At 39.9% G+C, this 72089-nt stretch overlaps 2 protein-coding genes across 2 annotated transcripts; one reads left to right on the forward strand and one right to left on the reverse strand.

Annotated features, from left to right (window-relative positions):
• Positions 1-16618: 16618 nt before the first annotated feature.
• On the reverse strand, positions 16619-30390 carry LOC137277325 (protocadherin gamma-A12-like). The gene is made up of 11 exons (XM_067809007.1): positions 30247-30390; positions 28825-28909; positions 26282-26963; positions 25966-26159; positions 25321-25563; positions 24628-24881; positions 23785-23965; positions 18220-18816; positions 17846-17951; positions 17073-17113; positions 16619-16713 (listed from the first exon to the last, which is right to left on the reverse strand). The coding sequence occupies exons 1-11, from the start codon at positions 30388-30390 to the stop codon at positions 16619-16621; spliced, it is 2622 nt and encodes an 873-aa protein (XP_067665108.1).
• A 1383-nt stretch (positions 30391-31773) lies between these two features.
• Positions 31774-33550, forward strand: LOC137277326 (uncharacterized). The gene is made up of 2 exons (XM_067809008.1): positions 31774-31832; positions 32614-33550. The coding sequence occupies exons 1-2, from the start codon at positions 31774-31776 to the stop codon at positions 33548-33550; spliced, it is 996 nt and encodes a 331-aa protein (XP_067665109.1).
• The last annotated feature ends 38539 nt before the right edge of the window (positions 33551-72089 follow it).

A 72089-nucleotide genomic window follows, 5' to 3' on the forward strand; every position in this document is an offset into this window, starting at 1 on the left:
CTTATTGTTGGTACAGACATTGATGATGGAGACATCAGTCTGACATGAAGCAATCCAAGAGTCCTCCATCCTCGTCATGGTGACGGGTGCCTGATGGTGAACGTGAAGGCCCTAACCTGTCAGTGAAGAAAAATGAAAACGAATTGATGTCAAAACAAGTTACGTTTTGGTATGCCATGTAGTATCGTATAAAAAAAGGTTTAAAATGTATCGAAAGAACCACCCCGAGTCAGGCATTTCATCGACAGCACACAAAGACAGCCGTCTAACCCACTCAGCCAGCGTGTCTTTTACAAATCGGTCAACTCGTAGTCTAGACCACCATTGGCGATTAGGTGCTGGCTTTGAGGGTGTGGTTTCGAATCCCGATTGAGACTCAACTCAACAAAGGTACTAGATTTAGACTTTACTGAGAAAGTGAGAAACCAGAACAGTGTTTCTACATTATAAAGGCATTGTGTGTAGGTGACTCCGCTATTTTCCGACCGGTGTGATCCACATCAGTAAACCCACCTGGGGCTGCATCTACATCTGTGTAGCATTCTGAATAGCGTGATACAACCTTGTGCGCCTATTCGCATTACAGAACCTAACCACATATGATGCATGATGCAATTCTATGACTCTTCCGGCGGGATGCACCCGTTCTCTCTGGTTATTGCCCCGTAGCGACGGTCGGTGCAGCGACTAAAGTGCATGTTTGAAACTAAAAAGGTGGCTTGCCTCTCTCACGTTTAAATAGCGTGGCGCGCCTGTCATTACATCCTGTCGAACCTGTTAGGCTGGGTTCATATCTATCAAAATAACTCGTTATTGTCTCGATTTGTCGAAGGCTGTGATTGTGCAAAACACACACACGCGCACACCCACACCCACCACAACATTCAGTAATAAGGAGCGAATGAAAAGAGTTAAATGGTGACAATGTGAAATGTTGTATTGAAGCTCTCCCCAAAGTTGACAGTAGCAAATAAGCTTCTTCGAGTGTTTAAGCAAACACAGTGTTTAAGCAAACTGCATCCCATTGCAGTTCCCGTCAAGACGTAGAATCTACATCTGTTTTGACGCAAATAGGAACACGGGGGCTATAACGTAGATCTCATTTTAAATTTCACACTGTAGGCTACAACAGATGCATAATTGCATTTTACTGACCTTTGTTACATAACAAACATAAAAATATTGAGTTCAGCAATGAAAGCCTGAATGTTATCGAAATGAAAAGTGATGAAAATGACAAATATATCACGTTTTCTTTCCAAGATGAAAGGTTTGTTTATTGTAGCTTGCAGTATTTCCATCATTACAATTCTGATAATTGGGTATAAACAGGTCACTGAACAGTCAGTTCTCTCTGTGATGTTACTAAAACTGTATGTATTACCTGAAGGTGACTTGAACTAATCAAGGGAGATAATAACTGTATCGTCATTGCTTCATTAGACTTACAGTTACAAAGGACTGCTTCCACCCATTTCGTGTAAGGTATCAAGTCTCACCATTACAAATGCTGACGCCCAATGCTAAATGTACGTGTGTAGGCTTTGATTAGGGTCTAAATAATTGATTTATTTTCTTTATTGATATCAGTTTATGGAGGAAGGTTTGAAAATACCTTATCCTTATAATTTGGAATGACGCTTAAACATGTGGTTTCAGAACTAATGTTTGTACTTGTTCATCGTAAAACGAATCAATATACATAGCCCTACACATAATTAACTGAACCTTGTTTTAATAACATCAGTGATGTTTTAATAACATCAACTGAACCATGTTTTATTAACACAATGTGGTACCGAATATGTAGATTTATACATAAATATACGGGTTCATTTGATATCTATTTGTTCTTCAGATAAAATGGTCCCATTAAGACCCGGGTTAGAATCTCCAGTAACTCTTGCCTGTCGTAAGCGGTGACTAAGTGGATGTATCCCTAACATCGAATATTCCTTTAAGGGACTATTCATAATTTATGGCTGAAGAGGGACGGGGTGTGGAGTGTGGGTGGGTTGTGTGGTGATGAAGATTGCAGGGTGTGTGTGTTTTGGAAAGGTAATCAATTTTGTATTCATGTACGGAGGTGGTGGGGCCATCAGTTTTGTACACAATAATTTTCCATACGTATGTTTCTTCATTTGACAATGGTGTGTGTGTGTGTGTGTGTGTGAGAGAGAGAGAGAGAGAGAGAGAGAGCGTGTGTGCGTGTGTGTGCGTGTGCGTGTGCGTGTGCGTGTTAATTTTAGGGGATGGGTCAATCATCATCCTTTAAGCCATAAATTATGAACGGTTCCTAAGAAATATGTTAGCATTGCCACAAACATACCTTCTTTGCAGGTGTAACCGCCCTCTGCCACGGCTTCACAGGTCTCAGTCAGGCTACAGTTGTGATATGCGCACGCACCTGCCAAAGCCTGGAAAGAGTATAACTGACATCGTGTTAGTTGGTTTCCTTACAGATGTTTCACAAAATACTGGAAAGAATAAACTTGAGAGGAAGGACAATACTGAAGTCAGAAAAAAATAATCTGACCTAAAGAAAGTACACCCATATACACGCTAGACGTTTATAGGCGGATCAACGAAGTGTCAAAGGGGGTGGGGTGTTGAGTGAGGGGTGTGGGGTGTGGAGTGTGGGGTGTGGGGTGTGGGGTGTGGGGTGTGGGGTGTGGGGTGTGGAGTGTGGAGTGTGGAGTGTGGAGTGTGTGAGTGTACTAGTATTTTGTTGTTCTTAAGGCATCTACCCAGTTTTAAAATGTTTCAACATGTGTATTCAGTTGTTTGATGAATACTTGCGTAGATTATAAATGCATATTATATTATAAAACCGCCATCTTCCCTCTGACTCAGTTGTAGATGTTCGTAGGAGAAATTTTAAAGAATCTTGTACGAGTTTTAGTGATAAACAGAGACCAAATCACTGACACGAATATAATCCGAAATGAATTAAGGATTCTGCAACAATAATACATTTGGCAAGGCAAACTCACCAGACAATTAATATGCCAGTGGAAACCACTTTCGTCCAGTACATTTGCTAAGATTAACTGTTTTAAAGTGATACGAAAGGCCAAGGCGATAGCAAATCACTTATTATGGAAGTGTGTTGTCACATGAAGGAGAAGTCATACGCTCCGAACCGTCATTTTATTCACAACGAAACAGGCATCCAAAAGCCTTGCTTTTCTTTTCGTGTGTTGTTTGATACTTTTTTCCAACATGGATTCGGATGGAAATGCCACTTTGGACTCGATGGTTATGTGATTCTTTAGCTATGTTTCTTACGCTAAATCTTATATGTTAGTGCATGTGGTATAAGCATTTAGTCCTGACCTAACATTTCATAATTCACGGACTACTTCGAGCTTGGTCTGCAGCAATTGTAAATTTCGACTGTAGCCTAAATGATCAGTCCTCATGTGCAAGTGGATGGCATTTATACCCTAAACATTAAATCACGATCTTAAGAATTTACAATATTTGTGGAACTATAATTTTGTGTGCAGGTTGATCCAAGTGTATACTCCCTTTTGTACGTCAGTATATTTCTATGACACTTAATAACATTATTTTATGCTTGAATCTCATTTCTCCCTGTATGTATCAGTCACTTATTAACGAATGAACTCACCTCTTAGTTTTTTTAACAAAATTTTCGTTGCGAAAAAAAAAAGAATGGTAATATAGAACACATGAAAATATTAAAAACGTTGTTAGGTATTGATAAATTACGACAGTAACAGATCCATGGATAGGCGATAACGAAAGTTGATAAAAAATATTAGTTGGTCACAAGTTATACATCATTAGTGAGATTCCCATACACCTGCATGTTAATTAACTCTTGCAAGAATATTGTTTCATGACAGACAGACAGACTGTTTAGTTGTATATGTGGTCCTAAGGCCAATAGTATATATGTGAAAATCCTAACAATACATATATGCGCTACCTGTAAGTACGTATGCTAAATGATAAATCCATAGACACTCATTTGTAATTTACATTACTTTCTCTTAACCTAAGTATGTGGTACAGCACAAGAGCAGCCTTAAAAAATACATCCATATCTTCTGTGCGGAGAAGCATACAGATTTTTTCTCTCAACGGTTGGTTATAAAAACGATTAGGGCGATACTGTTCTCTAAGTTTTCAAAAGGTTTCGGTCGAATTGCTTTCAATATTTATCTGCTAGCTGGGAAATCACCTCAGCTACATACATACATTCAAATTTCCGTTGATTAGTAGGAAACCTGCAACTATTTAAACAACACACATTAGATATATCAGTCAGGTTTAACATTGCTGGCTATGGGATAGAATAAAAATTGTACTTGCATATGGTGCTTAGTCAGGTGTCATTGTGCTTAACTAATCAGCGGACAGAAATTTATGTAGATAAAGATGATGTCCAAGATGTTTCAGAATAAAATAACTTCTACTCAATTGATGAAAATTATTCTTAAAACAGATAATTAACATGTAAGTGGATGGATGTTTCAATAATGATGACTCATATCTGGTCAGTTACTGTAACTGTAGACTGGCGATAAGATGTGATAAGATTGTAGATCATATGTTACCTTTGGAACCATGGAGACGAACTCTCTAAGCTCGAAACACGTGCTTATTCGAGACAAAATGGCTTTGTTTTTAAAGCCACATTTATTTCCTTTGTGACCGAAAAACTTGCACCGCTTTCTTTTAATGCACTCCGCGGCACATAACATGTGACTGAGAACTTGGAAGTTAGTGAACTCGATGCCAACAGCTCGTCCTATACTGTCCTCCATGAAGCTCAGAAAGTTACATCGTACGAAGGTTATAGAAATGACGGCAAGCAGAGAGACAAGCAATGGATAACTGCTCATGACGATGACGCTCCAAAACACTGCCAAGCTCGGCACATATAGCAGTACATTGTCGTCATTTCACCTACTCTCAGAACATCGATTATGACATGAGTTAATAAATAATGTCACGGGTTCAACTTTAACATTTAGGTACAAGGTTGAAATAGCATACTGTAGACCAACATTTTAATTTTACATTGTTATCTTTCTTGAAGCATTCAGAAGCTGGGAATTCTGTCAACTAGAACTCACTAAAATTTGCTTAGTTTAGATCAAATGCTAGTTCTGGTTGTTCCGGAATATTTTTAATAAACGTAAATGATCTACTCTAATCCTGTTCTAGTTAAGGTTGGTAAGGCCTCCAAAAACTAAACGATAGATTCCTTTCGTGCTGGCGCATAGTCATGTCGTATCCTGCATTACCCTATCACCCTCTTGATATAGCAGTGTCGTGCGGTATGATAGACGGCAATGGTGATAGTCTTAAACATCTGACAAAATGCTGAAACACGTTCTTATCTATTGAAACATGAAGTAGAGTTTGTGTTATTTCAAAAGTAAATCTCAACTGCATTTGTCTTGTTGTTGAATATAAAGACAGAGAGACAGATTGTACATTAAGTGGTCCTGGGACCAATAGTACATGTGTAAAATCAGAAAAGTAAATTTATGTACAGTCTGTAAATACGAGCGTTATAGGAACATCTATAAATCAATACAAATCCATTAAAAATTTACATTTTTTCTCTCAAACCAAGGACTACCTTAAACAAAAAGTCCATATTTTCTGTGCGAAGCAGCATAATGCATAATTTATGTCTCGACGGTTGTTTGTAGAAAAAAGTAAGGAAGGTGTTTTTCTCGTATTTCTTAATACACAGAGGCACAAAAGAAAATACACAGGTGTAATTGTTGCTGCAGTCCCAAATTAGCGTAAAATTAGTAAGATTATTCAAGAACGCTGACTGTATAGAATCAGCCGCCATGTTTCATTTGTCAAAATGCAACCAAAACCATTTGCACATGTTTTGCACGAATTGTCCCAAAAATGTCACTATTGTCCCACACACGAGCACTTTTCATACAGAAGGTATTAAACATATTTGTCGTGATGGCTGAACAATCACCCGACAAAAACCTTCCTGGAAAAAAAAAACACACACACACAAGAAAATGCCAAGACTGATGCTGGTGAGAACGAGCCACAGGAATGTAAGAAAATAGGTGCTTCCAACAGCCATATTGCAAAGACACTGGGTTGAACAATGCAAACCGTAATTTTGGCCGTTTAACCGACAGTTTCAATATGACAGACCAGATATGTGCTCGGCCCAGAAGAAGACGTCCCAGAGTCCAAATACCCCAAAAGGATCGATATCTGCGGGTTATTCACCTACGCAAGTGAATGTTGACAGTGATCGGCAGTCACATCATTGGGTCATGGTGTGAGCTGATTCACAAAGACAACACCACTTTACGCCTACCGACCGTTGCGTGCAATGTTCTTGACCTTCCCGCATCATAGGAACTGTGTGCAGTGGTCATCACTACATCACTGTTTATTGTTACAGTCATTATGTCGGTTTTGCAGTGTGCTTTAACACACATTTTCCAAAAGGTGGGATTTTACTTTCTTAGTAAAGTACAAATTCTAGTACTGGTTTGGTTGAATCCCATCCGGGATTCGAACCCGCACCCTCAGAGGCCACCACCTAATCGCATGCACACAATGTCAGTCGTCCGATTTTCATTTTTACTGGAAGTCGCGGTGGCTTAGCGGGCTAGGCGGCTGACTTTGTGTGCTGGCAATTAGGTGCCTGACTCTGAGGTTTCGGGTTCGAATCCCGGACCCTAATCGCCAGCACACAAAGTCAACCGTCCGACTTTCATTTTTTGTGAAAGTCGCGGTGGCTGAGCGGGTTAGACGGCTGACTTTATGTGCTGGCGATTAGGTGCCTGACTCTGAGGGTGCGGGCTCGAATCCCAGATGCTCTCTCGTGTGATGGACCGTATTGCCCATGTTCGTATCTATGGAAACATCGAGTGGAGTTTGTGTTATTTCAAAAGCAGTATTTGTCTCGTTGATTAATACCAGTATACCGAGGAAGAAACCAACTGCACTATTTCTTTTGGAGAATGTACCTAGTATGGTAAGATCGATTAGACAAGTGGAAAGTGTACACTACCAGTTTAAATAAATAAAGGTGTATCAATGGCAGTCTATTTAATTCAAAATGTTCATGTATTAAGTATTTAAGTATCTGAAAATAATATCCTTATTTATTTCATTTAAGGGGCAGTGGGGTAGCCTCGTGGTTAAAGCGTTCGCTCGCCACGCCAAAGACCTTGGTTCGACTCCCCACATGGGTACAATGTGTGAGGCCCATTTTCTGGTGTCCCCCAACCGTGATATCGCTGGAATATTGCTAAAAGCAGTGTAAAACCAAACTCACTCACTCACTCACCATTTCATTTAATCGTATTGTTATTGATTACAAACGTTCGTATACGTTTATAAAACATTTTAGGAGTGAAAAGTATGAAAGAGAAACGCAATTATATTTACGCGTGAGCTCTCCACATATTGATTGAGTGTTAAGGGCTATCCATTCGACATTGAACTTCAAAATACCTCAAATATTAATCAGTTCAAATACAAAACATGATATTGTTCTAAATAATATAACCGTGACATATTAATACGGTATTAGTATAACCTTTGATTATATATAGTTACATGTATTAGTGAATCAAAGGTTATTTAAAACTATATATATAGTTACATGTATTAGTGAATCAAAGGTTATTTATATATATATACACACACACACACATAGATAGATAGAGAGAGAGATATATATACACACACACATAGATAGATAGATAGATAGATAGATAGATAGATAGATATACCCGTGTGTGTGTATGTGGATCTCCTACATGTTTTAGTGGTGTATGTGAAGAATTATTTATACATAAAAACAAGTAGTTTCCTATATATATATATATAGTTTCATATATATATATATATATATATATATATATATATATATATATATATATATATATATATATATATATATATATATATAGTTTCATATATATATATATATATATATATATATATATATATATATATATATATATATATATATATATATATATATATATATATATATTTATACATAAATATATGTTTTAGTGGTGTATGTGAAGAATTATTTATACATAAAAACAAGTAGTTTCCTATATATATATATAGTTTCCTATATATATATATAGTTTCATATATATATATATATATATATATATATATATATATATATATATATATATATATATATATATATATATATATATATATATATATATATGAAACTACTTGTTTTTATGTATAAATAATTCTTCACATACACCACTAAAACATGTAGGAGATCCACATATATATATATATATATATATATATATATATATATATATATATATATATATATATATATATATATATATATATATATACACACACACACATACATACATACATACATACATACATACATACATACATACATACATACATACATACATACATACATACATACATACATATATATATATATATATATATATATATATATATATATATATATATATATATACAGATACTTAAATACTTAATACATGAACATTTTGAATTAAATAGACTGCCATTGATACACCTTTATTCATTTAAACTGGTAGTTTACTAGGTAATAATGGTGATTCGAAGAGATAATATATATATATAATATAACCGTGTAAACTACCGTGTAAATAGTAAACTACCTCTCACCAGACCTTCCTCCTCATTACAGCAAGCCCTTCATAACCCCAATCAGTCTAGGATGTAATGGCCACCCATTTCCTCAACACCTGGTGTTCGGTTGACACATAGGACAATGTCGTTGACGGTCTGAAGGACATTTAGCTTCAGCAACATTTCTTTGTGGGGAATGTCCTAATCAAGAGTTCAAGTTACAGTTGAATAAAGAATCGTTTAGTTAAGCCTTGTTATGAATACCTCATGTGTCATTATAGATACATTGTGTCTTGATTTGAAGTAAAACAAACGTACAAAACATCAATAATGTAAATAATGCATTATTGAAAGAAGTCGTCATTACGATGAGTCTAACTCATGCATCAATCGACCAACAGTGAAATCTAGACCAGTTTCTCAAGGCTTCGCCGTACATTTGAACTAAAGCTCCTAAGCTCTTTAGAGAAACCAAGTGAGGTGTCCATTCCAAAATCGTGTTAACAGAATATATATATATTCTTATATATATATTCTTATATATACATATATATATAATTCTTATATAGATAGATAGATAGATCGATAGATAATTTGGGAGCAGGAATGATTCACGAAACTTGACTGGATCTCTTAACACAAGGATGAATGTTCTGATGTCCGCTTGGGCCAAGGGGCGCCACTAAAACTTATAACACTCATTTGTACGTTCCTGGCCGCACGAGAACTGCAAATATTCACTAATGTGTTCACATAGACCAACCCTACTAGTTCCCGTGTTTTCATTCAATGTGCATGGTACCCATGCTCCCTTTCTCAGGGTAAAATGTGTGCATTCGCACTCTTAATTTCACTTTATTTGTTTTCCTTTATTTTTCAAGTAAACTTGCCTTTTACGTTTTCACTTCAAACAGACTATAAGCAACGTTGGGGGAGAGTCCTAAGATGGTTGACCCCGAGAGGCAAACATGACCCATAAGAGTTTCTAGGACATCAGTCTTGCCCCACAGGGAAGCACATGTGGTACATATGGTCACCACTTTAGGTAAGTGAGTTTGTTCAAAACTAGCTCTGTTCACCCAGCAGAAAAAGGGTAACCGGTGAAATAAATCTTGAGACTGCTATCCTTCTAGCACCTAGCAGGCAGCTTGGGTTATTCAGGGTCATACTGGTCAGATTATGTGCTTTGAGCAGGATATCTATCCTGGAAAAGGTGCGCTATAAATAATCTTATAAAACGTTTTACATCTACTGGCTACAAGGTCATAACATAGGAATAAACAGATGTATTGTCGTTAACATTAACAATCATTGATAATTGTGTCATAACATAGGAATAAACAGATGTATTGTCGTTAACATTAACAATCATTGATAATTGTGTCATAACATAGGAATAAACAGATGTATTGTCGTTAACATTAACAATCATTGATAACTGTGTCATAACATAGGAATAAACAGATGCATTGTCGTTAACATTAACAATCACTGATTATTGTGTCATCCAATTACAGTGTTCGTCATATGAAACTATGTTTGATTCAGATCTGAGCAAAGAGCAAGACCATGGCGACTATTAAGGGACAGTCATATTCTCGATATTGTCGTTGCGGAAATGTCCAGACACGCGAGACCAGTTGTTCTGATTTCCCCGTCACTGCGTGGCTGGAACCACGTGATATTGGGACTCTTGGTGATGACGATAAGCTGCTGGCTGATAGGGATATTACACACGCTTCTAGCTGAAGTTGTTTTCTCAGTCGTGCAAACTTGTGAAATATAGTTATATTTTTTTCTTGCTTCTCAGGTGTCAGACCGACTGTACCAACAGGAGGAAGCCGTGATCAAATGATCAGAGATGACACAATTGGCCAGTTTACATCATAAACAGTGGAAGGTAGTGAACAGCTTGTCTGACCATTAGTGGAACGGACCCTCAATTCGTCTTAAGATGCTTCACCGACAGTTGGTCATTACAGGAAATAGTCCTCCTGAAACATATCCGTGGATAATTAAATTCAGATTCAAATTCAAATTCAAATTAACAATAATTGTTCATTTGAATAGAAGAACAACATACACTAAACGCCGAAAGAAAGGTTACCCACCTATTAATTACTGGAAAACTATGAAAGATATCTTAAAACGTATGAGAATATATGAACGCTTATCAACACAGCTTTAAGCAAATCACGGAAAGAATTATCAGATGCGTTCATATTTATGTGAAATTCCTCTTTATCTAATTCAGAACAGGTAAATTGTCCTATTTTCGACCATGCCGAAATAAACCAATTACAATGACTTAAATGTTCAAAAGAAAGGATGAAATAAAATTCTGCTTTGAGACAGAGATAAGCCACTTAACGTCACCAATTTCCAACTATGAAAACAAGAAACAGCTGTTGTAGAGTGACTTGTAAAAGAATCATTCCTATTAAAACATTTTCTGCTGATTTGCATCAGTGAAAACAAGTAAAACGTGTCATTGATATTGTGAAAAAGTGTATAGACTATCTAAGTTTTTCTTTTTACATATAGCAATATCAATCGCCAAACGTAGCAATATTGAAGCAGCATTTGCATCTATTTCACGTGTCAAATGATTCTACAGGGTACAAAGAGACACCAAAAGGCATGTCATGATACACAAGTACGAGAAATATGCCACGATTCACAGCTGAAGAGGGCGAAAGAGCCATTGGGATGGTGCGGATTGGGTCGGTATACAATGTTGTTGTCAACGCCCTCGGATGACACCGTATCACGGTTTGGACACTCATTCAGCGCCAATACAGACTGGAACAGCGTTAACAGACCAACAAGTGGACATCCACGCTTCACAACGCCAGCTGAAGATATGTATCTCCGTCATTAAGGAAATAAGGTGACGTTTTCTGCGTAATTGTATTCATATTTGAAATGTACTCCGAACATAAACACATGAAGGTCGTCAACAGCTGACATGCCACCAGTCGGACTTTTGTTTAAACTAATATATAAACCAAGCTTTATCCAAACTGAATTAGTTCAAATCGATTCTTGTGGAAAGATTCCACGTAACTGACCGGGGACATCTTTAGCATTTCTAATGTGCATTTCTAATGTGCATTTCTAATGTGCAATTCTATTGTGCATTTCTAATGTGCATTTCTATGGCGCATCTATTCACACAACAGTATGCTCTGTGCGCTGTTCAAAGAAATGATTAGTATCAACCTTTTTCTTGACTGTATGTAACTATTTGTGTATGCTGTTGATCATGATGTCAGTTTTTGATTGTCTGGTCTGGCCTCAGTTATACACAGAACTTCTTCATATAGTTTCGTTTTCCTATGTGCGACTTAGAATAACAATGGAACAGACGAAATTTCAACCAATCAGAGCGGAGCGTCTCCGTGACGTAATAGTGGGTATAGAAATGAGGGTCTGTGCAGTATTCATCTACGTTTCAGGGGTTAAACTATTTTGTACAAACCTGAAATCGCAAAAGCTGTTGTGAAAAATGAAAGCCATATGTTCTCACAATCTACTATCATTTAGTTTTGTTACCTGCTTTGTCTAGTTTTCGAGTTATAACCTTTGTTTTCATGGACGATTCTGTCAAAATCACTTGGTGTCGCTAGGTTGTAATCCGTGTTAGGTGGTATAAACCTACACGTTATTAGTCATCATTCACTTGATGCTCAGTTAATGAATTTATAACAGGTATAGTTAGTGTACCACTTAGATCACCCGACAAAGGCCCCCATTTGGCATTTCTTTTGTCTGGATCGATGAAAAGATTAACCGATAACACGCTGATTGATTAATTACTTTTATGGGGATTTAAATGGGGGATTTGTCAAAAGGCAGTGTTTATGTATGTACATTTACTAATCTACACTGAATACACTCTGTCGTGTCTGTGTCAATATAAAACCACACCCTTCTTTAGGATTAACCGCCAATACATTGATTGATTGCTCATTATTGGCTAACTAAATAACTTTTTAAAAAGAATGACGCACATTATGCAATTAGTTGCCAGGTTTGCTATCTTGGGTAACCAATGAAACTATACATCAGTATGAAAAACCTGAAACGATACATCACGTTTTGGTATATTAGACTGTTAAATGACACATTACTTGGGAAATCTGCAGATGAATTATATATCACTTGTTTTTTGTGGATATTGATGGATACATTCCTCGAAGAAGGTAATAGCCTGACATTGCTCCTATAACTTTAATTTTAATATTTGCATTTTTGTTTTTAATAAGTTGTCGTAGCTTTCAACAGAATCATTGTTTTCGTCGTGAAGTGTAATGATGCAGACGACATACACTAGGGCGTGCGTGCCAATTATGATTCATATAGGAAAACTATGAAATGTCTACATGTTACATTCCTGATATACATTCGCAAATCGCTTCTTTTTATGAAGTTTCAAAATGTATACAAGTATGGTTATAAAGTAATTAGGATTGTGAGACCAAATATAAAGACGCATGTTGACAAGTGTCTACATACTGGTGAGTGAACGTTTGCAAACCAAGTAAATTTAGCAAGTGTAGAAATTTATCGTGCAGTATTTTCACTTCGACCCCGACCTCGCTTATGTTATGTTACAGGTTGTGTCATGCAAACTCCTTTTGGTCATTATTAAGATACATATTTAACTACTAATAGAAAGTAGGTTTGATTTTCTAACTTCATGAAAACAAACCATAATCTCATTAATTCAAATGGACTTCAGTCCATGACTTCACGATTTTAAAAAATGGCGGCGCCCTGTCTGAGGACGAATGCTATTTAAGTTTGTTTTCACCGACTTACAAAATCAAAATTACTTTCTACTGGTAGTAAAATATGTTTTTTTATGGATGGACATTAGAATTTTACATGACAGTGCTTATAACATAACAATTTACTTACGATAATATTGTCACTTCGACTACAACCTCGCTTCCGAGGAAGAAATCTGTGCATAGTGACACCATCAACCGACCCCAAGGAGAAACTGACGACAACACAACAATTCGGCATTTCTTTGGCGACGTCGAGAAATCAGCAAAATGACGAGCTTCCTACACATTTTCTATACAACTAACTGAAAATCGTTCCTTCTATGACGTCACTGCAGGGCTCTGGCGACAGATTTACGTAACCTGTCCGTGGTTTCGTTTGCGGGCGAGAGCGAGAAGCAGACGGCGTTTTAGCAACTTTTAAAGGTCACATGCAACCAAAAAATCAAACATAATTAAAACACAATTATCACTTATTCATGACATCTAATATACAATGCTGCTTGTTAAAAACAAATAAACACAAATTATAAGCGAACAATCGCGATTCAAAAGTGCAATATTTTGTACTTGGGCTTACTTCCCTCGAAACGAAGCCCTCGGGAGACCGAACCCAGTCATAGCGGGTGGCTATGCACTCAAGGGTAACGACGTCCGATTGGCTGGTTCATTTGCTGATACGCTGAGGGCTCATTGTGCGTACAGAAAGATGATCTATTTGACGGGCCTTTTATAAGTATGGCTAGTCACAAGAAAGTACGATTCTTTGTGGATAACAACTTCTTTTATTGTACTTGATGCATCGTTTCAGTATGGATTCATATACTGTTGTCAAACAAAATCATTTACACTGGAATAAGTTGTTATCCCTAGAGAATGTATATACATGTAGAGACGTTGGGTTTTGTAAATACACGTTCTCTGAATTTGAGTTCGATCAAATCAAAACTCATCTCAGCAGAGATGGTGAACTACTGCGTGACTGGAAAGTGTCATTCGTCCAAGTACAAAGCAGGACTTGAAAGCGTTTGCACCAGTTTCCGTCAAATCCAGTCATCCGAAAAAATGGATGTAGGTTGTTTGCAACCCTCAGACATAAAAACTTGTCATGTGTACAAGTATCACACCTGCCTAATTACATATTGTGGCAGAGACGCGGGTGCACGAGTCATAAATCAATTCATTTTGTTTGTGGCGTATAGCCTGATAGGGGTTAAGTTCAAATTGCATGTGGTCAATGATTGAAATCGTCTATTGTATATTGTCTTTAGCAGACAGGCAGGCAGACATATAGGTGTCAATAAACCAGACTTTGAGCTTTCTCTGTGACAGAGGCTGCTTACTACAATCAATAAGTTTGTTTATGTAACGAGTAGATTATTTACTTGTTTGTGTACACAACCAAGATTAGACTATTGCTCACGACCTCATACTCCGAGCATGCATACTGTTTCAAGCTCCGCGAACCCATTCATTGCGCATGCGTTATGGACGCAGCGCAGCACAACTGTTGAAACCAGTTTTCCTCCCAGCACTGGGGGGAATTTAGTGAATCGTTTGAACTCCGATTTCGCGGGCTTTTTTATCATCGCGTTTTTTTCAACTTTATATATGAGACTGAAATGCACTTGTTTCGGTAAGTGCATACCTAAAGGTATCAGAATCTACAAAGTTGTGTTTTACGTTGCATGTGACCTTTAAGCGTTTGGTATAAATTAACCACAAGTTTGTTTTAAAAAAAGAAGTGGTGTTTCGTTTATAACTAACCAGCGGGCTTTCATATGTAGTGGTAAAAAGAGGACCAAAAATTGAGTTTATTCGTTCTTTAATAATGACACGTGGTAAAGGTTCAGTGCTCTGTGTTGATGAAGGGAGGCCACAGTTAGTGATATGTCTCACAGTGTGTAATCGTACCAACAATCGTTTCTCAAACGTCCAACCAGTGCTGCAACTGACCCAGATTAGCCAAATGTGGTCACGATGCAATTGTATCAATATTCATTGTACTACTGTAACGCTCATTGCAAAACATTCTTTAGTCCGAAGTGTGAACATTACTTTATCGACTTAATACACTTGGTTTGAACAGTGTATCACATGCACATTCTCATAAAAAACGACGGGATATGAAGACGAGAGCTCAAGGGAGGTAACTCTTTAAGAACAATGAGCGTCGTTCTTCACCACTCGTATCATTCAATAACCGTCAAATCGGTTTTGTCCGTCATTCTCTCACGACTGCACGAGGTGGACAGGAACACACACAGCGTCTCCCTAACCAAGCTGCAAATGACTAGTTATAACCTATTCATTTGTTTGGTTACTTGTCGGGAAATATAGGTCTGGAGCGAACGTTATAATATTTGTGAAATATGGGAGGATTAATGTCGAAGTTTCATAAGGTGAAGAAATGCTGGAAGTATGATTGTGTCAACGGCATGTAGGTGACGGTGTGAAGTGAGGGCATGATCTTATGGTGTGAAGTGACGGTGTGAAGTGATGGTGTGAAGTGACGGTGTGAAGTGACGGTTTGAAGTGATGGTGTGAAGTGACGATATAAAGTGATGGTGTGAAGTGATGGCATGATGTTGTGGTATGATGCGACGGTATGAAGTGACGATGTGAAGAGACGGTGTGAAGTGAAGGTATGAAGTGATGACAGGAAGTGATGGTGTGATGTGACGTTAACTGGTGGTGTGAAGTGACGATTTGAAGTGATGGTGTGAAGTGACGATTTGAAGTGATGGTGTGAAGTGACGGTGTGACGTGATAGTGTGAAGAGATGGTTTGCAGTGACGGTATGAAGTGAAGGTGTGAAGTGACAGCATGAACGTATGGTGTGAAGAGATGGAGGAAGTGTCGGTGTGAAGTGATGGCATGAACATGTGCTATAAAGTGACGGTGTGACGTGATGGAGTGAAGATGCGGCGTGAAGTGATGATGTGAAGTGACGGTATAAAGTGATGTCATGAACTTAAGGTATGACGTGACGGTATGAAGTAATGGTATGAAGTAACGTTGTGAAGTGACGGTATGAAGTGATGATATGAACTGATGGCATGAACTTATGATATGACATGACGGTATTAAGTGACGGTGTGAAAGGACGGTATGAAGTGACCAAAATATGAAAGTACTTCACAGGAACAGTAGGATGGGTGCTTCAAGGGAGATCACTCGATACTTGCCAATGATTCAACAGAGGTGCAGGTGGTAATTTCTGTCCGTCTTTCAAGGTGGGTGGACGAGGAGGAACTTGTTGGAGAAACTGAAAATGATTATTGTTGACGTGTATTTACAAATAATACTCTAGCACGTAATCAAGTGAGTGACTTAGTATGGTTCTATGCCGCTTTTAGTAATATTCGAGCAATTTCACGACAGGGGACACCAGAAATGGGCTTCACACATTGTAAACATTTGGAGAATCGACCCTGGGTTTTCGACGTAAAGAGGAAACGCTTTAACCATTAGGCTACCCCACTAGAAGCAGACATGGCTTTCGTTTGTAGAGAATACAACCAATCATTACCATTAACACATTTGCGGTGTTATAATAGCATGTAGAATTTATTGTTGAACTACTGTGGTAAAAATGCTGCTCTAATATTGTACAACTGATATTACCTCGGTTTTCTGTGAAGTTGTTCATCGATTTCGTTGAGGGACTGAAAAAATATATACACCGTGATCATACCCCGAAAGGTACTTGCCACAACGACCATGAAATCATCACTCCAGATAAATTTCATATTTACTGAAGCTTTATGTATTCATAATTAAACGTAATTTAACTGAGAAAGAGAAATGATAAAAAGAAGGAATCAAACCTATTGATAAACTTTGTCACATACGAGACATAGAGCAGCCACCTTCACCAGACACCACCAACGATTTGAGATAGAACTGATCTACCGCACCCCATGGGTGTTGTAAGAGACAACTTATGGAGATCACATTGTCATGCTAACTGGCTTGATTGACCATCGTATTCAAACTGCGCAGATTGATGATCATGATGTCAATGTCTGGCCTCTCCTGCTCCAGACTCGATAAACTGCATACCACATATCGACTGTCCCGACTTTGCCACATGTCTGGCCAAACACATCTGACTTTGGCATATATATGATCATATATATCGATTTATTGACTCTTGTAAATGTTTGACCAAACATCTAGTATTTACTGGCTTTGCCATATGTCTGAAAAAAATCTGATTTTGCCATATGTTTGACAAATCATATCTGACTTTGCCAAATGTCTGACAAAACATATCTGATTTTGCAAACTGATTTTGACTTTGAAATATGTCAGAAAAGCTAAATATGTTCCTGACCACACATATCGAGTGTTCTGGCCTAAACATGTTCCAGACCAAACATATCGAGTGTTCTGACCGTAACATGTTCCTGATGACCAATGTGGTGACGGTTCCTGCCAGGAAGAGTCCGAGAACCCCACACACAGCTCGTAACGACCATACCTCCACGGCCCCGGCACTGTCTGGAGTGAAGGAGAGAGTGAATGAGTGTGTGCTAGAGAGCTATAACTCGACATCACTGCTTGTGTTAAATCGTGACACGGAAAGAATTAAATTTAAACGACTTCGAATGTAAAGTTATGTACTGGTTTAGCATTACTTACAAATAGACACTGACTAATAATTAGGCGAATTATTCGCTAGTGGTCTCAAATCTAGTTAGCACTTCTATCAAAGTGTAAAAAAATGTGTAGGAGTTGCTGATTAAGTACATTTACAATGTTAGCTCACCTGGTCCTCCATGCTGTGACTGAGAGTATCGCGTTACTGTAGTGGATGTAATTTCTTGGACATATTCAGTAGATTGTGTTGAATATGTTGATTCATTATATCCCAAGGAACAGTTTTGTAACTGCAAGATCTTTATCACCGTGGCACTAAAAATCCCGTCTGTCACTTTTATAACAATACTTACATTTCTATTTTCATTGTTTATTGATTTGGACAGAAGTTTAAGACTTCCTGAGGTTTCATTCACGATGACACTATCGATCTCAGAATATATAATTGTGAAAGTGTACTCTCCCTTGGTGACATCGGCGTCAGTGACGTTGATGGTGGTAATTATATCACCTACATCCTTGGCACAGCCTACAGCTATTTCTTCTCTGAAGTCAATCTCTGGCGGGTTGTCATTGACGTCATCAACCAATATACGTATTATTCCATTTGAGGATTTCGATGGGACACCCCCGTCAGTTACCGTGACAACCATATCAAAATATTTCGTCCCACCGGTGTCGGGGTCGCAATCGAGGAGGGAGGCAGTTTGTAACAGCCCTGTCGTTGAATCTAGCGTGAAGACTGGCGGTGAGATTGACCCATTTGCTGAAAGACAAATGTGGATGTAGATAAGGTGGGCGAAATAGATTCCAAATTTTGCTCGCCAGTAGGGCTAGCTGTGGCTGAACGTTCCTAGCCCAGAATACGATTCACTAGTCCGCAATTGGAATGTAGACATGGGTTTCGTCATTAAGCTGCAAATATGTTGAACATTTTATTAGACCATGCTCTTAGCACATTGATAAGTTTGTTCATCAACATCCTGGGTACACCTGCAGCCTGCGATTGTGGGTTCAAATCTATTATGTATTTAGGTTTCAAATCACGGTACCGTCGGTCAGTGCCTACCTGTCCGACCGCGCGGGACGAGTTATTTTAAATTGCCAGAGCCTCACATTCACCAGCCCGACGGTCGGATTGAAATTTAGACATGTACATGAAGATATTCATCATATCTCCCACACGACAGACAGTCGATTGACAGACATTAAAATGGAAGGTTAATTAGGGTAGCACCTGCGACTTTAATAGACCCATTGCCTAGCATGTAGATCATAGCGAGCCTGAAGTAGGGCAGTTGCTAACAAGTTTGATGGTGTGTAAAAGAACTGTACGCAACAATTCTCGGATATTGATAAACAATCAATGGCAATTATCAGTAGGTTTTAACGCAGTAAGTCTTTAGTTATATGAAAACGTAAATTGAGATTGCAGACGCCTTGTGTGAAAGTACATGTATGTGATTAATGTTACAAAGTTAGGCACAAGATTTTCAAAATGATGGACACATAAAATCATAACATTTAAAGGACATAACAAGCAAACACAAATGGAAGCCATTGTTTTCAAACAGACCCCCTCTATTCCAATGGCAGTGAATTTTCAATGGAATATATCTGTTGGAAGGTTTTTATCATTGTATCAACTGTATAGGTAAATGATGAAAATCACGGGTGTAGAATGATTTGAACTTTATTATATAATGTTATTTTGCATCTTCTCCTTCAATCAAAAATTCCATCCCGTTTCATAATACAATGAACTGGAAGATCCATATCTTGGAGGAACAGTAACTATGCGAGCTGCTACCTAACATGCTTACTCAAAATGTGGCCTTATAAATACAGATTATATTGTTTAACCTTTATTTCCGAAACACTCAACTCACTTTAGATGCCTTTTTGACATTGTTTTCAATATGCTGATGTTTGTGAACATCAGGTATTCTTACGTTTCAGCATTCAAGTTAGTCTATTCGGCCATCATTCAAAGTAAATGATATATACTGAGTCAAAAAAGAAACTTCACATTCTTTCTTCAGGGCGCTGTAAAAGAACAAGAGATGGTAAGATGGTTAAATTGTTATTATTGCATTGCTGAAATCTGTGTAATGTACTCGATACACTGACAGTGCCACAGTCAGATCCATTAGGCTATACCACCGTTCCAAAACATGGGTATACAGAATGTCAAGTCACAAGAATAGAAATTCGAATGGAGATTGGCACCCCGCAACCGATTTCAAATGGTCTGTGAGGACAGTCGCCCTGGGCCCTTATTCTCGAAACGTTCGTAGCCCAAAGAATTCTTAAATTTGATCGTAGCCAATGTGTTAAGTATGGACTTAAGAAGTTCGTAGGGCCATAAACGTTTCGAGAATGGCAAGCCAGGTTCGTGTAGCCTGCAGAAATGTGTCACGTAGGTGACTTTGGACGATTTGACGGTCTTCTGCTCGTGACGTCACACGTGGACGACCCACCTTGTGCGATCAGAAGTGGTGCCAGTTTGGTGTAGACGACTTCGCAAGTCATACACAGTACAACGGCTGCATCCCATTGCTCTCGCGACGTCAATATCTGATCTTCCCGCTTGCAACATGACAACGGCATGTTAACGTTGCACATTTGATAATCGTGGCATTTAAAGTACCTTTACAACTGTGGGTTTCCTGAGGTCAGTGCAAAGACGTGCAAATGAAGAAAACTTCGATGCGAAGATCACGTGGTCGACTGCACGTGCAAAACCTGATTTGGCACCAAGGTCATTTGCACGACGAATAGATGGGTTTGAGTGGGGTTTGCTAACGTTTTTCTAGAGTCGAAAGATAGGGATCCATTTCGGATACTTAGAGGTATCATCAGAGAAACATTATTCATTATTTTTAAAAAGTACAATTTGTGACATTTCTTTTTTCACTCAGTATAGCTTCAGTTTTTTCTTGTGTTTGTATTTGGACTAATTCATTGTAATTTATAGGTAAGAGGTAGTAGCTAAGCATAATTAACTTCAAAACAAACGATGAAGTTTTGAAAAAAACTGTTGATTAGTCACAGAAAATTTTGTTTTTATTTCTAACTGGATTTCGTTTATGAAATGAATATTTAGATAGTAAATCCCTACCACATTAAAAAAGTATCAACAGTATCTCCAATTAAATCTGCATGCCCAAATTAAGTTTGGTAAGAGAAGACATTTACCCCCAGCCTTTTCAGCATTCCAAGATAACTTGGTCAAACATGGATGGGCCCATTGGCCTAGAATACAGTTGCCATCAATATGTTATGCTGATCTATACTGAAAGCCTGAAGAGATATTCTAAGGTCTATTCAGTAGGTTCATTTAATATTTCCCTTCAGTCTGTTAAACGACTTAATACTGCTATAATTACTTATATAGGGCGATGATAATATAAACCTGTAACATTTTGTTGGTCAATATATTACTCGAAGACGGATGTAAGCAATATGGAGTCAACAACACTTCTTCGCAACCAAACAGGTAAGAGCCTCTGACGTCTGCTGTCATGCTGCTCTTTCTAAAGTTATCTTACCCTTTGAACATTACATAGCATCGGCACAGTATATGGTACATTTCACGTAAAGAAATTGTATCCTGTCTTTCTATAACCCTTAACTGTGTTCAAACTACATAGAAAGTTTGCTATCAAATATTTTACAGTCAGCTGAAAACAATATGTAGCTATTTCCCCTAAGTCATGGGAATAAACGTATGATGGCACGTGAAGCTTCAGTCGCTAGTTAAACATTTATGATGTGGTACCATGCTGAAATTTATGTTCTGTACCGTTCACTTTTAGCAAGAGTACCAGCATTTCTGAATACGATAACTGATCCTACTTGAATTGACTTCAGACCCCCACCTCTCAGATTAACACTGACGCTCATTTAATTGTTTTTGTGTTCTGAAATAGTATAACACTGTAACATCATCGGCTAACAAAAGCATTGTATCGTCAATGTTTTTGTTTTTACTGTACCAAGATGCAATGATGACATTTATCATACTTTTCAGTCACAATGTCACTTTTAATGAAAAAATGAAAAGTATAGGATTGAGATTATATCATTGTTGGACACCTGTCAATGTGCTGACCTTACGTGAACTTTTACAACATATTAACACATGATTGAAGCGATGCATACACACTCTTATGTACATTAATATTTTCCATAACAACCTCGTCTGTGCTAATTTAATGAATAATTTGTTAATGTCTATATAATCAAAGGCCTTCTTAAAGTTAATGAATACACAGTTGAACCTATCACATAGTTTTTAAACAAATACGAAGATACCATGCATGTAGAGAGAAGATATTGTTAGCTGTAGAGTAAGTAGACCTAACCTAAGGACACTTAGTCGCTCAAGTCTATCTAAGGCTTCAACTCCTTTCTAAGAGATTTCTTAATAATGTTCTGATAACTTCAAAATAGAAATCCAACGGTAAAGTTTAGAGTCTGGCTTTGGAGTGGAAACATTACATCTTCAATCCAAATTGTAATAAGGTAGTCAGATTATGAAAACAGTTAATTGAAAATAACGTGTATATGGTCTCACTAAAACAGTTTATGTACTGTAGGGATCTTCCATCTTCTTCTGATGCTCTTCTAGCTCCTTAAGTCACCAATAGCATAATTTACCTCTGCAGTTGTCCTTTGAAAGGAGTTACATACAACTGTCAGCATGTACTCCCAGTCCATGCACTATCTTAACCCAGTGTGCCCCGGTATCTGTCTGTCTGTGGGTTGAAGGATTTTCAAAGTAAGAGAATCAAGTTCATGACGTAACCGAGGGATCACTTGCAGTAGTATCAGCAGAAGGTGCACATTTGCCAGTTTGCCAGAAACGTTAAATCTCCAAGTATACGAACCAACCCCTGCCTTTTTCTGGTCAGATATTTCTTTTTCACAATTATGACATTATTTAATGTCGGGTTTAGTCTTTAATTATTTTGGTAAAACATCACTATAACTTCTGAATCTGTTTGATAGTCTGTACATGTAAGAGCCTCTGACGTCTGCTGTCAAGTTGCTCTTTCTAAAGTTATCTTACCTTTTGAACATTACATAGCATCGGCACAGTATATAGTAAATTTCACGTAAAGAAATTGTATCCTGTCTTTCTATAACCCTTAACTGTGTTCACACTACATAGAAAGTTTGCTATCAAATATTTTACAGTCAGCTGAAAACAATATGTAGCTATTTCCCCTAAGTCATGGGAATAAACGTATGATGGCACGTGAAGCTTCAGTCGCTAGTTAAACATTTATGATGTGGTACCATGCTGACATTTATGTTCTGTACCGTTCACTTTTAGCAAGAGTACCAGCATTTCTGAATACGATAACTGATCCTACTTGAATTGACTTCAGTCCCCCACCTCTCAGATTAACACTGGGTTTAGTCTTTAATTATTTTGGTAAAACATCACTATAACTTCTAAATCTGTTTAATAGTCTGTACTTCGCTGGTTTTACCCCACACTAATCCTTGTCTGAACAAGAAGGCTGTTTGGAGCATTATTGGTTATGTAGCCATTTGGGCTTATAGTAACACACTTTTGATCCACAGAATATATTATTTCTGTAGATTGAAAGGAGTTGAGGAACAGATGTGTTATCAAATGTAAAATAACATGTTATTAAGTGATTATTGTTGTTAATACTCGATGTCTGGTACTGAATGTAGCTATATATGTAGGACCGCATACCTAATGTTAGAGATTTGAGGGAATAGGTCAGTGTCCCGTCCTCTCCTAGATCGTCATCTGTCGCGGCCAGGGTCAGGACAGGGGTCCCTAACCCAGCAGACTCCGATATCGCCACCTCAGTGACGGTTTCATCAGGGGCTGGGTACACCCAAGACGGTGTGTGTTCGTTGTCAGGAACGACCTGAGGACAGCGACGTCAACAGTCATCAGTATTACCAAACATCAACTTCACAGCACCCATCAGTGTATAATCTCCGCTTATATTCATTCGTGTAACACCTAAACGATGCTGCATCCCGAAACAGTAACACACCTAACATAAATTACATATTGATACAATGTAACAACTACTGCATTCTGAAACACCTTATCATGATACAACTATTGTGATACTGAAAGACTGTAATAATGACTGCATCTGGAAACACCGTAGCACCTTACACATATTACATACCGAAACAATGTTACAATACAGCAGGTACAACACATAAACGCCTAAACAACACTGCTTCATGAAACATTACTAAACAGTGTAACATGTTACCATACTGCATCATTCAAGATAAATCACCCATATTACAAACAGTGTAACATACTACGTCATTAAGCAGTTGACCGTGAGAAAATGTAACGTGTCTATTAAAATGATCAAACTGGACCTACATGTACTGACACTCGGCCTATTCCAACATGTTGAAATGGTTTGGTGCTAATGTCTTCCAGTACGTAGATATTTGTAAATATTTGAAAGTAAGTTTTGAGAGACACATTAATATTACCTCGTTCATGATCTTAAACTCGGATAATGGGAACAGACACAGTAACATGCATGTGCCTTCTCACCTCCACCACCACGACACACGTGGAACTAAGTGTCTGCTCTGTGTTTGGCGTGTCTGTAGCTTGTATGGTCAGCAGGTAGCGATGCCCGCTCGGACCGACATCATAGTCCACTTTCTGGCTCCGGCCACTCAGCAAACCCGCATTTAAGGTGAACACTGGATCAGACGAGTCATCGCCGTCGATCAAGGTCAGTGAGACGTTACCGTTGCTGTCACTGTCGGCGTCTGTTACTGGCAATGTCGCCACGACATATTCTAAAATTAGGCAGTTAAAAAACTTATAGACGACCTAGGCTACCAGTGCAGAATGTGTGTGGAAGGACATTCATCTAGGAACCGTATTTAATTGTACCTATCTGTTTGTTTAAAGAACTGCCAAATAAGGTCAAGCCCGATGTGTTTTCTTTCAAAAGTCACACGACGTTAAACTATAACGAACTGTAACTTGAGTTCATTGTAATCATTGGTTACTATACTTTCTCTCTATCTAAATCAGAATTATCTCTAGACACTCAATTATGACTTAGGTCCTCACCAGTCTGGCATTCAACAACAATGACATTTGATGTTCAGAGGTAATGAGAGCGTGATGATCTGTTTCAGTCAGACATATACGATTGAAAGCTGGACCAGGAATGAACTCTGCTCGGAGAAGACCACCTACAAAGGAGCAGCGCTAGAGAAGTCTGCTCACCTGAAGTACCATTCTCTGTGATGTTGGCATAGTAAACTGCCTTGGAGAAGTGAGGCGGGTTGTCGTTGATATCGAGGATGGTGATGTTGAGGTTTACGGCCACCAAATGTCCACAACTGTCAACGACCTCGAGAAGAAGATGGTCCAAATATAGCCGCGCACCCACTCCGTCTCTGTCCACTCGACCTCGAAACGTCAGCTGACCGGAAGTTGCGTTGATGTCGAAATATGAGGAGTCAGATCCTAAACACAAATACTTGTTTCACTGAGTCTGAGCAAAAGTTCTATGCGCGGGTGATCGTCCTATGTATATAATTTTAGCATTGCTTAATTGTTACTTTCATCGCCATGTTGAAAGGAGTGAAAAAGATGGTCTGGTGATTTTCACCGCCTGAACATCTAGGTTAGGCTTCAGCAACCAATGCTTGTCCAAGGACGCGTCTGATGGGGTCGTGTGGTCGAGGTGAGTGACGTGTTAATGAATAGCGAATATTCTCAGCCAACTACCTTACAGAGGAGACATGGCTAAATTCGACGTTAAACACCAAGAAAGCAAACATACATAGTGATCGGTAGATGTTGACATTGACCTGAACTATGATGTGAAACAATAAGCTGGCCATGTTCGGAGACAGCAAACTTTACCTGTAAGATTAAACGTATACAGGTCATTTTGATCTCTGTCGGTAACGGTGTACATCTGACCAATCACTGTGCCCTCTGTTAGTTCTTCTGGAATTGCCATGACGTCACTAAGATGAATGGCTGGGACTTCGTCACACTCGTCAAGGATAGCGACTGTCAGCGATGCGTTTACCTTGTTGTTGCCATCGCTGACGCTGAAACAGTAATGTCAACGACAGGTAGCCCGTCCAGTAATGTTGTAATGTTTCCAGATATGTTGTGTGAATATTAAGTAAGTTATCAAATGCAGGCAGTTAGATAAACTGTGATGTCTCACCTTAGAATCAGATGGTGAAATGAAGCTGTTTCGAAATCCAGCATTTTATGAACTTTCAATTTGGTTTGATCGATCTCAAACTGCCCAGTATCGTCATTAAGAAGAGTAAATGTCAATTTATCACCTTCCGGGTCGGAGGCTTGGATGTTTAGAATTACCTCCCCTTGGGACGTCCCCTCACTGACAGACAACAGGGTTCCTCCATTCTGTGAGGGTTCTGAGATAACTGGACTTTCGTCCACCAGGATCGTCCATTCTCCAGTTACACCATAGTAGGAGCTTACTGTGATGTAATGAATCTCGAACGGAAAAGGGTCCGATAATGTTAATATGACGTTTGTACTGACGTCGCTTCCGGTACCAACAGTTACAATACCATTTCCGTTCCATGCAACCCACAGTTCCTTGTATGATGCACAATCGAGGATGCTCCCTAAATGCATCTTGGTGGCGGTGCAGGCAGAGCACCGGTCTCTGATGCCGCTCCAGGTATTTGATCCTGCGCCAAGAACAACGTCGTAGTAATTGCCTGCAAGATCTTTGGTCTCTGCTAATCTCATGATGGCATCTTGACAAGCCTTCACTTTAAAGGTCAAAAGACTGTTTCCGGTGACCTTGACCCCGAGATCATTCAGGAAATAGTTCACGTTGTCACTGGTCGTTGTCTGATGAACATATCTTCCTGGCACAGAAGACATTTTCGTAAATGTATGAGGAATGTTTTCTCTCGTAATATGGGGCACTGGTGTAGGCCAACGGTAAAGCGTTAGACTGTCACATCCAAGACCTGGGATCGACGTCCCTCACGGTCACCGGTGTGTCAGTATACACTCATCCTCATTCGAACGCCTGGCATCATCAATATTTGCTAGTAGCTCATAAATACATGAGGGGCGGTGTGGCAGCCTAATGGTTAAAGCGTCCACATACTTGTCATCACTTGTCATGAAAACCTGAGTTCAATACTCCACATGAGTACAATGTATGAAGCCAATTTCTGATGTGCCCCATCGTGGTATTGCTTGAATATTGCTAAAGTCGGCGTAAAACCACACTCTCTCACTCATAAACACATGAACATGGCAATATCGGAATCAGTTAATGAAGTCAGCCTTAGAATGGTATTTAGTAATGACTGATGTTAAATTTTATAGTGTGAGCCCACTGAGGTACCATGACTCAGTTTGTTTGTAGTCAACCAGACCTTGTTTTGTTCTCCTTCTGCTTAGAGAGGCAAACACGAATGACACGACTACCGTCCCACGGATTTCGGTGCATTAGGTTAAAAAGGCCAGGGAATGGTCTATAAACCTATTGCTTTCTCAGTAAAGGCTGTGTTTGGAGGAAAATCAGGGAAAACTTTCTCAGTAGACGCGAGACACGATGGGATAGCCGAGTCATTAAATCATTCGTTCGTCACGCCGAAGATGGGTACGGTGTTTGATCTTCTGATAACCCCCGCCGTCACATTGCTGGAAGCGGCCTAAAACTAACTCACTCACCCAGAACAGGAGTTTGAAAGGCCATGGGACAGGTTCCGTGGCCGTGAGTATTGACATATATGATAGCAGATACGTTTGCGCAAATATTTGGAATGTATTATCCGCGTTAGTGCCACGATTACACAGCTTAGGTAGGCCTGTGACAAACGACACGTCTTCAAAGATACGTGGCTTTACGCAAGTACTTACCTTGATTTGTTTAACGATGCAGTGATTGTGAGTACACATAACTGTGGTGCTATAATGTCACTTATATGCCTGCAATAAGATCTTCTTTGTTAAGAAACTTATTAACTTCCCCCGAGTGTTCCACAAACATCGGAATGTGATTGACTGTGACCATGGTGATTAAAGTAGCCGCTTGTTCATATCAGGACATGTTGGAAACACGAACACAGGATTTGAAAGTTTACAAACGAACGCCACTATCACCTTCTGTAACAACGTCATGGTTATCGTCAGTCGCCCTCGTTCTGAATTTTGGGATATGAAAGATAGTTTCCAACGTAGACCTGTCGCGTCTTGCGGAAGGTCCTGCTTCGGGTCTCCACAAGGAGGTTATATCGCGTGTTGCCAGGAGTTACGAGTATTTACGAGTCGGCTTCAATTCAGTTTAGAATGTTACAGCTACTAGACGAGTAGCAAGCCAGTTGTAGCATAGTTGCGAAATTATATATTTAGATAGTATTGAGAGCTTGCCGAACGTTTTTAGCAACAATTATGAGCAAGCTTGGGCTTTTTTGTATAATAGCAGCTACGCCCCTGGTTATGCAAGATGTGCCATGAAACACAGTGCTGGTGAATTTTGGATTCAAAGATCAATTAAAAGCACAGCGTAATACCGATAACTTCTCCCCAGATGATTCCATGCAGGACATGGGTAAGAGAGGGCTGCAGTTCCTTCACTGTACACGATGCATAAATACCAATGCATGTTTTCTGTAATACCACGTCTTAGTATCCCAGTACTGGATACCGCTGTATGTGTGTGCATGTTTATACCACCTGCATCTATGCCGGAACATGAAGCAACATTCTTACCCGCATTAGACACGGTTCCTCCTATCAGGAACAGCAGCACGATCGACATTTCCATCCTGCATGGGCGTGGAACACTGGAGAAACCCTATCACGAAGGACGCCAATTAGTGCCACAGACATTTGTGTGAGAATAAAAGGCAGAAATTTGTTCTGCATGTTTATGCACAACACCAAAACTATTTATCTATATATGCGTGTACGTGTAGCCATTAATGAGATATCAAAGCAAAAACATGATTTGTTTTCCTAAAAACTGCTTATACGGTCATGATTTAAAAAAACATTGCCAGAGTGATGGGCTTGATAGTGGCTCTCCTATCTGTGTGGTTCTCAATGTCTCTCACAGGGGTAATCGATAGATGATTTACAGGCTTATGTCAGAGTTGGTAGTTTTAGGTCCAGTAGCACAATAAAAATGACAGGAAATCTGCTTGGCTAGCTAGTACAAACTGGTGCTTAAAAATTATATGAATGGGTTTTTACATGATTTTTATTTATGCTTGGCTTAACTTCAAACAGAATTTATTAAGAAAATTGAATGTTGTTTCTACATTTTCCAGTGGGGAAGTTTGGTTACATGGCAAATGTACATGATGCATAACAAAATAAAACAAAACCATTGTTCGAATGTGCGTTTCAGATAGCTGTACATGTCTTTAAGGCTATGTGTTGTACTGTGTTAAGGTAAGTTGTGATTGTGACTCTAGGCTTAGTTGTGCAGTTCTCAACAGTTGGACTTGTCACTGTACGTCGATATTCATAAAGAGGAAGTACCTCTGGAGCTGCCGTTGTTGATACGTTCACACTACATTCTTTAATGTCCAAACCTTTCCACGCTGTGTATCGAAATACACATCAGTGATAAATAAACATCAACCGTTGTGGAGTCGTTCAGTCATATAAGACCTGAAGGTAATATTATGAAGAGTGCATTGTAACCTTTGCGGTAACAGAATGCATACATGTATACGAAATACCACAAACAGGTTCACGGGACAGTTCTTTTAGGGAAGGGGTGGGACTTTTCATGGAGGGATCGTTTTCCGCGCAGTAGTTTTGAGACGCAGTTAACATTGGACGACTGATGAAGTTAACATTGGACGACTGGTGAAGTTAACATTGGACGGCTGGTGAAGTTAACATTGGACGGCTGGTGAGGTGCTCGGCAATCGAACTTACACAGAGAACCATCTCAATAAAATATCATTTCCGAGTGTGAGCGTTTGTCACTTATTGCTAAGGAAATTATATTTTTTCGAAAGAGAAAGTTTTTTTTCTGTTAGATATGCATGTAGAAAATGTACATCACCTTTGTCGTCAGCATCCCCATGGGTACCTGCACAGGTGTCATCCTGGTGTTCTCTCTCCGTGCCGTCATCACTAAGTCTGGCTTGGAGAATATCCCGCTCCCTTATATCTAACAAGGACGTCTTTGTACGGTAAATCAAGGTCAGGGGTTAAGACGCCGTATTTGTCGTCATGCAATCTGAAAGCGGCGAAGGTTGGTCGCAAGAGGATCTTGTCTACCAGCGACACTGGATCTGCCCGACCAGAAGGATCACCCATTGTGCTGACTCTCTGACGAGGGGGAGAGGTTCGACTATACCCCGTGTATTGCCATTCAGCCGTGTAGAGTTAAACCATAGTTACACACATCGATGTCGTGCTGGATAAAAAACAGCGAGTATCTTGTCAATCATGCTTGGAACATTAGAGCGGTCCCGTTATTCTGGAGGCGATTGAGCCAAGTCCGAGTTTCCAGGTGAATTGACTCAGGAAAGCCTATATGGTGTACTGGGTAGATCAGTCTGGTTGGTGGAAAATCGGTGATTCTAACCTGCCCCCTGACAGGCTAAATGATGTGACTTGTTGTTACCCTGACTGGTACAGTACATGTAGAAGATGAAACAAGGACTGATCGTTTCGGCGTCAATGCACTGTGTAGAGTGTGATATTATCCTACAACTGCGAACTGTCATGGTTTTCCTACCATGGTTGTCATTATTGATGCTGAGTAGCCACATACGCAAACATATAAACGCACGCACGCACGCGCACACACACACACACGCACACACACACACACACAATTACACATATGAATATAGCAGGTAGTCATGTAGACAGATACAATCATACTCCTGCACAAACACATTTGTATATTTGCGGGAGAAAAACAAAACCAAACAAACAAAAAACATAAAAAACAGACAAAAAAAGGTCTCATTCTGTGTGCGCGAAAATTCATAATGGTGGAATAATTATGCTTCCCGCTGATTCGACATCTCCTCACTACATCACCTTAGTGGTTTGGCTTATTTGCTTTCAGCAAGACTTCGGTTATGCCTAGCTATCTGGATATAATCGATTCTGGACTAGACAATTAAGCCTGACCACCTGATCACTTTAATCGCTTCTTTAATAGAGGCATAGGTTGCAGAAGATCAATCTCAACCGGTCTTCACGGGTCACATCGCTGTGTAGGAGCTATGACCATCTCTTATAGTTTCAGGCTATCGTTGGTTTGATCACACGTGACCAGTCTTCGGCCGTTTTAAGTTTCTGATTCAAATGTGTACACGGCTGTAAACACGTTCACGTTGAGTTTCTCATGTATCACCCAGCTGGATTCCCCTTTGCCAGTCCACAACCTATATACATCGAACTATTTATGCATATGTATTAATGGAAAGAGTTTTTGCTTTGGATGAAGTGACAAAACATACATAAACTTCACACGAGGTCGAAAACGGGGAGTTGAAATGCTTAGAGTGTTTGGATCTAAATGGTCTACTGTCAACATAGATTTGTCAGGTCCATGAAAACACAACACGTATCAACTTCATAAAAAAGTCGGTGTTAATTTGTATTTTATGGTGATTGTGTTGTCCCAGATGACAAGACTCCACCTAGGTCGTATAGGTGTCAGTTTTCATTGCATGTGCGCGAATGAGTGTAGAATTATTAACCAATGATAGGTTCACCTGTCAGAAACATGGTAAGCTGCTGTGAGTCATCCTACTTAGACAATGAAATAAACATGACGGCAGTCTGAGAAGGTTTCAAGTGCCCATACATATATTTGTGTCCCGGAACATTGTATGAACGTTTTGTTGAGTAGGGGTACGTAATGTCCCTCCTCGTGGCCCAAACAACGAGGCTGCACATTTTCTGTGTAGCTTTGCTCTCTAACTGTTAAACTCGAGGGGCATCCAAGGACTCCTTCAGACAGGACATGGTTGTGGAGCGTCCCAGATGATGATGATAGCCACCCATGGGACCGATACACATGTTCAGGCGAGTATATGCAATCTGAAAATGGCATCGTTTTTCACCAGTTCATTGTCCTGTTAAACCGATGTACTGTTCCATGTAGTCAGTTTCATGACATTTAAACTGTTCTCTTACAAATACCACACTCTTGACGAGTCTGATTGCTTACTAATAAGTATTAAATATATAAACTAGGTTTAACTGACGGAGGCGTGAACAGGTGCAATAAATTAGTCTTTATTGCTTTATAATGATGGTATTCATGACTAGAGTCGTCTCAGGAAGAAATTCTGGCTTTCTTTCCAAGGTGTGTTATTATTTTCCCAAGGGATACATATCGTATTTAACTAGTCTATTGTGTGACTCATTTCACGGGACATTTCCTGACATGAATGACACGAGACTATTCCATAGAGCCGATTTCAGTCCACCCAGCAATACACACACGCATATTAACCCAGTCATCCAGCCACCAGCCACCCTGCCATCCAACAATCTAGCCACCTAGCGTTCCAGTCAACCTGCTACCCAGCCACCCAGCCACCTAGCCACCCAGTCATCCAGCCACCAGCCACCAGCCACCAGCCACCAGCCACCAGCCACTCAGCCACCCAGCCAACCAGCCATCCAGTCACCCAGCCACCTAGCCACCCAGTCATCCAGCCACCAGCCACCAGCCACCAGCCACCAGCCACCCAGTCATCCAGCCACCAGCCACCAGCCACCAGCCACCCAGCCATCCAGTCACCAGCCACCAGCCACCAGCCACCAACCAGCCATCCAGCCACCCAGTCACCCAGCCACCCAGCCACCCAGTCACCCAGTCACCCAGTCACCCAGTCATCCAGTCACCCAGCCACCCAGCCACCCAGCCACCAGCAACCCAGTCATCCAGCAACCCAGTCATCCAGCCACCCAGCCACCCAGCCACCTAGCCATCCAGCCACTCAGCCACCCAGTCATCCAGCCACCAGCCATCCAGCCACCCAACCACCCAGTCATCCAGCCAACAGCCATCCAGCCACCTAGCCACCCAGTCATCCAGCCACCAGCCATCCAGTCACCCAGCCACCCAGCCACCAGCCATCCAGCCACCCAGCCACCCAACCACCCAGTCATCCAGCCACAGCCACCCAGCCACCCAGCCACCCAGTCATCCAGCCAACAGCCACCCAGTCATCCAGCCACCAGCCATCCAGACACCCAGACACCCAGCCACCCAGTCATCCAGCCACTAGCCATCCAGCCACCCAGCCACCCAGACACCCAGACACCTAACCACCAGCCACCAGCCATCCAGACACCTAGCCACCTTGCCATCCAACAATCTAGCCACCTAGCGTTCCAGTCAACCTGCTACCCAACCACACAGCCACCTAGCCACACAGCCCTCCAACCACACAGCCACCCAACGATCCAGCCACCCAACGATCCAGCCACCCAGCCTGATTAATAGGTGTCAGGCGGGGAAAGCCACATTTTAAAAATTACTATTACCGGGAAAGCCACATTTCCAATTACATGGCTGTAGCCGGGAAAGCCACATTTCCAACAGGTTAATTAATTAATGGATTACCGTAACTGGTAAAAATGTGTTCCTATATATGAGAAACGAATAATCTTTCCTTCTCAAAAGCGCTGTGTTTAGCAATACCGGGAGAAGACTGTCCCAATTAGGTACACCTGTTAAGGGGTATTTTTGTCATTTCACCCTGTGTGTCTGGAGGAGGGTGCAGAGAGAGGGTCTCGTGATGGAGTAAAAGGAAGATGAGGAAGTGAGGAATCTAGTTAGAAGAGCCACTGCTCTCCCTCTAGTACCTCGGGATAAGGTGGACAATGTGCGGCTTGATGCCATAGCTGACTCTCCTGCCGATTCCAAAATCACTGCATTCATGGATTATGTAAAAACCAGCTGGGTTCAGGGCCAGGCGTTCACGTCAGATGTGTGGAACCACTTTGAAAACCAGGGCAATCGTACAAACACTAAGGGTGGCACAACAAGGTAAAGAGACTTGCTCTGAAGAGCCACCCTAACATTTACGAGATAGTGGCGATATTTCAGCGGCGAGTAGTCTTTAACAGAGGTTGCTGTCCTGAGACGTTCTAACCAGTGGTCAGCGCCGCCACGAAGAAGGAAATATGGAAAGGTCGACGCTCGCATTGCATCATTGAAGACTCAACTTCTGAGCCAACAACTGAATGAGATGCAACATGCGGACCATGTGGGGATTTCCTTCACCTACAGTAGTGGAATAAACGAGAATGTTGCCTGAATGGGCTTCTCTGTCAATAAAGATTGTCAACAAGTATAGTTCTTAGTTCATTATCATCATTATTATTTATGTTTTTCAAATGAATACATATTATTATCGAGTATAAGTAAGTAATGAATCAACATGTCTTATTTTGTTAAATACGGTAATGGGTTTGAATCATTAAGCGTGTTTTGATATCATAGCCGGGAGAGCCACATTCCATGTTCGCGCAACTATAACTATTGCCGGGATAGCCACATCAATTTTGGCTATTTGTTTTGCAAATGTGGCTTTCCGGCCTGTATCCGATTAATCAGTGTAATTGTTTCGACCAATTACTTTTTGTTTCGAAATTTAACGTGCGTTTTCGGAAAGTTAATTTTGAATAGACTGTCATCCACATCATCACCCTCCTTATCTATAGTTCATGGAACCTTCAGATCATTCTATATTTAACATACCGTGAGATGCGAAATCCTCATCGTCTTCTTAATACTGATATGGCACTGGTCGCTTGTGCCTACCACCAAACCATCCACGCGAAAATTTAATAGTACAAAAAAAAATAATAAATAAAAATCGTCCCCTTCTCACCATAAAGTAACGTTGGGTAACATACGATGTTTGACGTGCTGTGTAAAAGGGACTGTTGCCTACATGTGTAGGTTGTGCTGTAAGTGATCACGATGTATCTACCTCTAAGTTGTCTTCAGTTTGTATGACAGCATGCACGGGTCGAGTGCTGTCTGACAAATATGTGCCATGATTTAATAGTATCTGATCAAAGTAAATTGTAATACTACCCCCTTCTGCACGGACAATTAGACAATGTGTTAATACAGCTGTCTGTAACATGGCGATGGGAGTCTGATATACGGGTGCCTGTACTCGCTGTATACGTGACATCCGTAGATATATCACCCAGCTACACGAGGGTGACGGTAACTTGACAGAGTTGCTGAATACCCGCCAGGTCAGGTGTGTAAGGGGGTGACTACCGATGACTAGTGGGTCAGGAGTTGCACACACTACATGTAATGGAAGCATTACTTGACGCATTCTGTAACACTGTTTGCCGTCAGATATCGTTAGTTTGAGCACACACTGGGTTGTGTTTAATGCATGGATGTGTGTATTGTATGTGAGTAGTGTGCTTACATTCAGGAGTAGCACGTGGTTCTTGAATATCCGTGGTGTGTGACCGCATTTAGTTGATGTTTGAGGTAGTGGTGGTGTTCAAAAGGTAACGCAGGTTTAGATGTAGTTTAGGGTGAAGGTGTAGGTGAAGGTGTACGAGTAGGCGAAGGTGAAGGTGAGGGTGAAGGTGTAGTGGTGTAGTTGAAGTTGAAAGTGCAGGTGCAGGTGCATGTGCAGGTGTAGAGCAGGTGTAGAGTAGGTGTAGAAGAAGGTGAAGGTGTAGGGGCAGGGGTGGGTGCAGGTGTAGATGTAGAAGTAGGTGTAGAAGAAGGTGAAGGTGTAGGGGCAAGAGTAGGTGCAGGTATAGATGTAGGTGAAGTTGTATGTGTAGGTGTAGGTGTAGGTGTAGGTGTAGGTGTAGGTGTAGGTGTAGGTGTAGGTGTAGGTGTAGGTGAAGTGATAGTGTAGGTGTAGGTGTAGGTGTAGGTGAAGGTACAAGTGAATTTGTAGTTGAATTTTGTAGTTATGTGTAGGTGATAGTGAATGTGAAGGTCAGGGTGAAGAGCACCTGTAGGTGCTGAGTAGGAACAGATCGCGGTGTAGGTGTAAGTGTGGACGTTAGTAGAGGTGTAGGAGGAGGTATAGCTTACAGGCAGGTGTAGGTGAAAGTGAAACTGTAAAGATTGAAGGTGTAGGTGAAGCTAAAGACAAAGTTGACGTTGACGTTGAGGTTGAGCTTGACGTTGACGTTGATAACTAAGTGTAGTAGTAGTAAATAAAGGCATGGGTGTAGGTGCAGTTGTTGAGTGAAGTGTGTAGAAACATCACTACTGTAACTCCTGTGGTCGGTGTAAATATATGTCAGTGTGTAAATGAAGCTGTTGGTGTACATTTACATGTAGAATGTGTCGATGTAGACACAGGTGGAGGTGTAAAGGTAAAGCCAAAGGTGTAAGGGTATATATATGTGTAGACGTTGACGTAGGGGTTATGAAGATAGGAGGTAGTTGGGGCTGTGGGTCCTGATGTGGACAGTGTAGTTTACGTTAATGGGTTTAGTTCTAGTTTAATTAAGAATATAATTACTTGCAGATGTATACTCGTAATTGTAGGTACAACCTCCCACATGTACCACAATTCCCATTTACGGACCTCGTGAACTCCTACTACTTCCATCGTTTCAAAAATTAACTTCTGTACTGGAATCGCATCGCAAACAACATTGCCTCGTATATTTCAACAATACAGACTACTTCTTCCTTACACGAATGTCGTAACATTCGACCACTTAGACCATGTTCCTTACAGGAGTGTCGTAACATTCGACCACATAGACCATATGTTCCTTACAGGAGTCTCATAACATTCAACCACTTAGACCATATCTTCCTTACAGGAGTCTCATACCATTCGACAACATAGACCATATGTTCCTTACAGGAGTCTCATAACATTCAACCACTTAGACCATGTCTTCCTTACATGAGTCTCATACCATTCGACCACATAGACCATATGTTCCTTACAGGAGTCTCATAACATTCAACCACTTAGACCATATCTTCCTTACATGAGTCTCATACCATTTAACCACATAGACCATATGTTCCTTACAGGAGTCTCATACCATTCGACCACTTAGACCATATCGTCCTTACAGGAGTCTCATACCATTCGACCACATAGACCATATGTTCCTTACAGGAGTCTCATAACATCCAACCACTTAGACCATATCTTCCTTACAGGAGTCTCATACCATTTAACCACATAGACCATATGTTCCTTACAGGAGTCTCATAACATTCAACCACTTAGACCATATCTTCCTTACATGAGTCTCATACCATTCAACCACATAGACCATATGTTCCTTACAGGAGTCTCATAACATTCGACCACTTAGACCATATCTTCCTTACATGAGTCTCATACCATTCGACCACATAGACCATATGTTCCTTACACGAATGTCGTAACATTCAACCACTTAGACCATATCTTCCTTACAGGAGTCTCGTAACCACCCAGCTTTTCCTACTACTTCTGTGCGCGAGGTGCTGGAACCACAACAGTTTCCACGCAAGAGGTCTCTTACTAGAGTTATACAAGTGAGATTTTACATACGCATCTTTAAATACTTCTCGCAGGAAGAGTGTTGTTGTTCTACTATATATAGAAGAACTGAGGTGCAGTTATCACGCAATGAAACAGCTAGGTTTAGTTCCATACATGTTTGACTCTCGTTTCATCAAGAGAAGAACCCTATAACCCTATAAAGAAAGAAATCGCCACAGTAAGTGCAGTATTTCAGGACGATTTGAATAAAATACAACACTATGACCATGGGCTCTATGTCACTTTGAGATGTGCTGTGGCTGTAATGCCTATAGAGAATTCAAATCCTATTCAAAACGGTGTTTAAACTCAGAATAAGTTAAACAATTTATACGAGTTACTGAAAGCATGTTTCTTTGCTTCTCGTTAAAAGATGTTAATATTTCCAGATGTTAGTACACGCTGTCATTTAGAACGTGGTCAAATGTAACACACGTTAGATTTGAGACTACACTTTTAGTAAAGTACAGATTCTAGTACTTGTGGTATGTTGAATTCTATCAGAAATCGGAAGTCGGACAACTGGTAGTGTAGAATATGTACTATGTGGACCCATTTTATGATTGTAAATTGGCTTGGCTCCTTGGTCGAAATCTATCAATACACAATGACATTTAGAAATGTAACATGTTATATTTTGGATTACAGTTTTTCAGTGCAATAGTAGTACTACAGATGCAGTACAAATCCCGGATGAGACTGAACCATTACAAAATTACCAGAATTTGTACTTTACTGAGGAGGTGTGATGCCGTATACAACATGTATTATGTATCGGGTATGTGACGTCAGTCTGTAGTCAACCCAGCCATTGACACCATATGCCATTGGCACACGAGGACATCATGCATCAAGTGCCCCCCCCCCCCTCCCGATTTCGTTTGTCGCCTAGTCGTTACATAAGACACTCGTGGGGTTCTAAGGGTTAATTCTAACCCATTTCTTCACGGACAAAAGTACTTAGGACACACTCTACAGATGTCATAAGGCTGTAGTGCACTAGCAGGCAATCAGTTGACCATCGTCTACCGTTGTTTCTGCCTGCCACCAGCAGACCATCGAATTTCATGGGACACATATCATGTCGTACTTTCTCGTTGGAGGAAAGGTGTGGTGATTTTTACTTTATCGTGGGGGGTGGCATTTCATGTCATACACTGGGTTGCGGTGTTCTCCAGGAAAACACGATTACATTACTACTTTACCGTGTAGTTCATTGCTTGATGCAGTGTTCCCTGGTAAAACGTGATACACGAGACAATTTGCCTCTATGTTTCGCAGAGGGCGATGTAAGATAGAAAACTACGACAAAGCATTGTCACGCATTTGTCTATAGGGAGTGGGATAAGAGAGAACGCTTTGTCATGAGAAACACAGAACATTCTGCCAAACATCTCGTGTAAGATTAATAGTTTTGTCATGTGAAACATGTTTTACGAAAACTGAACCATCGTGCCACGTATTTGTCCACACGATGTGTAGTAAAATAGAACGCATTGTAACGAAGTTGCTAACTTAGGTGTTTCAAAACATGGCCTGTGTTGCCACGTATTTGTCCACATGATGTATAGTAAAATAGAACGCATTGTAACGAAGTTGCTAACTTAGGTGTTTTTAAACATGGCCTGTGTTGCCACGTATTTGTCCAAATAATGTATAGTTCATAGTGTATAGTATGACGAGTATTTGTTCAATGAGCATGGTATAAGATAGAACGCTTTGTCATGTAGTTGATCACAGAATGTACCTTAGAACACTATGCCATGCAAACGTCCATAAGGTGTGGATGAAAGCTGCCATGTAGCTGCTCAATGAATGCCGCCAGGAGGACTCTCAGTTCCTATGATTAGCTGTTGCCTTGTGCCCTTTCCCTGCAAATGGGGAAGACATCTTTGAATTCACTCAGGATTTGTTCCTACATCTGATCTGCCAATTTAATCAGAACTCCGGGTTTTTAAAATACAGATGATTTAAGCTGAAATAAAATTAAAATCAGGAAAGAATGTAAAATGTTCCACGGCAGGTTACAAACAAAACACAGGGCGCGTGTATATGTATTTAAACGATCGATTTCACCAGCGTAATTTGGTCGCTTTATTCACGTCGATGCTCGTTCTCGATTGAAGCGATCAAAAGACGGAAACATTGAGAGAAAATCACGGGGTCTATTGTGCCAATTCCTGGCTCAGGTGGCTCGATCCGTATTCCGTATTTATTAGACTTTTCACGACACTTAAAACCCGGAGCGAGCGGAAGAGCTTGATGATAATCACTGGGTTTTCAGCATTGGACAGCGTTCGCCATATGCCACAGGCTTGTCGCTCGTACCATTGATCAAAAGAGAGAATTTTCTAGGATTAATAAAACAAAAAAAAATCGAAGAATTCTTTGATGTATTTCAAGTAGTTTTGAAAACTTTGAGAAAGCTGCTCTTGTGTTTTTTTCAAGCGTAAATGATATGAGTAAAACGTTGTGGATTTCGGAATAAGTGTTAGTTAATTAATCTTAAGACTTAAGTCACTCATTTCCCCCAGGCGAGACTCGCATTTCCTATATAATTATTGTTATTTGCCGAGCTTTTTGTGTCAAGGATACTAATGTATTTTGTTCGATTGGTAGAAAAAGTGTCATCTGTGACCACTCGTTTCACTCATCGTCCAGCATGAACAGCTAATTGACCAAACATGTTGATTTGGACATAATTCTATTTTTCGAGCAAAAGAAAAAGGTGCATATAAAAGCGATTACGCTTTAATTGAATATAAATTATGCTGGTTCACATTATCAATATTCCATGTAATTGCGATGAAGTACTAACATTTGGTATACTCTATATACACAGATTAATGCTTAGGTCCCCTTGGTTATTGTGATCAGATAATTAGTTAGGGCACATTGTATGTTTTGTTCAGGAAGCTCAAAAGAACAAATGCTATATTATGTTCAGAACAATACATATGGCACTCAGCATAGAGTGTTCAGAAAAAATAAAGCAAGGGCACTTACAGTTGTGGTTCACAAAATATACTAAAAGCAGTTTGCGGACTGTTTTCAGAAAAAAATAACAAGGGCTCTTTGTCTAACATTTGTAAAGAAAAAGACAAGTTTTGGAGCATCTCGTGTATAACGTAAAGGTACTGTGTATATTATATCAAGGCATAATCAGTATTGCATAATTTTGTTAAGATACTTCACGAATAGTTTCAGTCAAACATTTAAGTCAGTTTGTATCGAGAAAATAGATTTTGGAGTCTGCTGTTCTTGTTAACTTGACCCCGCATCATACCATGCGATCCCACCTCAACCCAACCCCTGTAACCCAGGGCGTGTTTGCACCCTGCTCTCAAACCCTGCTGTCTTACTTTGAGCCCATACCATACTGACGTCCATCGTATACACATCGCATATCTCCCTCACGTTTTTCATTCTGATCTACCACCTGGTACAAACACTGTGCCCTTCACCTCCCTACACAACCCCTGCGATAGCGTTCCCTCATGCCCTGTCACATCCCCTGCTATCACCCCCTCCCCCTTTCCCTATCAACACACACATCTGAATACATACGCTGGTCAGACACAACATAATCTTAAATTACAGGTACAATGTAATTTGGAATGTCAGGTAGGTATTATTTTTTTCTAAGTACCAATGCGTGTGCTGAACAATCTCAAATATACGTTTGCCCTCATTACACATTGTGTACTAGTACCAGAGTGTTATTGAATATTATCACATTTATTTTATATCGTAATTTTTTAAAGGCATGAAAACTAATTCCATGTGTTATATTGTTTTGAAATTTGGTCACTCGTATGAGAAGCCAAGTTTGCTCGAGCAGTTTCCGGGTGTTGTAGTGCAGTCGAAGCAGTACTCAATTCAACAATATGAATTGTCGTATTATTTCAAACAGAGTAACATGACCAGGTAAATATCATTCAGTTTGATGTAACTGATGACGTTTTGACGAGCATTGTTTTAAAATCATCATAGTTTTCTATGCTTGAGGAGTGTGTGTATTACAAAAAAACAACAACACAAAACAAACAAAAAAATATATAAAAACAACAAAAAACATTTAAATAACATCCTTGACCTTCCAAGAATACACACGATATTCGAGCTGAGCTAAATAATTTTAAGAGAATAACAATAAAGATGCGAATGTAATAAAATAAAATAGTTTCATAGTTTCTGTAAGTTAAACCGAGCTATTTGCCAGTAAGAGAACACTTAAACGGACACCCACAAGACGCCTACCAGGCAAAGAAACAGTCTGCTGTTGGTAAGGCGTTTGTGGTAAGCGTGGCAGGATGATGTTCTCCATCACGACATCACGGTCTGCCGCCTCAATTCAAAACAACTTAAAGATTTTATAAAACGAGAAAAGAAAGTATAAAATTATGTTAGGGTTTACCTTCACCCTAGACGTGACGTACAATATTTTATGTGTGCGACAATGGCGGATTTCATCGTGCTGGATCCTCCACTCGGACAAAGTGTATTTCCTGCCCACCAGTCCCTGTTTCGTACCCTCAATGCCGAGTACCAGGCAAGGCTACAACAAGAATATTGTGTTAGTGTCATGGTATGGCGCAGTTGAGGATTGAACCATGGACCTTCCTCTGTTTGTTGACTACACCACGGAGGCCGTCTCTCATACTGGTGTACATTTTTAAAAGCCACCTTCCACAAGACTGAAGTTCTCATAATATTCATGATCGGTTGGGAAGCCTAAAGGTGTTTGCTCATCACTCCGAACACCCGTTTTCGATTCCCGTTATGTATGACATGTGTGAAGCTCATTACAGGTGTATGCTGCCGTGACTTCGATGGAATGTTGGCATACACACTCACTCTGACTACTGAAAAAAGTAAAGACCATTTGACATTTCATATGACTATAAATAATCCTGCATGGCAGATTACGTTTGAAAAAACGTTTTTTAGACAATACATTTGCAAGGACTGCCAAGTATGCATGTTTAATATTCTTGTGACGCATATGCTGTCTAAGGATCTTGTTTCATATTTAAAAATGAAAAATAAACATGCAAATATTGTTCTCGTCAGGCAATGTGACGACCTTATAATTTTCAGAGATAATGCTTCCTTTCTTCGTGACTACCTTGTAGTGATATCTGCGCAAACTCATCTATGCATATGGTATTCACTAGCATACATTTGTGTATGTGGTGTTCACAAACTTGATATACATCTGTGGTGTTCACAAACATACGACATATATATATGTGGGTATTTATGTATATACACAGGGTGTTCAAAAATATGATGTATGTCTCTGCATATGGTGTTCACAAACATGATATAAACTCTGTATATGGTGTTCACACACGTACGCTACATCCGTGTATATTGTGTTCACAAACATTATGTGTATACGGCGATGTTTTACAAAAATAATGTGCGGCGATGATTTCAAAAGTTAATAATGTACATTTGTGTATTCGGTGGTACCATCACAAAGACAAATACGATTACCGGCAGATCGATGCATTTCAAACGTACATAAAACTAAATCAATCAACAATGTGTGTTGTGGGCTCCATCAAGCTGCCACTCAACAGCTCATGTAGAAAATCCTGGTTTAAAAATCCAGCGGAAATTCAAGCGCTTAAGAAGCAGCAAAGGAAGAACCTGAAGTAACCAAAAGTTTACTTTTCAATTGAACTGAACATCCCAAGTATGCTATTTCCCAAGAACATTCCAATCATCAAATTGCCTGAATCTAAGCCCGGTTTGTTGTGACTAGCGCGACCGACAATATGATTAACACCACATATCCGGGTTGGGCATCCCCTTCAGAAAGTTACCGGTTTTGAACGGAAGTCAGTCCAATCTAGAAAAGCTTTTTCCTTTCCATTAATCAATCGCACCTAACTTGGCAGGTATTTCATGTTGATTTCACCAATCGCTTTTGTCGGTGATTATGGGTTTAGCGCTGCCGACATATGGTCAATTAGGTGTCGATCGCATGGCTATCTAAGCGCGTGACGCCGGATCGTCAACGTAATTAATTTCATCCGTATTTTCTATATGTAACAACCATGGGCTGATTAGGCTCTGGCTTCAAAAGCCAGTCAGTGGCGGAAGTCGGCCTGCTGACAACTCGCAATTGACGGCAATTTACGAACGAATAACAAGCCGAGATTTTCGCTTAAGTCGAATCGATTTCCGGGATGAGCCTTGGGCCTGTCTTTGATGACAGATCGAGATCCTTCAACTTCCTCCGACTGCAACCTACAATTGGCAATTTCAGTCCGTGATTGAGGCGAACACGGACCACAAACAGCCCCAGTTTCGGGGGTGCCGGGGGCAGGGGTACCGATGTAGGGAAGCGGGGGTACTTGATAATAATTGACACAAGTGTAGTGAAATATATCCCTCAGTCAGAGCGAGTGAAACACAAGCAGTTTGTTAACTGCGGATGTGAGAAGGGGAAAGGGGAGGGGGAAGGCTGATGGGGAGGAGGAGAAGGAGAGGGATTGAGGAGGGAGAGGGGCCACCCTCTATCGATCTAGTGATGCCCTAACGCTGATGGTATGTGCATTAAAATTCCACAAAGTAACAGTAAAAGGTAACCTTACTTTACCGCTTAGATCCATTAAAAGTATATTTTGTTACATTATATACTGCGAAAGTGACGTGAAGACATTGTTAGGAATGTGTTGTATTATTTACCAGCTTTGCACATGTATTTGAATATTTACTGTGGCATAATATATACCAAATAATGTTTGCCACTAGGAGTTCCAGATAAACAGATGTCTATCAACACTATGGCTAATACACATTAAGCACATTTCTCATTCTAAACGTGTCATCCAGGTTTTTATATGTCAGTCACTATACTGATGTTTAAAGTTACTTACCTGTCGTAATTAGCACCAGTGTGAAATAAAATGTCAAAGCGTCTGGGCGCTTTAGTCTGCATCACAGTATTTGAAGAAATATTTGAAGTACGATGAATTCGCTAAATCAAGACGATTTTCATCTTCTGAGTCCTCGTTACGTTGGCTGCAAGCGCACTCCTGGCATTAAGCACGGACCGTTGATATTTAGGTATATATGCCACCCGATGAGCAAACTGCATAAGTACAACATGCGGTACAGACGAAATACGATAGGCGAGGTTGTCTAAATGAACCTGTGACGTGTTATAGTTTAACAACAGCATTACTTTCGTTGCTTAAAAACAGCTAGTGTAACTTTCGATATTAATATGGAACTTGAAATTGAGAATCGACCGTTCATTATTTACTGGGATTAATAAAGGATGGCTCAAAGTCTAGAATATGTCCCAAAAAGGTGTCCCCGAAATAATGGGAGAACATTTGATATTGTAATACTGGTTTAGTAATGATATAGGCACACAATATTTCGTTTCCTTGGGAAAATTAAAATGACTTATCTCGAACGAAACTCCCGAAAAAACACAACAAATAAGATTTCACGAATTCCTTTTTACAATACTTTGTACCATCACTATAGTTAAATATATATTTGCTTGGTCGTTCTTCCCTTCTAGACTCTCCTTTCATTTCATCCATATATTCATCCATCTCTCTTCATTAATCTGTTTCACTATTCATGTGTCAATGTTTTTAACATTTTCTTAATGTGTTTTGTGGGAAAGCAAATGCAATTGTACCAACAAATGTGTCTGGTTGACAGACAGCAGACCCTCGGGGGATCGGGCCTTTATGTATTGCGGAACATTGCATACTCGCCGTCTGATTTCAACATGGGCACATATCCGCCAGCTTGTGGATCCTTCCGTGTAACTGGCGCGCCCAGATCACCGACTGCCTTTCCCAAGTCCTGCAATGGTATCGGCTCTCTCCGGCATTGGGCGTCATAGGGAGGATGAACCGCAGGAACACTCCCAACACACTTGATAATTTTGTCATCACCATCAACACATCACCTTCATCGACCTGGTCATATCTTATCAGTGTAGAATACATGAATATTTATCTCGGACATACACAACTGTCTAACATTGTTCACACATGCAAATTTACGGATGACAACTCGTTAGTGCGACGGTTCAATGTGGATTATTATATCTAGAATGTAACTTCCTGAATGCCGATCAAGCGATAAGTGTTTAACATCCAAACATTAAAGTTAAGATATTTTGTTTCTTCAGAATAGATAACGTCGTTGCGTTTATATACCGGACAAATGGAATTAGGGATATTCGTATAATTTATCAGTGTGTCAATGAATAAATACATCATTATTCAAAATTTCAAAAATTATATATATCCCTAACTATTTTGTCCAGTATATTATATTTCCTGTTTAACTTATTATTTGTTTGGCTTCAAATGCTACAATAATTTCACAACACTACGAGTGTGTCATCAGTTTTACTTACCATGTTCAGACTAGCCATCGCATCGTATTTGTTTATACAAGCAAAAGCGAAATGTTGCCGTTTTCACGTACTTAATATCGGTGCTTTGCATTTTCTGGGTCAGACAGATGGCGAAATCATGATGATTGTATATTTCAATGTTACGTCATACAAATCTAACATCGTCAATGCAGTTTCCCTTGTATATTTATATGACTTCTTGAGCCTGATTCGACACGGAAACCAAAGTGTCACGAGAATACTTGATCTTATGTACCAGTAACACAGCACCTGGTGTCATGACAATACAAAGTGTCTTGTTGATACGATGTACCAGTAACACAGTACCTGGTGTCATGACCATGCTTGTTGACTGGATGTACCAGTAACACAGTACCCGGTGTCATGACGATACAAAGTGTCTTGTTGATACGATGTACCAGTAACACAGTACCTGGTTTCATTACAATACTTGTTGATCTGAAGTACCTGTAACACAGTACCCGGTGTCATGACACAATACAAAGTGCCTTGTTGATACGATGTACTAGTAACACAGTACCTGGTTTCATTACAATACTTGTTGATCTGAAGTACCTGTAACACAGTGCCGCGTGTCATGACAGTATTTGTTGAGCGGATCTACCTGTAACACAATACCTGGTGTCATGACAAAACACGTTGGTCTGTTGTGTCTGTGACAATCAGTTTAAATTGAAATGTCAACATCAGCTTGGTAATATACCTGTACCTGGACAATTTCTGAGGTGGAGAGATCTGTGCTGATCTGATCCCAAAATGCTGTTGATGTACCCGTGTTACACAGTCCCAGGTGACACAGCAATGTTACTGATGTACTCATTTAGCGCAGCCCCAGGTGACACGGCAAGGCTACGGATGTACCCGTTTAGCACATCCATAGGTGACACGGCAAGGCTAGTGATGTACCGGAGTAGCTCTGTCCCAGATGACACGGTAATGTTACTAATGTACTCATTTAGCACAGCCGTAGGTGACACGGCAAGGCTACTGATATACCCGTGTAGCACAGCCCTAGCTGACACGGCAATGATACTGATATACCCGTGTAGCATAGCCCTAGGTGACACGGCAAGTCTACGGATATACCCGTGTAACACAGTCCACGGTGACATGATGCCGTGTCCAATGTAACGTAAACGTTTGTTCTTATATTTCAAAATAATAATTTTGACGTAATTCATTTCACAAAGAAACTTCAACACTTTGTGGTTACACAACGTGCGTACGAGCTTCTCAAATGTCCAACCCAGATGACCACTGGTGAGAAATAACAAAACATATTTTCAAATTTTGCATTGCATATTATTTGATCACACAAAAGAAACAGAAACGTTACAACGGTAAACAGCGGTTTGGCCACCGACCTTGTTATTTACCTATTCTAATGGTGCACATCAACTGGGGACGTATGACTGTTTGTGGCCTTTAAAAGATCGTCGTTAGCGCCTAATTGAAAACGAAACGAATAACCAGACTTTAAACAAAAGGTCGGTTGCGATTAATACTTTATGATTTCATTAATTTGTCCATATCAAGAAAGAATTATCACATCGTGTGTGGTTCCTATGGGGATATTTCCGAATTGGCTCAGCGTCCATCATTGGTCAGGTAAATGTCAGCAATGTAAATCAGTCAATAGGCTTGTCTGTTTATTAATGTGTATTCCCCAAACAGCGGCAGAGGGAACGAGGAGGCTAGTGCTATGTCTGCTTCAGATGGCAGCGCGGCAAACTGACTTCATTAATTGGAGTTTGGGCTCTCAGTTTGGCTTAATTTCCGATTGGATTATAATATGTGGTTTGACTAGTTTGGTGACGTCATGGGTGTTTGCACACACAATTAAATAAGCCCTCAATGTCATGCTGCTATTTCCGGTGTGTTCCCCAATTAATTTCTGGATTCAGTGAGCACACGATGCGGCAACGGTCTTTGTCTTAATTTCCTGCGTTTTTAAAACAGTGGAAATCCCTCGAGTAACAGCGCGTCATCCGACACACATTTGTAATTATCGCGAGTGGAAATAATTAATTCTAACCGATATAGGCTGCGGATACTTGAAACTTAAATGAAGAAATTATTTAAATTTTTAGCAATATCCGTTAGATATGTTATGATAAATGTCGAGAGAAGCATATGTTGGCTGTTGTGAGTTTACCATATTCTCCTTTATCATTTCTCTTGAATCAACCATTGACTCCGAACATATCCGAAGAGCTGAGTTCCACTGCCTGTAAGAACTGCATTTGAAAGGGGCTTAAGGTGATATTAGCAGGCCATCGGTGATCAGAATACAATTTTTTAAATCTTTTTTTTGTCAGTAATGGGTACCACGCACTATTAAGACATCAAATACCTCAACGGCTGTGGTCCATCAATAGTGGGTACCACGTACCATTAAGATATCAGATACCTCAACGGCTATTGTCCATCAATAGTGGGTACCACGTACCATTAAGACATCAGATATCTCAACGGTTGTGGTCCATCAATAGTGTTACCACGTACCATTAAGATATCAGATACCTCAATGGCTATTGTCCATCAATAGTGGGTACCACGCACTATTAAGACATCAGATATCTCAACGGCTGTGGTCCATCAATAGTGGGTACCACGTACCATTAAGATATCAGATACCTCAACGGCTATTGTCCATCAATAGTGGGTACCACGTACCATTAAGACATCAGATGCCTAAACGGCTATTGTCCACCAATAGTGGGTACCACGTATTATTCAGATATGAGGAACCTCACAAGCCTGCAAACTGTCAATAATGGGTATAACATTATTCAGATATGAGGAACCTCACAAGCCTGCAAACTGTAAATAATGGGTACAACATTATTCAGATATGAGGTACCTCACAAGCTTGCAAACTGTCAATAATGGCTACAACATTATTCAGATATGAGGAACCTCACAAGCCTGCAAACTGTCAATAATGGGTACAACATCATTCAGATATGAGGTACCTCACAAGTCTGCAAACTGTCAATAATGGCTACAACATTATTCAGATATGAGGTACCTCAGACGACCTTCAGCTATCAGTAATAGGCCCCATACCTCGTTCAGATGTCAGGAACCTAACAAAGAGGGTACCATTATATTTCGATTGAAATGTTTCACAAGTATGTTGTCAGGGCAACGTTACTTTATGCCGTGACGTCAATTCGTGGTAGTTGTAAGTTGACGTTAACGACTGACGAAGCATTCCACCAGTTTACTGTTTGAAGGGAAACAATGCTTTTGTTCGATTTTACGTTTCTAATGTAAGAAAACACATACTTTAACGCAAGGATTAATACACTAGTGATTTCTTCTAAACATTCTGCCGTAACTTGAGTGGTGCAAAGTGGTGCATTTATACTATGAAAATATAATGACAGGTCAGTGTGGTTACTACATTCATACACTGATCTATGCTCACGAATGACCAGGAATGACATAATGATTCCTATCCAAATCAGTCCTCATTACAAAAAGAAGAAAACGCACGCTCTTAGTGTGATCTAATATAGAAATAAAACATCCATATGCACACTGTTTGAAACAGAAATTTATCATAAAATTATCATTAATACCAATCATTAGAACATAGATATACGTTATGAGGGATGTGTCAACGTATATATGAAACCCGCATAACACCAGACCACATGATACTGGCTAGGTACATCAACAAACACCTTAATCCATGGTCCCCAATGTTCATTTTGACCTTTTTGAAGCATGAGTATTAGATCGTACACTTCAGCCAACCTGTGTGAATCAAACGATTAGAGTTTTGCATCTTGCTTGTTTTTCCCCGTAGATATTGTCACAGTAAAGTTGCAGCGATGTAAAACCCCTTTTTTTAATATTGACAGGGACTACATTAGAACGTTTTGATAAAGTTTACTTATTGAAAAGAGAGTCAAATGTTTTTATAGCCAGATTTTGCGGACGGTACAAAATAAACAGATCTAGAGTTATCTAACTTCCATCGATTTCCATTCGCAAAAGATCGGTAATTTCAGTGCGTTATGCTTCATTTAATGGTATTCGACATAAAAATAACTACCACGAAGTACCGAATGAGTTGCTATTGGTAGCGGGGTATATTGCAATATGTTGCCATGCTCGTTACCGCTGTACATTGAAAATAGCAGAAGAGCACTCAGCCAATCTGAAAACGACATTTATGTGTGAGGTAAGATAATGTGATATGTTCCTTGATAGGCGAGCTGTATTCTGGCAACATTAAAACATTCAGTCCAAATGTTGATCTCCCGACCTCGTCCTTTCCTTGATGTCCAGGACATGAGAGGAAGACACTGATCATGTGGGCTAACGTTGACGGCATTTTGACTTGATATATCTCATCTCATCGGTATGTCCTTCATAGTTGTTGGCAGTCATGACATGTACAATCCTACTAGACTCGATTGTAAGTTTCTACCAATATGCTTGTTATGACTGTACAACGATTGCTAGAAACTAGTAACTCATAACAAATTAGATTTGGAGCTATATCGGCGAAGGTTATCCTATTCTTTTCGTGATGAATGTATATAACTTGCTCTGATTAATCATCGCCTAGTTAAAGCCATTATATCCTGTTATGGTGGAGTTACTATCAAATTTCACGTTCACTCATCTAAGGACATTATATTTTTATTGTTTAATAATTCCATAATTGAGGACCTATGGGTAGAGTGTACGTGTACTTTTATCCTCTGTTGTAACAAATGCATTTGTTGCAATTGTTATGAACTACAGTTGTGTTAGTTTTAACCGTTACCAATAAGAGTATCACGATCATACCGGAACATGAGTCTCATGAACCTATTCAGTGAATTACCTACTTTTCAGCCGATCCGAATCTTCTTGTGTGAAAGTGAAAATAGACATAACGAAGAACTGTGGTTACATTGAATTCCAATTTCTTGCTTCATAATTAGATAGTATTTACAAATGAATTTTAGTTTCAAACTTTAGGAACACCGTATTTCTATATTTCATGGCGAGGTGTAGGCAGTATGACCTTAAAGGTCACATGCAACCAAAAAATCAATCATAATTAAAACACATTTATCACTTATTCATGACATATAATATACATTGCTGCTTTTTAAAAAACAAATAAACAAATTTATAAGCGTACAATCGCGATTCAAAAGTGCAATATTTTGTACTTGGGCTTACTTCCCCCGAAACGAAGCCCTCGGGAGACCGAACCCAGTCATAGCGGGTGGATATGCACTCAAGTGTAACGACGGATTCTGATTGGCTGTTCCATTTGCTGACATGCTGAGGGTTCATTGTGTGAGGGATACTCTCTATATAGGCTCCATGATTGTGTGTACAGAAAGATGATCTGTTTGATGGGCATTTTAGAAGTATAGCCAGTCACAAGAAAGTAAGATTCTTTGTGGATAACAACTTCTTTTTGTGTACTTGATGCGTCGTTTCAGTATGGATTCATATTCTGTTGTCAAGCAAAATCATATACACCAAAAGAAGTCGATATCCATGACGAATGTATATAGAGATGTTGGGTTTTGAAAATACATGTTCTCTGAATTTGCGCTCGATCCAATAAAAAATCATGTCAGTAGAGATGGTAAACTACTGCGTGGCTCCAGCCATCTGTCATTTGTCCAAGTACAAAACCGGACTGGAATCTGGAGTTTGGTCAAGTTTGAGTCACATCCAGTCATCCGAATAAAATGAATGTAGTTTGTTTGCAACCCACAGACATAAAAACATGTCATGTGTATCACACATGCCTAATTACATAATGTGGCAGACACGGGACTCGGGTGCACGAGTCATAAATCAACTTATTTTCTTTATATCGTATAGTCTGATAGGTGTTAAGTTCAAATTGCACGTTGTCAATGATTGAAGCTGTGTATTGCATGTTGTCTTTAGCAGACAGGCAGACAGACATATAGGTGTGAATAAACGAGACACTGAGTTTTCTCTGTGACAGAGACTGCTTGCCACAGTCAACAAGTTGTTTTACGTAACGAGTAGATTATGTACTTGTTTGTGTACACAACCGAGATTAGACTACTGGACTGGGCATGCATACTGTTTCAAGCTCCGCGAACCTATTCACTGCGCATGCGTTATGGACGCAGCGCAGCACAGCTGTTGAAACCAGTTTTCCCCCCAGCGCTGGGGGGAATTTAGTGAAACGTTTGAACTCCGATTTCGCGGGCTTTTTTTCATCGCGTTTTTTTTCAACTTTACAGGTTGAATTGGCATTTTTTATGATTTGTTTCGGTAAGTGCACACCGAAAGGTACCAGAATCTGCAAAGTTGTATTTTACGTTGCATGTGACCTTTAACTAAGACGTCACAGACTGTCTCTGTTTGATGAGGTCGTAAAATGATTGATAATGTATCTCGCTCACTGGTTACACCTGTTAAGTGTTTTTGCAATTAGTCAGTGTAGTTCTGTAACGCACAATGAGATTGATATGATATCAGTTCCGTACCAGCCGCCAAACCTTTCTAGCGGCGGAGCCTCGTTTTGAGGTTGCAACGGTTTCCAGGTTTCCGTTTGTTACGACAGAGCACACTGTACCGCGTGTTTGCAAGGATTAGAAAGAGCGTAATGTTGCTATATACAAATGTGTCATGTTTCCAGCAAAGTTTCCGGGTTGCTATGAAGCTGGAGTTCGCCAAGTTTGCCACTGAAAAGTAGATGCGCAAATCCCATTTTCTGTATACGGGAAATACAACTGACATGAACGCATATTTGAACCGCCCTCACTCTCAGGATCAAAGTGGGCACTCCTCTCTTCCATCCGCATCCTTTTATCATTATCGGAACTACAATCCAAGTTCAACAACCACCTGTATCTGATGTGGCTTCGTCTTCAGTCAGGGCCCCACATGAAGAAGATCAACATAAAATCCAGTTCGTATGAGTGTGGAAGTGAATTATGTGTGATTAAACAAGGCATTTAGATCATGTCTTCGCCTTGAAACTGGGAGAGGCTTTGAAACTGGGAGAGGCACTCACTGAAGTATTTTCCTCATCGAATTTATGCCACACATATCCATATTAAACTGATAATTTAAGATGTGGGGCATACGTTATATGGCACAAGAGGAAGTCAGTCATAAAAAGGCGTCAAAGAATGTCGTGGGATCAGAGCTTTTGACAAGCAAATCTCATACCAGGTCCTTCTACCTATCCCTACCTCGTCCTTTCTATCCAACTTCTACCTGTTCCTTCTATCTATCCCTACCTCGTCCTTTATATCCATCTCTACCTCGTCCTTTCTGTCCATGTCCTACCTAGTCCTTCTATCGATATTTTAATCTTACTTTCTAGCTTAGCCATCTCCTGCATCATCCTTTCAATCCATTTCAACCTCGTCCTTCCTATCCATTTCTACCTTGTCCTCCTATCCATTTCCTACATCGTACTTTGCATCCATCTCCTGCATCATCCTTTCTATCCATTTCTACTTCGTCCTTTCTATCCATCTCCTACATCATCAAGGCGACTATGCTTGTAAAAGGCGACTAACGTGATCGGGAGGTCAGGCACGCTGACTTGGTTGACACATGTCATCGATTCCCAATTGCGCAGATGGATGCTCATGTTGTTGATCACTGGATTGTCTGGCCCAGACTCGATTATTTACAGACCGCCGCGATATAGCTGGAACATTGCTGAGTGCGGCGTAAAACTAAACGCACTCAATCACTCACTCCTACAAAATCCTTTCTTCTTTCTTTCTACTTCGTCCTTTCTTTCCATCTCCTACCATCTCCATGAAATACTGCGTCCGTTCTATCCACATCGCACCTCGTACTTTCTATTCACCTTACTTCGTTCTTTCTTTCCATCTCCTACCATCTCCATGAAATACTGCGTCCGTTCTATCCACATCGTACCTCGTACTTTCTATTCACCTTACTTCGTCCTTTCTGTCCATCTCCTACATCGTCCCTCTATCCATCTTCTACAATAGTACTTTCTATCCATCTCCATCATCGTTTCTATCCATTTGTACATCGTCCTTTGTATCCATCTCGTACTTCGTCCTTTCTATTCATCTCCTACCTCGTCCTTTTTGTCCATCTCATACCCGATCCTTCTATCCATCTTCTACATCGTATTTTCTATCCATCTTCTACATCATCCTTTCTGTTAATTTCTACCTCGTCCTTTCTATTCATCTCGTACTATCTCCATGAACTACCGTGTCCTTTCTACCAATCTCTCATTTCGTCATTTCTATCCACCTTCTACCTAGGTCTTCTTCCATCACCAACCTCGTTCTTGTCTCGTTCTTGATTTCAGTTTCCTGCTTCGTACCTCATCTCATTTTCCCTTGCCCCACTTTGCAGTTCCCATTTCCTACGACGGATAACGGTTTCCCAAACATTGCATACGCAAAGTCCAGAATGTAGATATCCGTACCAAAGTCATCGTCGTCGAATAATCATTTTGTTTTTTATCGGTTTAGTCATGATATTTATGGAATGTGGCTACATGCGGCGTAAAACCGCACTCACTCACTCACTCAAAAACCTTTGACACATCATCACAAAACATTACTGAAATCACACTAATATATTTAGGAGATAACACTTTTGACCAACACATGATGTTTACCGACATTGTAAACACAAAAGTAAACCAAAGTGTTTTACAGTCTGCACTCGTTTACATCGATTACGGGTACAGCAGTGAAGTGTAATCACCAGGCCTTTTCAGCTGGTTGCCATGGTAGCATCTGGAGTTGCTCATTTGTGACGTCATTCTGACTTCACGTTACAATATGATTTGAATGACATCGCCACTGTTGATGACTCAACAAAACAATTGTTTGCGAGGTGTCTACGTGTCAATACGCAGTGAATAGTCTTGTAGTTTCCGGGAATCTAATACCATTTGATCATGTTTTTCAACCAATCAGATTACAGAACACAGTGACTTTTGGTTTACAATAGCCATTAATTATTGGCATGCAAAATTTATACAATGTACCTTAGCAACTTACTTATTTTTGTTGTATCTAAAATGGACTATTACAAGACTTCAAGCAGGTTCGAATCCCATGGACAAAACCAAAACTATAGTCCGTCAAGTCAAAACATGGAGAAACTGACATGTGTCTTCAGAATAATGGATGCAGTAAGTTTTAGCACCTGTGCAATCATGTGCTAAAGGCAATCGTTCAGACAACCGAGTTACGACAATGATGTCTAAGGCAGATATGTTTTAAACCAACCAGGAACTAACAATGTGTAACACCCAGTCAGTGTTTCATGAGCATATCTTTGTAACCGTTTTGCCTCTGGTGTCAGTGCTAACTTCCAGCAAACTACTCGTGTCATTGTGACCAATGCTTTGCTTTTCAAACAAACTAAAATCTATTTGGTCATGTCATTGAGACATAACGTTCTTGATGTGATGGGAAGGCAAGAAAGCATGTCTGTGGCGAGACGTTATTCGCTAGTTTTTTGTGAACAAACGGAATCGCCTTTCCATCTTTATGGCGGGTGCCAACCCTTGAGCAGGGTACTGTCACGCTTTCGCGAAAATGTAGAACAATTTTACAATAAAGTTTAGAAAGCCAGATTTCATTTAGTGTCAAGGACAAAAGTAACGGCGAAAATAATAGATATAACTAGACTTAATCAGTAATGAAGCCGGGTGTTCGTCAAAAAGGTAAGTACATTTCTATCATAACCACAGTTGTCATTTTACAAATATCACCAGACAATTGCATTTGCAGTGAGTAAGTATCTCAAATTAGGATTTCATTTATGTCCTTTATCAGCGTTTGGAACTAATGTTCTCCAACGTGATTCACTTAAACAAGGTGATTCACCACGAACATTTAAACAGCTCTCAGAATATGCTCACATTTTCGCGATGACCTTGTATTGTAATAATTTCATAGGCATGCTTCGACATTTCGATTCATTTCGACAAATACCTGCTCTTAATATGGGCGGAATTGTCTTGAGGATGAGGTAAAAAATTGTCGTGACATAAAATGGTTTTCCGTTCCAATTACAGTACATCTCGCAGGCCTTGGAAGGTTTGTTTCATGGATAACATCAACTGTTAAACTAAATTCCGCATAAATTCGAGAAACACTTTGCTCGTTGGCACATATACTACAAGCAACAGAACATCATGATTAAAGATCACATGCAACGCAAAACTTTGCAGATTCTGATACCTTTTGGTATCGACTTACAGAAACAAATTATGAAAAATGCCAATTAAACTCATAAAGTTGAAAAATAACGCGATGAAAAAAGTTTTGCGAAATCGCAGTTCAAACGATTCACTAATTTTCCCCCAAGCGCTCGAGGAAAAACTGGTTTCACCAGGTGTGCTGCGCTGCGCCGACAGCGCATGAGCGGTGATTCGGCTTGATCTGGGATGGCGAATCGCACAGCAAGCGATGCGTGCAAGGGTTACGGTCGAAGATGGAGAACAGAGATGAGTCTTGTGATGACAAGAATGTTGGGTTTGCAGTAATAAATGTACACTGTATCCATACATGCAGATTTGCAAACAAGTTTTTAAGTAGCATTAGAAATACTAATTTCATTGCTAAAAATGGCTTGGCTTGAGAGCTGAAATGTTTAGTACATCTTAGTGGAAGCATACTAGAAAGATATTTTGATTGTTACAAGCTGTCTCTGTCACTGAAGCTCAGTGTCTGTTTTCTTGACGCCTATCTGTTTGCCTGTCTGCTTATGACAATACGCAATACACAACTTGAAACATTGACCATATGCAATTTGAACTTGATACCTATCAGGGCATACATCATAAACAGAATACATTCATTTATGGCTCGTGCACCTGGGTTCTTATACCGTTATCACTCCTCCTTGACAACGATATGTGAGTTCATACCGAGACGTCACATAAAAGGCGATGTCATCCATTTGTGCAATAAAAGAAGCTGTCATTCATAGAATAGTCTTACTTTCTTATTACTCACCATACTAGACACACACTTTCTACAAACACACATTGAGCCTTCTGCGTATCGGCAAATGAATCAGTCAACGAAAAGTCTTCGTTACACTTGCCTGCACACCCACCCGCTCTGACCGGGTTCGGTCTCCCGGGTCCTTCGTTTCGAGGGAAGAAAACAGTAGTACACAATATTGCACTTTTGATTGGCGATTGTTCACTTACAGTTTTGTTTATTTCGTTTTTCATGACGTATGTCATATGTCATGAATAAGCGATAATTGTGTGTTAATTATTTTTGTTGTTGCATGTGACCTTTAACTTAACCACGTATGTAATATTGTATACAGTCTTTGAATGTATTTAGACGTTATACACATAAAGAAGTAACAGTATGAATGTCTTCTGTATGTGCGAAACACGAAGACCGGAACGACGTCCAGGTGATACGAAATCCTTATTTAACACACGTTGGATAATACATGAGTCTCTTGAGAGACATTTAAAGTTGGTGAATATAATAAGACGAGTATATGGATGTTGAAAAGATAAAAGAAGTTGTCATCCAAATACTAGTCTTATTCTAATACATGAGGTGATAAACAAGTTTGTACACTGTAATTATGGTAGCCCGGTAATGAAAAATGAACTTAGCCCCTAACAACTCCTCGTTGAATTGCCGTCTTCCTGTGACAATGCTCGGACGACGGGTATAGGTAGAGGAAAGGTGTACGTTACAAGTTAGCGCTTGACATTCTTCTTTCTTACATTCTAGTCATTACTACATCATATATTAAACGAAAAAACTTTCAGATGACCGTTGTGTCTATAACACCAACGTGCGATTTAATCTGCGGATCTTTTCCGCTGCTTTTCTTTAGTGTTCTCTGGTGCGTTTGCTTGAAGTGCAACCTGCTGTGGACTAAAAATCTGCAAATTTGGCATAAAATAATTTTGTTGTATATATCAGGCTTCTTATTCCCTTCAAATTCTATATGCAGATTCCCTATAGCCATTCATAAATAACAGCAGGCATAATCCAGCTGAACAAAACTCACAAACAATAATTGTCTTCGTTTATACATATGAAAAAAAATGTTGATTTTAAAAGTTTTACTGGGTTTTGATTATATTAAATCCATTGACAGACCAGTCTTCCCGTCATGGTGGATACTTGAAACACATAAAAAATGCTGCCCTAATTGTCGTAAGTGATTCTCATCATCCTGTCCAACCTCACATCCTCCTCCCCTCTCGGGCCCTAAATGCGGCTGTCCATGATGTGTGCGCACATGGCGCCCGCTAGATCACGTCCAATTCTCGGACAACCACGTGACCAGTAATATTCCCGCCTCATCACCACGCTACTTGAAGACATTAGCCTAATGTTCCATCTGCAGTTGGGTATTATTCTTCATGATCGCTATCTTCATCATCCCAGTTAAGACTGAACATCACGTGGGAGCGGTGTCCTCTTGTTACTCTTGCCGACCCCATCTTCTGCTGATAATCAAACACGGTCATATCTCTCTGTCTAATCGGAAATATGGTTGTGGGGTGCTTTACCGTTGAGGGTCGAATCCCCTCCCCGGAGGGGTCACCTTCACAGAGGCCGGGTTGAGCGGAAGAGTGCCACAGACCCAAGTGATTAAATATTTATACCAGCGTTATGATTAGCGAAAGAATAGGCGCCAAAAGCTTAATATTCGTGGGAATATCCATTTAGTAAATTAAAATTGATTAAACGTTATGCATTGTCACTTCCCATTGTAACAATCGAGCTAACAAGTACTGTCTGAGTGCCAGTGGCCCGTGACGTCACCGCCACTAGGGGTGCTTTCATTGCCGACTGAGCAGGGAATCACACTATTGCAATAAACGCGATTGGATGACTTTCCTAGCTTGTAGCGTCTCCTTACATATGTAACAATTGAGTTTCTAAGGCAACGGAAGCGTTGAGAACATTACTTGGCGTTTATCGGTTCAAGTCGCTGCTCTTTAATCAATTAATTGGAGATGTTATCTGATGTATTGGTGAAAGCTGACGTCCTAGCGTGCGTCTTCATGTGAGGGCTACAGTTACACATATAATCATGAATAAATATCCTTCTCCATCGTTATAAGTTACATTTAACTCTTACAGCGTCAACATTGGTACAGTTAAAGAATGTTAACTAATACTGAGGCTAACTGGAGCAGTTTTAATGAATTTCGGAACACATGGGGGGAAAAAGCTTTATTTCGTCGTGGTGCAGCTTATATGGAGGTAAACCAGTTCTGATGAGATTAAAGTGTACGATACAACTCTGGTTTGGTTTATGCTTTGTAACATTTTCAGCCAGATGATGTTACAGCCAGATGATGTTACAGTCAGATGATGTTACAGTCAGCTGATGTTACGGCCAGATGAGTTTCCCTAGTTCCTACAGCATATCAAAATATAAGAACCACCAAGAAATTCTTGTTTCAGATGCCGGACCTGACAGATCGTGACAACTGCAGTGCTGATGACTGCCTGGGTTCTTCATGCTGCACGCCTACTGATTCCCCTATCATTGACAATAGAGCGTTTGTCAAATATATCATAGCTTTCATTCTGCCCTACACATCGCTTGCTACGAACTGGGTAACAATTATGAATGCTGTCGAAGGGTATCATGAGCTATTAGAATTATAGCTAAACCTGTTGAATCATTCTTTTTAGGATCAATTGAATGCACACTACTGAACAGAAGGCACCTAATTTGAATGAATACTTTCAGTCACAAACAGCTGTTGTCCAAGGTTCATAAATTGTAACTGGTTGATCAAAGTTCTCATATGCATTACTACATTAATTGCTTCATCAAAGACTAAAGAACATATGAAAGACTAAAGAGCATATGAAAGACTAAAGAACATATGAAAGACTAAAGAACATATGAAAGGCTGAAGAACTGAAATAACAACGTCGAGGTGCTTTTTGAATGAATTTCAAAGGGTGTTAACTACTCTTGTTGAAATATTGCTTGACCAGGGATACGACATTCACGGTCTAATCAAACATTTCAGAACGGTTTTATGTCAGATATGTGGAGGGCATGTCCGTGTCTCATGCAATTCCTTTTCTTGTCCTATAAGCTTCCTTGTTCAGGCGAGGAATTCCCTTCCATTCGACTGTGTGTGTCCCTTGCTACCAGTGGGACAAAAACAAAACAAACACAGACACTGACACACACACACACACGCACACACACACTGAGAGAGAGAGAGAAAAAAAGAGAGAGAGAGTGAGAGAGAGAGTGAATATAAAAATAAATATAATAAAAGAAACCCCCAAAACGCTCTACCTTTCGATGTAAAGTTTTGAATTACTACCTCATCACGATTTATGTATGCTTCGGGTAGGATCGTACACGGAACCCTTATTATTGCTTTTATTTACATGAAACAGACCAAATATTGATTTTGTTTTCGTAAGAAAACTGTTTGCTGATACTATTTTGAATGCACATTTGTCATGTTATGACGAAAGTAATATACACACTACTCTGATGATTAAATTATGAGGACTTAACTCCAACTCAAAAGGATGAAATTTGACATTATTCATTTAAATTGGCTTTGTATGTACGCTAATTCATCAAGGGATCAGGTTTCAATATTGTTCAAATTACTTTGGGTAGCATCATCAGTCGTAACGTAACTGATAGTCGTACAATATATAGTATTTATTTATTTATTTATTTATTTATTTATTTATTTATTTATTTATTTGCCATTTCAGTATTTCTGAAAAGCGTGGTACCGTCAGTCACATATTTTAGACTTACCTTCAAAGCTGTTTGATACTTTTTATTTTATCGTCCCTACATATGCAGACACTTTTTACATAGGTTCTGTGTAAATACAGGACAATCCAGGGCGTGTACCGTGGTAGTAGGGTGCGTTTTACGTATATCAGTAACACGTCTGTACAGCAAAACAAGTTAGTGTGATAATTTTGTTACGGTTAAGAATTTACCATTACAAACGATGTAAGAAATCCCCTTGTGAACCAGCAAAACAGAACAAAGACACGTCATAAATGTTCAAATTATGTATTATTATACCACGAGAGCAAGGCACACAAAGTCACAAGTCAGTTTCACAATGCAGATTTCATTGTTGGCGATGTAACTCTAGAAAATACGAATGAGTGTGTGTCGCCCTCAACACGGCAACCAGTCTTCTTATATATAATCAGTCACTTCCCGAAAGTTCGGGCACATACGACCATCGTCAACACTGTAGAATGCCCTCGAATAAGTCTCCCGGAAGTAAACACAGAGGAAACTAGGTGCAGGTAAATTCCGGAAAACCAAAATCCTAACCATCTATTAAACGAAATGTGAACCATCATAATGATTATTCAAAACACTAAAGGTTGTTACCAAATAATAATTATTACTTTTAATTAATAACAAAATATACAGAAAATACACACTCGTAACAATTTATATTATACAAATTATCATTCCTGCATGATAATATCGTGATCGTATTGAAAAAGGTTTGTTTAGCTTGACCCGAGCTACTCTACATATGCATGAGTCGGTAGGTCAGTTGGCACAAAAGGTAGGTCGAGTTAACTTCATTACAGCCCGTTTGAGTCAGAAACGGACCGATGAATTGCAAATTTTATCATTGTACAAAACTGCCACATAGATATAAATAATACACATGTTTACTAATACCCACCAGCTTTCTTATATCTGAAAATTTTCCGGACTCCACCCAAAAAGTTGTTTAAGAAACTATGATCATTGAAAACGCAAAAGTTGTTTTCTGAAACCGCGGGATGAAACCGTAGAAAAGGAACAGCCGTTGGCGGTTGACATCTCAAAATCTATCCCGCGAGTTGACTGTTGAGACCAGTAACCTTGTTCAATGACGTTAGCTACCTTGTTGACACAGTTTTGCCAAGTTTCAGGGATTCCTTAACCAAAACCTCTACGTCACGTAATCTATAAGTTATGTTTGATCTGGCAAGACAGTGATAGGGTGGAAGTCGCAGAATATCGTGCCGCTTACTTTTTATGTAACTGTCAACTTTGTAGAAAGGTTCACCTTTTGTGGGTTTTTATGATCTCATATAGGGGTCCGGCAGCCTGTGGTATGGGACATTGTCCATTACGATAAAAGACTTCTCTGGTAGAGCTTGCACCAGCTTGTTTTAACCCAGTCTAGGAGAACCGCACCATTCATCTCGGAATAGTGGTCTCTGTTGTCTGTGTACTTTTCCCTGAATACTGGAGCAACCAGCATGGAGAATGATTAGTCTCTCTCCTTACCCTTGAGGTAGCTTTCTACGTGACCCCTTACCACCCCCATAGGGTACCCACTGATGACTGGCAGTGTGCGATGATTGACCCAGGTCTCGTTCAACTACACAGGCTCGAACCCTTCCTCGCCCTTCTTCTTTATTACCCCGAGAAAATTATTTCTCAAGCGAACGATATCAGGGTGTTCACAGAGTACTGACAATATTCTCCCCCGAAATTTTCTTATATCGATACCCGACAGAGTGTAAGAGTGGCCACAGTGTGCACGTGGAAACTCTTAGGTTGTGTTCTTGATTCAAATGCTCTTTTTTTATAATTTTCAGCGACATATATTTGTTTTCAGAATAGAGGTTGTTGATGGACTGCCTTACAATGTTCTTTTGAAAGTTGTCCAAATGTTTTAATTTGTGTGATTTTGACACGACTCCTACCTGATTCGGATCACCCTCATGTTTGTGTTCAAGAACATTTGTCAGTACCCTTGTTGGTACTCCTATAGCTTTTAATGCCCGTGTACGGAATTTATTACTGGCATAAAATGGTTTGAGCCTTTCGGCTTCAGCGCTCACAAAATCGTATACTTTCATCAACTGTTTCACGTCAGCATTCAACTTTATTTTTCACCAGGCATGTGTATCCCGTGCACGACGAGATAGTGTCTGTTCCGTTTCTGTGGCTTCACCCCCAGGCGACAGATAACAACTTTTGCGCTTTTAATGATCATAGTTTCTTAAATAACGTTTTTGGTGGAGTCTGGAAATTTTTCAGATATCAGAACGGTGTTGGGTATTAGTTAATGATAAAGATGTGTATTATTTATATCTATGAGGCAGTTTTGTACAATGATAAAATTTGCAATTCATCGGCCCGGATCCGTTTCTGACTCAAACGGACTGTAAAAGCAAAGTAGAGAATGTTATCCAGCGACCTTGTCTCGGCTGTTCGGACATGTAGACAATCGACCGACAAAGGTACACCCCTTCACAATAATAGACCAGTTGTGACAGGACCACTCAATGCATCAGTATTCACTTGAAACTGAAAAAGCTGCAGGTGATGAATGATTGATAGTGACGGTTTCTAGGCACTGGTGACGGATAGATGGTCGTTAGTGACGGTTTGTACATGATTAGTAAAAGAGAGATGAAGGGTAGTGACGTTTTGTGGGCGATTAGTGAAAGGGAGATGATGGGTTGTGACGGTTTGTAGGCGGTTACTGAAAGGGAGACGGTGGGTTGTGAAAGAGGGATGAAGGGTAGTGACGGTTAGTAGGTGTTTAGTGAAAGAGATGGTGGATTGTGAAAGAGGGATGAAGGGTAGTGACGGTTTGTAGGTGATTAGTGAATAAGGATTGTGGGTAGCGATGGTTTGTAGGTGATTAGAGAGAGATGGTGGATTGTGAAAGAGGGATGAAGGGTAGTGACGGTTAGTAGGTGTTTAGTGAAAGAGATGATGGATTGTGAAAGAGGGATGAAGGGTAGTGACGGTTTGTAGGTGTTTAGTGAAAGAGATGGTGGATTGTGAAAGAGGGATGAAGGGTAGTGACGGTTTGTAGGTGATTAGTGAATAAGGAATGTGGGTAGCGATGGTTTGTAGGTGATTAGAGAGAGATGATGGATTGTGAAAGAGGGATGAAGGGTAGTGACGGCTAGTAGGTGATTAGTGAAAGGGACATGGTGGATTGTGAAAGAGGGATGAAGGGTAGTGACGGTTTGTAGGTGATTAGTGAATAAGGAATGTGGGTAGCGATGGTTTGTAGGTGATTAGAGAGAGAGATGATGATGGATTGTGAAAGATCTCGAGGTATGGTGGATAGTGACGCTGGTGGTTAGTGAAAAAGAGTTGTGAGTAGTGACGATTTGTAGGTAGTTAGTGAAAGAGAGATGTGGGTAGTCATGCCTGGCGGGTGACCAGTGTCAGATTGGTGATGATTTGTGACAATAACATCTTTATCGTATCAGGTGACATTATACACAGAAATAGATGACATTTCTTTTCTGATGGCGCCTAGTGACGGTAGGTGTTTGATATTAGGCAAATAGTGAGTGAGGTAGGTTAGTTTGACACTACACTCAGCAACATCCCAGTAATTTGGATGTCTGTAAACAGTCGAGTCTGTAACAGACAATCTAGTGATCAACAACAAGAATATCCGTCAACGCAGTTGGAAACGATGACGTGTCAACCAAGTCAGCGAGCCCAATCACCCGATCCTGTTAGTCGCCTCTTACAACAATCTTGGGTTACTGAAGATCATTCCTAACCCCCGATTTTCTCGGGTCTTCAGATAAATATAGACACAAGTGGATAACTAGAAATGGATAGAATATTTGGTACAGACAATTAGTATGTGGCTCGACAACAAATACGACACATTTATTGCTGACGGATGTTAAGATAGTAAGGAACAGAAGGAACAGTCTATGACAGTGGACAAGTGTCCGAGGGTGGTAGCATGCAGAGAATAACTAAGTGCCAGATTACAAATGACTTGTGAGATAGCTCTTTTCGTTTGTGTAGCAGACACCTTTCTACCATGCTATCACATCACTTTAATTTTGTGTCTCCTAGAGTTTTGTACGTGTTTGAATACATTCATTTCACACTTTCTTCGCCGATCACATAAATATCATTTTTCACCTTCGTCAAGCACCAGTACTGACATCAACAATATGCAATGACTTTAACACAGTGACTTTCTTTAATGTGTTTGACTGTTTGACAGATATATCTGAGGCAGTACACCGTCCAGACCGTGTGATTAAATCCTTACCACCTGCCTGGAAGTTGTCTCACCTATCATATTGTTGATTGACTTCCACAAATTCCCTTTACAAATTGTAATCAACGCAACGAGAACTTGCACCTGATGTCAGTGTTGGATGAATATAATGACTCTGCGAAGAGAAATTATGTCTATTTTTCGGAAAATTAAAACGGAATGAAATTTTCTTTTATCAATTAAAAGCACTGCAGTTAAAACTTGAAATACGATCGCAGCAAACCGTCCCTGTGTTAAGGTGTGATTAGATTTGGTAACCCGATTCTGAAATTAGCGCCTGATGGTATCTAACAGTGGTCCGCAGTCTCGTGAGGTCCGCTTTGATATATAATATCTTCCTTCTTGTTGCCAGTGATTAAAAGTCTCGCGCTAAAGTGCATATGGTCATAATTCATAACTATGAGATGTATATTTCATTATTCAGTGAGAAATTCAAGCCTCTACGAGGCCACAGCTCTTCACCAGCGGATATGGGAGCACTGCTCTGTGGAGAACCCTAATATACAGAGACAAAAGAGACACATTAAGAAAGTGTGAACATTTTTTCTCTCATATGGTTTGAATATTAGATTATATTATTGGTATTACTCAAGACATCAATCCCGTGTATCATTTATCACTGGTCGTTAAACAGACGTGCGAATCTTAATTTCAAATATCATAAAAAATAATGGGATTTTATGTCTAATATAGTATTAAACTGCCGTTTCTGGCATTTATGGCCCCATGGGTGTTTTATTTTTGTCAATAAATATGTTAGATATAATTTCTTTCATCGCGTAAATGACTTGTGACATTCTGAGAATGATTTGGAAAATGAATATAGTATGTTATACCCCTGCAAATGTTTTATACATTATAGATGAAAAAATACCACTTCAAGCTTAATGCTTGAAACATATATTTGGTGGCTTTGTGCAAGTACCTGTTACTTGAAATTCGCACAGAATTATATATTTCTCAAGTACATACTTATATCTTTCCCAAGTAGCCGGGAGTGTGTATCAGAATTTGTTATACAAGAACCTTGCCTATTGTAATGCCCATATAAAGCACGCGATTTCCAGAACATTTCAAATGCTGTGATCACATGTTCAAGCATTGCAAAGGTGCCGTGTACATTGGTGTATATGTTTCACATTTACAAAAAATGTACCACGGTTTCCTGAACTTCCTAAAAGACATGAACTAAACATCCTGACATGACAAGACAAGACGTTCACAAAATACACCAAGGCAATTTATTGGCATGCATGACTCAGAGACATCGTGTTGCGACATTGGTGATAGATAAGCACAGGTATCTTCTGGACATGGCAATGGGCTCGTTGGTCAGATTTCTCTATCCAACACGTTGCCGACGCCTGTTGTCGCTTACGGAGACGTAAAGGGGAATATCACCAGATGATACATTCAGCCGAATACTTTGGTATTCGCCCACTGAAGTTGCGTTTTACTTAACTCCAAGCTGGATATGATTGCAGACACACAGTGGTCAGACGTGATCAACAATACCACCATAGTACCACAGTACCACCATCTTCTTGTCAATCATATTTATGAAAAACAACACTAGATCAACTTTTTCGAGTCGTCATTTGCAGAACAACGTCATTACCATTGCATGCAAAGAGTCCCAAACCTGAATCCTATCGAACATCTTTGGGATTGTTTTGATGCCATATTCCAATCAGAGATCCTGTTCAAAATGTTCAGACAGGCACTCCGTGGGGAATGACAGAAGATTCCGATGCTGAGAATTCAACATTTGATTGAGAGTACGAGGAGTCTTGCAGATGGTATCCGCGTGAGGGGTGACAGGATCAGGTACTGGTGTGGTCGGCAGAGGTGGATCATACAATCACAAAACTCATCATCTGAGAACTGCATGGTAATCAGATTGGTGACACAGTCATGGTGACCACAGACCATGTATAAACAACAATTACCCAGTGAGTCACCGAATCACAACAGCTATATCAGCAAGACACAACAAATAATTTACTGAGACACAGCAACTACCCAAGTGGGGAACAATTTCCCATGTGAGACACATCAGCTACCGAAGGAAGACTCAACAACTATGAAATACAGCTACCCCATGGACACACTACAACCCCTAGTGAACCATCAATGCAAACGTGACCACAGTTACTTCACTTGAACAGCAAAACAACCACACTAAGACACAACAAATGAAACCATCCCGCAACCCAAATGAGACCCAACAACAACCCCATTTGGGGCACAATTTCCCAAATGAGACACACCAACTACTCCACTGGGACACAGTTACCAAAGAGAAACACAGCTACTGACGCAGCAACGACCCCACTAAGACAACTTCGTCATATTGACATGTATCAGGCATACCACCTCACGATGAAATATCGTAGTTTGTACGATACTGAAAGTATTGTGAGCGTGTTCCGAAAGGGGGCGTATCTTGCTCTACTGCTGGATCTGTTACAAACATTCAGTAAGGAAAGAATAGTGTCCATGGTACAAGTAAAATAAGGAACTGAACCTCACATTGTTGCCACTGATTTGGAATTGTAATTCGCAACCAATTTGTGGATTTTTGTTGTTGAGTTGTGTAACCTTGATTAAACAAAGATTTAGAGACAAAGTTTCACCAAGAGGCTTCATAGACTCCATTTAAAAGCACAGTTACTACAAAATCACACAATTGCTTTCAAAGACAACGTGCAGGTGTTGAAAAGAGCTTTAATAAATTCTTGTTAAATCAAGACTTACACAGACATTAAATTACGGCGAATCATATTCTAGCCTGAAGTATTTTGAACAAGCTCCTCAGTTCGGTCTGTTCAAAAACATCTTCTTAAATGTCAACAGGATTTGTATATACTGCAAATAAATAACAGAGTTGGCCAGCTGCTGAATGATAGGGGGTATAGGATATCATCCTAAACATTAGCAGTAACCCGGGGGCAATATCGATGGTTGAATGACATCTTGCGAATTAAATCTAAGCTTTTTTCATCATCTATGACGAGAAAGTTCTAACTGCTATGGAGGACACTGGTGATAAATTAATTCAAATGATCTTTTTTGGCGGTAATTATCAAACCGTTCGAGGCAGTTTATCATATGTCAACCTCTAATTAATTAAATCGATCTACCTGTCTGAAACGTTACTTGTCTACTCAACGATAAGGCAAAATGACAATATTATTTTTTATTAATTTCATTACACGTATGCTCACATTCGACAAGTATGTGTAACACAGGCGATGTCTATGCGTCGGTTTCTTCCGAACGGAATAGTCTTTGCAGAAGTGTTATATCCGTAACCAAAGTGCGCAGATATACTTTGAAAGAATATACTCAGAGAATGTACAAAACGTGAGTTGATTTTTAAGCCGCTGTAGGCAAAATTGAGAACGCAAATTTAAAGGCTTTACACACTGGAATCGTAACCAGACCTATAGCGTGAACATCAAACCAATAAGTTTTTATACCATCAGTTACCTGTGCTAATTATGCATGTGGAAAGTGCAAGACAAGCATATGCATAGAACAGTATAGATGGGTACTGTCAGTTGAGAGATGGAGGGAGAGATAGAGTGAGAGTGAATTATTTCAATGACAAGTTTATTTTCCCACTGGCAGACTGAGACCCGGAAAGTCTACACTGTTCTGCTGGAGTAGTGTCAAACCTCATGATAGTCGTAGACCAACAGAAAGATGGATACCCCAAAGAAGTTTCACACCATTCGCCCAGCAAATAAATGTATATCTGCAATAAACAGCTTTGCATTTGGCGATATGTGGTCGTAAGATATTGTGTGATAGGATATGATGGCGGTATTGCCTTACCTGGTGGCGATATTGACCAGACATTAGTTTTTGCAATTTCACTTGTGCAAAAATGAGGCAAATCAACTACCACACAATATCCTCTCAGTAGCCTCTTAGCCTCTGACACGAACCAGCTCTAGTTATAAGTCGTTTAAAGTACATATCCAATGCGGATATTAAAATTTTGTGTTTTTAAGGAGTTGAACTGTCCCTTTAGGTAAATACCTTTAGACGAGTTTAGTTTCACCACTTCCAAGGGCGAACAAAATTCATTCATGCATCTTCAGACGGTATACATGTAAAGAGTTATAGACAGAGAACGCTCGGGAAATGTTTGTATAAACAGGTACTGAATACACATGACAAATGTATTATTGACCGGATACGTATAGGAAGTGTATGCATCTGTAGACTGTAGACGTGTTTGTATAGACAGAAAACGCATGGCAAATGTATTATTGACCGGACATGAATACAAAGAGTATGCATATGTAGACTTTAAACCTGTAGCATGTGTTTGTATAGACGAAATACGCATGGTAAATGTATCACTGACCGGACACGTATAGGAAGTGTACGTATCTGTAGACTGGACACCTATAGCATGTGTTTGTATAGGCGGAATACGCATGGTAAATGTATCACTGACCGGACACGTATAGGAAGTGTACGTATCTGTAGACTGGACACCTATAGCATGTGTTTGTATAGGCGGAATACGCATGGTAAATGTATCACTGACCGGACACGTATAGGAAGTGTACGTATCTGTAGACTGGACACCTATATCATGTGTTTGCATAGGCGGAATACGCATGGTAAATGTATCACTGACCGGACACGTATAGGAAGTGTAAGTATCTGTAGACTGGACACCTATAGCATGTGTTTGTATAGGCGGAATACGCATGGTAAATGTATCACTGACCGGACACGTATAGGAAGTATACGTATCTGTAGACTGGACACCTATAGCATGTGTTTGTATAGGCGGAATACGCATGGTAAATGTATCACTGACCGGACACGTATAGGAAGTATACGTATCTGTAGACTGGACACCTATAGCATGTGTTTGTATAGACGGAATACGCATGGTAAATGTATCACTGACCGGACACGTAGAGGAAGTGTACGTATCTGTAGACTGGACACCTCTAGCATGTGTTTGTATAGGCGGAATACGCATGGTAAATGCATCACTGACCGGACACGTATAGGAAGTATACGTATCTGTAGACTGGACACCTATAGCATGTGTTTGTATAGGCGGAATACGCATGGTAAATGTATCACTGACCGGACACGTATAGGAAGTATACGTATCTGTAGACTGGACACCTATAGCATGTGTTTGTATAGGCGGAATACACATGGTAAATGTATCACTGACCGGACACGTATAGGAAGTGCAAGTATCTGTAGACTGGACACCTATAGCATGTGTTTGTATAGGCGGAATACGCATGGTAAATGTATCACTGACCGGACACGTATAGGAAGTGTACGTATCTGTAGACTGGACACCTATAGCATGTGTTTGTATTTACGGAATACGCATGGTAAATGTTTGTATCCATGGAGTAGTATCGGAAGTGTTTGGAGAGACTGAAAACACATAGGAACTAGATGTGTAGACGGAATACGTGTAGAATATGTTTTATAGAGGGAAAAACTGAATGAATGAATGCTTAGAGGGAATGGGCATGGAATGCATGGCAAAGACTGAGCGTGCACGGAAATGTGTGTATAGATGACATAAATACATGCACGGAAATGTGTGTATAGATGACATAAATGCATGCACGGAAATGTGTGTATAGATGACATAAATACATGCACGGAAATGTGTGTATAGATGACATAAATGCATGCACGGAAATGTGTGTATAGATGACATAAATGCATGCACGGAAATGTGTGTATAGATGACATAAATACATGCACGGAAATGTGTGTATAGATGACATAAATACATGCACGGAAATGTGTGTATAGATGACATAAATGCATGCACGGACATGTGTGTATAGATGACATAAATGCATGCACGGAAATGTGTGTATAGATGACATAAATGCATGCACGGAAATGTGTGTATAGATGACATAAATGCATGCACGGAAATGTGTGTATAGATGACATAAATGCATGCACGGAAATGTGTGTATAGATGACATAAATACATGCACGTAATGAGTATAGACGTGAATGCATGGACAGCGGCACTCGGTAAAACAGTTAGTCAGGATGATTATAGAGACCCTGTACATACGTTTTGTTCTATACCTTCAATCTGATACGAATGTATCCACGTGAACATTCGTCTCTTTCATTAGGTGTGTCTGTGTCTCTCTACTTACATATGCCCCTGTGTCTATGTGTCCCATCTACATATATCTTTATAATTACTTTCATCCTGATGGGTATGTGTCCCTTTGGGCGTGTGTCTTTAAATTTACTCGAAACCAGGCGTGCATGTGTGCATTTGAGCATATGTCTTTATAATTACCCGAAACTAGACGCGTAATACTTTAGATCTCCGGAATTAATTACAATCCGCTGTGTATGTGTCCACTTGTGCGTATGTCCCTATAACCACCCGACACCCGGTGTATAGGTGTCTACTTGAACATACGTCTCTGTAATTACCTGAGACCCGTTCTTTAGATGTCTATTTTTACCTACATCACACTTCGTCGGTGTCCTTATGAGTATATGTGTCTATAACTACCCCGGAGCCAGGTGGGTATGTATCTCACCCATTACCTACATCCCGGTTTATAGGTGTCCATCTGATTATATATATCTGTAATTATCTGAAACCCGTTGTGTATATGTCTCTATAGTTACCTACAACGCAGCGTATCTGTATCCCCACTAGCATATGTATCCATAATTACCCAATGGCAGGTGTGTATGCATCTCTGTATTTACCCGTACCAAGAATGTTTGTGTCCCAGCATGGATATGTAGCTATTATTACCCGCCATAGGAATATGTGTGTCCCCTTATGAATATGTGTCTCTGTAATTAACCGCACCATGTATGTGTCCAAGTATGAATATGTGTCTCTATAAATACCCGCACCCTGCCTTTGTCCCTGCATGAAGATGTGTCTCTATAATTACCCATTCAAGGTATGTATGTGTCCCAGAGTGAATGTGTGTCTCTATGATTACTCGCACCA

This window comes from Haliotis asinina, chromosome 3 (genome assembly GCF_037392515.1).
Source record: "Haliotis asinina isolate JCU_RB_2024 chromosome 3, JCU_Hal_asi_v2, whole genome shotgun sequence".
In the NCBI taxonomy this organism is placed as follows: domain Eukaryota; kingdom Metazoa; phylum Mollusca; class Gastropoda; order Lepetellida; family Haliotidae; genus Haliotis; species Haliotis asinina.

Excerpts from the sequence above, each read along its gene's own strand:
- LOC137277325 (XM_067809007.1), bottom strand. The coding sequence starts at position 30,390 with ATGGGTGATCCTTCTGGTCGGGCAGATCCAGTGTCGCTGGTAGACAAG. Across the intron at positions 18,817-23,784 it reads CCTCAAATCTCTAACATTAG|CAAATGGGTCAATCTCACCG; the intron begins GTATGCGGTCCT and ends TTTGTCTTTCAG. Across the intron at positions 16,714-17,072 it reads CAACTTCACAGAAAACCGAG|TTTCTCCAACAAGTTCCTCC; the intron begins GTAATATCAGTT and ends AATCATTTTCAG.
- LOC137277326 (XM_067809008.1), top strand. The coding sequence starts at position 31,774 with ATGAGTGTAGAATTATTAACCAATGATAGGTTCACCTGTCAGAAACAT. Across the intron at positions 31,833-32,613 it reads CAGAAACATGGTAAGCTGCT|TCAACCTGCTACCCAGCCAC; the intron begins GTGAGTCATCCT and ends CTAGCGTTCCAG.